The following is a 72,089-nucleotide window of genomic DNA, read 5'->3' on the forward strand; positions in this document are numbered from 1 at the left end:
GGTTCGAGCGCTCTAAATTTGGGCAGAACTCTCAGGGTAATTTACGAGCTCTCAAAGCCCTTGCTCGAGCGCTCGAGGTACTGTTCACGGGTGTATGCGTGTCATGGTTCAGCACTACACCTCCAACTTCAAACTATCATATCTTCTTTGTTTTAACTCCGAATTGGTCCGTTCTTGAGTCTAAATTGACCGTGTCAAAATAAGCTTTCCAATGGTACTAATTTCAGATTCAGATTATTCTTGTAACTCAAGATATTTGAGTTTTAGTGAAGTAGTGTCAGAATTTGGTTTGAACCGGGATGGGGTTTCCATTCCTTCAACTTCAGGATTTGATATCTTTGCCGTCCGAACTCCGAATCAAGTGATTCTTGAGTCTATCTTTATTAATTTTTCATTTTCTTTCCAATGGTGTGTACTGTGGTACCTATTTCTATGTGGAATGACCATTTTACCCCTAGGTTCATTCTTATCCGTTTTTGAAATGTTGCTTCCGCATTTACTTCCTTTGGGTTTCATGACCTCGTTGAGGGTCACATTGGTGTCTTAGAGGAGTGTTGTATCTCTAGATACCATTGTTCTATCTTTTGCTTCCACATTTTTGATCCCTTTTGGGTCATCATAGGACACACTGGGTTGAAAAATTCAGGGTCGTCACAAGTGCCATAGGGATTATTCCCTTGGTTGAAAAATGTGGCATTCACTTATTCATGGTGCTCACTTTGCACATGTCCATGGGAACAATTGGAAGTAGAATGTAAAACACTAAAATAAGTCATGCAAGCTTCATTGGAAATATGATGAGTATGGCTAGGGGAGGAAGACAATTGATTCATCAAATTTTGGTTGATCAAAAATTGATTAAACCTTTGGGATAAAGATTTCACTTTGGCGGCTATACTATTGGAATTGTCAACTTGATATAAGCCAACATTTTTCCTTCCACCTATGTTTCTACCATTTTTGGAAGACAAAGATTGATGCATTGAATTCTCACTCATGCTTATGCCTTTCAAGATATGAACCACCATAAGAAACATCTACCGTTGCTTTATGATTATCCGACAAACTTTTAAAGAAAAACTGGACCATTTGCCAGTTTAGAATGTTGTGATGTGGACACTTCCTAAGCAAATTATTTAGACGCTCCCATGTCTTATGAAACAATTCCCTTTCCCCTTGAGAAAATTCACGAATGGAAGTTCTCATTGCATTGGTCTTTGAAACCAAATAGTACTTTTTCAAGAACTCTTGTTGCATTTCTGCCCAAGAGGTTATCGAAAAAAGCCTTAGATTGTTGAACCAATATTTTGCCTTATCTTTAAGGGTGAAAGGGAGGAGTTTTAATTGCAAAACCTCTTCTAGGATATCCATGTATTTCACGGTGGAGCACACTTCAAGAAACTCATCTAAATGCTTGTAAGGTTCTTCATTTAGAAGTCCATGATAATTGGGAAGCAGTTGAATAATTTGTAGTTTGATTTCATAATGGTGTGCTCTAAATGGAGGAAGTTGAATGCATGTCGGTGCATTATATTCATTTGGCACATAATGATCTCTCAAAGCAAGAGGAGGATTCATAACCAATGGCGCTACACGAGCACCATGATTGCCTTGAACAATAGGAGGTTGTGGTGGAATAAAAATTAGCTGAGGCATTCCCAATGGAACATGGCCTTGTTATTGTGGAATGAAAGGCCTTAGCAGGCCTAATGGTACTTGAATGTGGTCATAATGGTGCACATTAGGGTGAAAGATACCTTGTTAGTCGATATGACCAAGGTCCACTACATGGTCTTCATTAATGTTTTCTATTGATGAAATGGAATGAGAAGAACTACCCTTTCCCTTAGGATTGCGAACAATGGATTCAAAATTCAAATTAAGTGGGATAAGAGTATGATTTAATGACCTACGACCATGCATGTACTATCAAAACAAATAACAAGTCAACAACAAGCATATAACAAGCACTTCTCCTTCGCCACAAATCAATCAACAAACCTCCACAAATATTTACCCTATACTCCCATGCTTTGAACAATATGCAAGTAAAGTAAATTACCTTGTGATACCCCTCGAATCCGAGACACGGGTTGATCAAGCCCAAGCCCAAACCCGGGGGAATATCAAACAATTAATATTTAAATGAACATAGAATACAAATTGAAATAATAAGAAATAAATAATAAATGGCTAAAAAGAACTCTAACTGAAAATCCTCAAAAATATAATTATTAAAATCCAAAACTCCAAAATAACTTCATAAGGTTAACAACTAGGGAATCCCTCAAAATGAACCCCTAATAATATTTCAAATTGTAAAGTAACGAACTGAAATCATAATCCAGAACTAAATAAAGAAAATAGTCCAACGTAGTTGGTGGAATGAATGTCTGTATCTGCTTTACACGATCAAGCTCTAACCCTGGAACTAACGAGCACCTAAAAAATAAGAGAGTGGGTCAGGCCCACATTCAAGTCCTATTTTACTGCGATCCATACATAAACCCGATACGCAGATACATCCTAGATAGACTCAATAATATTTAGAGTAGTCCATATATGTATAAGTACATACTATAGGACGCCCACTAGTCCAATAGGTCTGTCTCAGCCTGAGTAAAGATACTATGCAAATCGCACATAATGTGGTCATGTGTACCTAGACCTACCAGGGAACAACACCTATGTCCAGTTATCCATCCTAGGCGATATACACACCCTAACCATGGTCCTGAGACTCAAACTCAAACCATGGCACCATAATAATTAATATATAACGTCCGTAACCTCCTAATACGAAATATCATCCATCTGGTATAGTGGCCTGATATATGTATAACAATCCAACTTTATTGATATGACATAAATATGAGTACGACTTAACCTATATGGTTAATCCATACCTCAATCCAAATTAGGTAGGACTTAGTATTTAAACTAATCCATCCCTAGTATGCCACCGTCCCATACCGGTGCATACAATCCTCCAAATAACATAACTGTTAAAACAATAATTGTTATTTATCAACCATTATCCACGATATACATAACTACAGTTTAATACATATATCATGACATTAGGCATTCATTACAGAACCTAAAAATCATGCTCCAACAATTTAAACAGCTAAAATAAGTCATAGCATTTAAATTCTCCAAATCATCCATAAATTGATACAGTTAAAAGCAAACTAAATACCAATTTAATCCAAACTAGGCATAGTTAATTACAAGTATATCATTACGCTTATAGCTTCGTTTAGGTATGATTCACCAGTATTAAATCATATATACAAGAATCTACAAGTTCTAGCATGTAAGTTGATTATCAACCAAAGTGCTACCTGTAGGGTTTTTTCCTAATTTCACAATGTCCCTTCCTTAATCCATTTGTGAATTATTGTTTCCCTACATTTTTATAGGTCGACAATACTTTCGTACACCATGTACTACAATTTGAAAGGACCAAAAATAGTCTGCACAGTCCAAATGCACCCTAAACACCCACTGTACACAATTCTGGGCGAAAGCGGGCTAAGTTCCCAACTGAGCAGGCTAAGTTCCCAACCTAGTCGGCTAAGTTCCCAACCCAGTAGGCTAAGTTGCCAACTCAGCAGGCTAAGTTCCCAACCCAGCCGGCTAAGTTCCAACTTAGTCGGCTTAGTTGGTGCTGAAGTCGTCTTCTTCGTTTGTTTAGCCTTTATAAATCCTAAAACTTCATTGTTAAGGCCTCTAAGCTTCAACCCAAGTCCCATACGTCCATACTAAATTATTTTAAGTGTTTTAGTAGGCAAAGACTCAACTTCAACAACAGTTCATGCGTAAAAATCTAAGAATAAAGAAAATCACAAACAAGCATTTAAATCATGAAACTCTCTATTTTAGTCCGATTCAACATGCATGACTATTTTGTTTTAGCATTAATTAAACTCCTGGAGTCTAGCTAGGCATGCACAGAACACAAGTTTAAGGGAAAGAAACATAATAGAGACTTGCCTTTGAGTTTCAGTCCGAAACTCTAAACCACCATTTTCTGAATTTTTCGTCCAACTCCACCTCCTTGTTCTTGGTTTCACCCACGAACAACCACCCCTTCCTCTTCCTTGGTCCAACCTTGATCCAAACCAAATCCTAGTTCCCTCTTTGGCCGTTCTCTCAAAACTCTTTCTGCCTCTCTATATATTCTGTTTCACATAATTTTGTTTATTTTTTTCTAAAACCCTAAACCACCGTATTGCTTATACTTATAGGTGAAACAATAACCCTAGTTTATGTGTAATTAGAGACTAAGCCCTAAGTCCAATACTAGTCGGCCCATGAAACTATCTATGTTATATATTCACCGGCTAAATACATGTGAATTTTACTGTAACGCAATAAAGGTAACTTAATTTAATACAAATTTAATATTATAATTATTACACTAATTTAACCCCATTAAAACATTTAATTAAACCAAGGTACACAACAAAAAGAAAATACTAAATTACAAATTAACACAAATACACCCAAATACTACTTAACGAAAATACATAAATCAATTTAAAGAAAAAAAAGAAATCCACCAATGGAATTTAATTTCATAATTAAATAATTAAATCACAATGAAAGCAAATGAATACTGGAAATAATTAGACACTTAAACAAATAAGCAAACAGTCACACAAAATGCAAGAAAATAATAATTAAAAATACCGAGACTATCCTTTTAAAATTAGGGGTATTACATTCTTCCCCACTAACAAAAAGAATTCCGTCATTGGAATTCGCTCTTACCTTCTTCCAATATTTCAGGAAATTGAGAGCGAATGACATCCGCCCGTTCCCAAGTAGACTCAGCCTTATTGTGATGACTCCATTGAACACGCACCAAAGGAATAACCTTATTACAAAGGATCTGATCCCGACGGTCGACAATCCGATACGGTGGCTCCAAATAAGTTGCATCTGGCTGCAACTCAATCTCCCCAACATCAATATGCTGATACCGATCCTCATCCCGCAGAAATTTTTGCAACATGGAAACATGGAATACGTTGTGGACGCGATCCAAATTATCCGAAAGCGCCAATCGATAAGCGACAGCTCCAACTCGATCCGTAATGATGAATGGAATGACAAATCGTGGAGATAACTTCCCTTTCTTCCCAAAGCGCATTATACCCTTCATAGGTGACACCTTTAGTAGAACCTGATCCCCAACCTGAAACTCCAAAACACGAGTGCGACGATCAGCATAACTCTTCTGCCTACTCTGGGCAGTGCGCATGCGATCCCTAATAAGAGCGATCTTCTCAGAAGTATCCTTGATGAACTCTGGACCCAAGAATCTGCTCTCACCAACCTCCATCCAGCAAACAGGCGATCAACACGGTCGGCTGTACAACGCCTCAAATGGTGCCATCCCAATAGTCTTCTGCAAATTGTTATTATATGCAAACTCCACAAGTGGCAAATAATCCTCCCAGTGGCCCTTGAAATCAAGAACACACGACCGAAGCATATCCTCCATGATCTGATTAACTCTCTCAGTCTGTCCATTAGTCTGAGGATGATAAGCAGTGCTAAGATGCAACTCTGTACCCAAAGCCTGTTGAACACTCTTTTAGAATCCTGACACAAAGCTCGAATCCCTGTCTGATATAATAGACAATAGAATTCCATGCAACTTTACAATCTCTGAAATATAAAGTCTTGCCAACTGCTCCGAAGTGAAGTCAGTGGGAATAGGCAAGAAGTGAGCTGATTTCGTTAATTTGTCCACGATGAGCCAAATGGAATTGTGATCCTTGAAGGAATTTGGCAACCCTTCCACAAAATCCATAAAAATGCTCTCCTATTTCCACTCTGGTATCGGCAGTGGCTGTAGAGCTCCCGGCGGCCTCTGATGATCAATCTTGACCATTTGACAAATACTACATCAAGAGACAAAAAGAGCAATGTCCCTCTTTATACCTGCCCACCAAAACTGCTGCTTCATATCCTGATACATTTTGTCGCCTCCCAGATGGATAGAAAACTCAGAGTGGTGAGTCTCAGTCATCACATCCTTCCATAACTCATCAGCAGAAGGTACCACTAACTGGCCGTTGTATCTCAAACCTCCATAGTCTTTCATAAACTCCAACCATCTGCGCTGTTTCATATTCAGCTCCCGCTAAGTGAACAAATACTGTAGACTCTTGTGATCGCTAAATAATCTAAAGGACTTACCCAACAGATAATGCCTCCAAATACGTAAGGCAAAGACCACCGCTGCCAACTCCAAATCATGTTTGGATAATTAAGCTCATGAGGCTTAAGCTTTCAAGATCCATATGAAATCAGTCACTCATCCTGCATAAAAACACATCCCAGACCCTGTAAAGAAGCATCTGTGTAGACAAGATACTCTATCCCGCTCTGTGGGGTAGACAAAACTGGTGCAGAAGTCAACTTAGTCTTCAGCTTTTCAAAAGCTTTCTGACAATGTTCATCCCACACGAATCGTACACCTTTCTTAGTCAGATGAGTGTGTGGTCCCGCTATCTTTGAGAATCCTTGGATGAACCTCCTTAATATCTTGCCAGACCGAGGAAACTCTGAATCTCGGTAGGTGAAGTAGGCTATCCCCACTCAACCACTGCTGAAACCTTGGATGGAACCATTGCTATTTCCCTTTCTGACACCACGTGACCCAGAAATTTCACCTCCCGCTGCCAAAATTCATATTTCTCGAACTTAACATACAACTGGTGCTCACGAAGCATCTGCAAGACTATCCATAGATGTCTAACATAATCATCCTCAGACCTAGAATAGATCAAGATATCATCAATGAAAACAATGACAAACTGATCCAAATAGGCCTTAAAGACCCTATTCATCAAGTCCATGAAGACCGCTGGTGCATTAGTCAACCCGAACGGCATCACTCAAAACTCATAAGATCCGTATCTTGTGAGAAACGCTGTCCTCAGAACATCCTGCTCCCAAACCAGAAGTTGATGATATCCAAACCGCAGATTAATCTTAGAGAAGTACGTAGCTCCCTTCAACTGATCAAAAAGATCATCAATCCTGGATAAAGGGTACTTGTTACGAATAGTAACTTTGTTCAACTCATTGTATTCTATACACAGGCGGAGTGAACCATCCTTCTTCTTCACAAATAGCACTGGTGCTCCCTAGGGTGAAGTACTCCTGCAAATGAAACCCTGGCTGAGTAGCTGCTGAATCTGATCCCTCAGCTCTCGTATTTCCACTGGTGCCATCCTATACGGTGCCCTAGCAATAGGCGTAGTGCCCAGAGCTAAATCAATCGCAAAATCAATCTCTCGACTAGTGGCAACCCTAGAATCTCCTGAAAAATATCCGGAAAGTCCTGTACAATTGGTATACGATCCAATGACACAGTAACCTCCTCTTCCATTTCCTCCTCCACATGAAACAAATAAGTGCTACTGCCCCTATGAGAACGTGGCAAAGCTATGACATACATATCCTGACCAGGTATGGTGAAAACAATAAACCTATCAAAACAATCAACTTAGGCATGGTAATGCGATAACCAATCCATCCCAAGTATCACATCATAAGTGTGTATGTCCAGGACCAATAGATTAGCTAGAAATCTGAGTCTACCAATATCTAGTGTCACAGGCCCATCACTCTCATGTAAAATAGCTATATCGCCCAACAGTGTAGAAATACCCTGAGGTCTATTACATACCCGAGTCGTCATCCCAGACAAAGCGACAAAAGACCTAGCTACAAATGCGTGTGTAGCACCCGTATCAAATAAAACACGTCCAAGTAAACCATGAATAACTTACCCTCAACAGACTGAGGTGCCTACATATCCTGTGGCATGGGGTTGTACACCCTGCCATAATGTAGCTGCTGCGGTGCCTATCCATGAGCCTACGACGGTGCCGGTAATGCTAGATATGTCGGTCCCTGAATCTGTGGAACCTATGGAGTTGGTAAAGGTACTGGCACCCTCTGCCCCTGCTGCACATGTTGTCCCTGTCCCTGTCTTGCTCTAGGACACCGCCTGAAAGTATGACCATATTCTCCATAACTATAGCAACTACTCTTACAAGTGCTAAACTGTCCCCTTTATAATCCAGCTTACCAAATTGATCCCCACAAGTTGCTTTTATAATTTGTTGGTATCGTCCCATCCCAACACAATGAACCTATAAGCAAAGCTTTGTTTGCTTGCTCAATTACAATTCACTCCACTGTGATTTTCCTTTATTATCGCAACATATACATTCCAATATAGTTTAATAAAACCATTCATGTATACATCACAACAATACTATCATAAAACACAATAGAGATAGCCAAAACCGCAAGTTTACTTCATTAAAATCTTTTTTAAATCATACACTTCCAAAAGAATAATCGTCATATATTCTTTAAAATAATACTAGTGTATGAAAATTAAACAGTACTATTCTTCAAAATACTACTTCCACTCCTACTAGTAATGAAAATCATATTACTCTTAAAAGAGCATTCATTCTTAAACTCTGGTACCCTCCATCTTGAATGCTCCAGTATCCTCTCCATCCTGATCTTCTTCGGGGTCTTCCTCTCCACTTGGCTCAGCTTCGAGCACCACCGAAGTTGTGTTAGGTCAACAATATGGTGGCCAATCTCGCACACCAGAAACCTTCATTGACTTATACTCCGAAGCAGCACCTATTGGAACCAATTCCTTGGTCTCCAATTCTACCTTCTTAGTCGGCCTTCGCAGAGGAATCGTCGGAGTAACCTTCTTCTTCCTTGGGTCATTCATTGCTTTCATTGCGAACCACATCCTTTTCTTAATGCCAAACATTCTGAAATTATAGAATAAGATTAACATCAGTACGTTCTAAGTGAACCGTAAAGAAATACAATGAATCCTAAACTTAAGCTCTAATCAAGAGAAAACGCTACGCGGAAGTCTTATACGATAGAATCCTAGAGACACTTGAACCTAGAGTGGCTCTGATACCAACTGTGATACCTCTCGAATCCGAGACACGGGTTGATTAGGCCCAGGCCCAAACCCAAGGGAATATCAAACAATTAATATTTAAATGAATACAGAATACAAATTGAAGAAATAAATAATAAATGGTTGAAAAGAACTCTAATTTGAAAATCTTAAAAAAAATAATTATTAAAATCCAAAACTCCAAAATAACTTCATAAGGTTAACAACTCGGGAATCCCTCAAAATGGACCCCTAATAATATTCCAAACTGTAAAGTAACGAACTGAAATAATAATCCAGAACTAAATAAAGAAAATAGTCCTACGTAGTCGGTGGAATGAATGTCTGTATCTGCTCTGTACAATCAAGTTCTAACCCTGGAACTGACGAGCACCTGAAAAATAAGAGAGTGAGTCAGGCTCACATGCAATTCCTATTCTACTATGATCCATACATAAACCTGATACACAGATACATCCTAGATAGACTCAATAATATCTAAAGTAGTCCATATATGTATAAGTACACACTATAGGACGCTCACTAGTCCAATAGGTCTGTCTCAGCCTGAGTAGAGATACCATGCAAATCGCACATAATGTGGTCATGTGTACCTAGACTTACCAAGGAACAACACCTATGTCCAGTTATCCATCCTAGGCAATATACGCACCCCAACCATGGTCCTGAGACTCAAACTCAAACCATGGCACCATAATAATTAATATATAACGTCTGCAACCTCCTAATACGAAATATCATCCATCTGGTATAGTGGCCTGATATATGTATAACAATCCATCTAGAAACCAAAGTAGGTCATTCAATTCTTTATTGATATGATATAAATATGAGTAGGACTTCACCTTTATGGTTAATCCATACCTCAATCCAAATTAGGTAGGACTTAGTATTTAAACTAATCCATCCCTAGTATGCCACCGTCCCATACCGGTGCATACAATCCTCCAAATAACATAACTGTTAAAACAATAATTGTTATTTATCAACCATTATCTACGATATGCATAACTACGGTTTAATACATATATCATGACATTAGGCAATCATTACAGAACCTAAAAATCATGCTCCAACAATTTAAACAGCTAAAATAAGTCATAGCATTTAAATTCTCCAAATCATCCATAAATTGATACAGTTAAAAGCAAACTAAATACCAATTTAATACAAACTAAGCATAGTTAATTCCAAGTATATCACTATGCTTATAGCTTCGTTTAGGTATGATTCACCAGTATTAAAACATATATACAAGAATCTACAAGTTCTAGTATGTAAGTTGATTATCAACCAAAGTGCTACCTGTAGGGTTTTTTCCTAATTTCACATTGTCCCTTCCTTAATCCATTCGTGAATTATTGTTTCCCTACATTTTTATAGGTCCACAATACTTTCCTACACTATGTACTGCAACTTAAACGGACCAAAAATAGTCTGCACAGTCCAAACGCAGCCTAAACACCCACTGTACACAATTCTGGGCGAGAGTGGGCTAAGTTCCCAACTGAGCAGGCTATGTTCCCAACCCAGCCGGCTAAGTTCCCAACCCAGCAGGTGAAGTTACTAACTTAGCCGGCTAAGTTCCCAACCCAGCTGGCTAAGTTCCAACTTAGACGGCTTAGTTGGTGCTGAAGTCGTCTTCTTCGTTTGTTCAGCCTCTGTAAACCCTAAAACTTTATTGTTAAGGACTCTAAGCTTCAACCTAAGTCTCATACATCCATACTAAATTAATTTAAGTGTTTTAGTAGGCAAAGACTCAACTTCAAAAATGGTTCACGCTAAAAAATCTAAGAATAAAGAAAATCACGAACAAGCATTCAAAATCATGAAACTCTCTGTTTTAATCTGATTTAGCATGCATGACTATTTGTTTTAGCATTAATTAAACTCCTGGAGTCTAGCTAGGCATGCACAGAACACAAGTTTAAGGGAAAGAGACAGAATAGAGACTTGCCTTTGAGTTTCAGTCTGAAACTCTAAACCACCGTTTTCTGAATTTTCCATCCAACTCCCCACTGCTGCTCCACCTCCTTGTTCTTGGTTTCACCCACGAATAACCACCCCTTCCTCTGCCTTGGTCCAACCTTGATCCAAACCAAATCCTAGTTCCCTCTTCTGCCGTTCTCTCAAAACTCTTTCTGCCTCTCTATATATTCTGTTTCACAGAATTTTGATTATTTTTTTCTAAAACCCTAAACCATAGTATTGCTTATACTTATAGGTGAAATCAATAACCCTAGTTCACGTGTAATTAGAGACTAAGCCCTAAGTCTAATCCTAGTCGGCCTATGAAACTATCTATGTTATATATTCATCGGCTAAATACACGTGAATTTTACTGTAAGCAATAATGGTAACTTAATTTAATACAAATTTAACATTATAATTATTACACTAATTTAACCCCATTAAAACATTTAATTAAACCAAGGTACACAACAAAAAGAAAATACTAATTTAAAAATTAACACAAATACACCTAAATACTACTTAATGAAAATACACAAATCAATTTAAAGAAAACAAGAAATCCACCAATGGAATTTAAATTCATAATTAAATAATTAAATCACAATGAAAGCAAGTGAATACTAGAAATAATTTTAAACACTTAAACAAATAAGCAAACAGTCACATAAAATGCAAGAAAACAATAATTAAAAATACCTAGACTATCCTTTTAAAATTAGGGGTATTACATGCCTCCATGTGGGCTCATGATTTATCTAAGAAATTAAAGACTTGCTACCATGCGGGCCGACGATTTAAATAGAGATAGAGTTGGAAAAGCTCACAAAGGGTCCTTAAGCAATTTCAATATATTTTCACTTTTTGCTTTGCCTTGCTTTGTTTTGCAAATTTTTAGATTTTTAGCTTTTTATGCTTAGCTTAGCTTAGCTTGCTCCTTTTGCTTTCGAATTTCCCTTTGCTTTACTTCCTTTGCTCAAAGCACCTAGTCAATCAAGAACAAACACAATAAGTAACCAAAATAAAATAAAAATAAAGACAAGATCAAAAGAGTACTAATTCCTGATTGATTTCCAAAATATGACGTTGTTAAAATTCCCGGCAATGGCGCCAAAACTTGGTGTGTGTCGTCATCAAGCACCCAAAGTTGCAACAGAAGTGAAGTGTGGCTAAGTTTAAATTTGTAGATTGCCATTACCACTACTAACTATTAATGTAGCTAGAGTGAATAGGGATCATCCCAAGGGATATGGAGTGTATTTTTGCTTAGAAATCAACGTTGGATTAGTAGGTCGAATGATCAAAAGATGAGTTGGTGATTGAATTAGAATACAATGCAAACTAAATAAATGCAAAATGAAATAATTAGACTAAAATGAAGTGTAGAGAATGTAAGGAAGGAGTTTTGGGACTTAGAGTGTACCACTAATCATTACCTTCCTAGACATCCAATGTTTGATGGATGAGGAGGATTATATGTTGCAATGAAAGTGTGTGCCATTGATTGAATTAACAAGCATGGATGGCCAAGTAAGCATACATTGTCTAGCCAAACTAGTGAATAAAACAATATACAAAATTAAGCCATTATTCCTTCCTTTAAGTCCACAATTAATGCATATCCATCAAATTAGAGAAATATACTACTTGCATTCATAGGTATGGAACATTAAACAACAGCATGGATTGTCCACCTATCTAAGAAAGTAAAGCAACTACACTATAACTAAGCTAGTGACATGAAAATTAAACTAATTAAATTAAAGAGGTGGCACAATCCATCAAGAAATAAGTATAAACCATCAAATAAACCACAAGAGTAATCTATTTAAGCACCATGCCTTGATCATCACTAGATTCATAATATCAACACATATAGACATGCATCAATGTCACAAAATCTAGAAATAAACACATGAACCATCCTAGCATACATAGATATATGAATAGAACTAAATGATCAATTGGAAATATTAAACTACACAAATCATTGTAGAAACAAGATTTATATATATATATAAGATGTCAAGGTATTAATTACAACACAAATCCCCATTAGTTACAAACATCAAAGTCTAGAAGGCATGCTTAGGGCTTGTTGGCACTAAAACTTGGCAGCCACCTTAGCGGTGACGTGGACCAGTGAGGAGCTGACAAGTGTTCAGCACGGTTCCAAGGGAAGTCGGCCAATAGAGGGACAAAAGGAGAAAATCTAGGGAAATATATTTCAGCCACCTTATTGATAAGGTTGTTGCTAAATATATATTTACAGAGATTTGAATCAATTCAAATATGGTCATCGATTGCAAGGGGAAGACTTAGAGATTTAGTTACAATAAATAACTAAATCCCTACGAAGTAGGAATTTAGTTGAAGAATGAAAATGAAGGTCGTGGAAGATGGCAACCATGATATGGGCAAAGCTAAACAAGGCAAGTGACATTTATAAGTATTAAATAATGGATTTAAAGGGAAATATTGTGGCTATCAGAATATAGAGGTTGCTAAAAATTAGCAAACTTTATAGCAACAAGAGCTGATCAAGTCGAATGAATTAGTAGATGACAGAGAAGGGTATTTCACTGAGGAAACTGAAAGCATTAATATTGAAGGCAAAGTACACTGGATTAGACTCAGTTTGAATTTTGAGAAGAAATAATCAAGGCAGAGAGATATTTCAGCAAGAAATAAAGATAGATTAGTAGATTTAGAACTTCTATAAATAGAAGTATTATAATTTATTCCAATTTATCCAGCACCAACCACAAATTAGCATGAATCAAAAATTCATCAAATGACTTAACATCATCTTTATCTTCAATTCATTTTTGTCCAAATGGCAAATTTCATTCGGAGAATATGAGTTCCAGTAACTTATCATTCTTTTTGCAATGTCTAATTATGTTATTTACAATTTATCTTAATTTTATGCAAACAAATTCAAATGACAAATCTTTGATCAGATTCATGTCAATTTAATTCGGCCTGTCATATTCCATTACACCATTACTTTTCAGTCCATTTCATTTCAGCCATCTTTATTTTAAAGTTAATTTAAATTCAGCCAGTTCATTTAAATTACTTTACTTTTCATTGCATTTTTTACTTCTTTAAACACCTTAGATAAAAAGTCCTTGTATCGTATCAAGGCATAAAAGAACCTTGCTGTGAGTTCTAACTAGTCTCTTTCCCACACAATCTCCTGAGAGTCAGCCATCGAAAAAAAAGATAGGCTGATGTTCGAATCATAATTTTGAGTGTTTTGTACAAATATTCTGGCACACTCACAATAGTCCATCGACTGGCATAAGACCAAAAACCGCACGAACATATTTTGGCACGCCCAGTGGGACCACTACTAGTGGGTGCTTAGAAGAGGTAAAAATGCCACCACGGCTTACGAAAAATTCCAAGGCCGTGGCTACTGATAAGTTAGCTTTGATGCAAGCATAGATGAGCTCCTTAATAGATGCAATGGGAAGGATGTGTGCACGTTATAATGACATGCATGAAATTATGTCCTAGTTTTCAGCCACTATTTTGAGTAGGCCGAATTAGGCTAGCAGCTCCAACAATCAGGAATCGGCTTTTCAGCTGAATCCGTCACAATCTACTCGGCCAGAGAGGGCCGTTGAATCATTACAGCCATAGCCACCCATAATGATACTCTAACCAAGCATAACGTCAAGTCAGCCGGTGAATATTCCATTAACCTGGGCAAAAAATCATCCGCAGCCTATTATGTCAAGTTTCAATCAACCGCTAATAGCAAATCTGTGGCCACAAGTAATTCCACCAAACCCTCCTCGGGTACCTTTGAACTCGAGGGGCAATCAGATCAAGTGGAGACCCCCAAACCCACTATATAATCATGTGCAACCACAGGTTGGGCTCGGGGTAGAATATGGCTAATCAGCCACATGATTGGCCGAATTACTATCAACTGGCAGCTAATCAGCCGCCAGTGTATAATTAGGTACCACCAATGTTTAACTAAGTACCACCAGTAGTCAATCAGCCAGCAAAGTTTATGCTAGACAGAGGACAATTAGCTAATTTACTTGCCCAAGAGTATGGCCTGGAACTTAGAGGTGCCGACCAACCAATTTATAGAACTCTATATCCAGAAGTGATAAATCAAGTTGAGTTCCCTAAAGGCTATAAAGTCCCTGATTTTGTAACCTTTAGTGGAGAAGGTAATCAATCGACCGTGGAACACATTGGCCGCTTCACAGTTCAATGTGGAGAGGCCAATGTGAGGCCTTGGTTAAAATTAAGACTTTTTCCTAACTCTTTGACAGGGACAGCTTTTTCATGGTAGATATGTTTACCTTCTAACTCTGTTTTTAATTGGTCACAGATGGAGAAGTTATTTCTTAATCAATTTTACCGTACTGAGATAGAACCAACTTTGGCCGATTTTTCCAGGTTGAGCCAATTACCTTTTGAATCGGCCAAGACATTCATTGCAAGATTCAGGAGGGCAAGGTTAAGATGCCATGTACCTCTTCCAGAACAGGAGTACATCCGTTTAGCCTTGAACGACCTTGATTTTGAACTCCGGAAGAGGTTTGAAGGAGTCACATTCTGTGATGTGTACGACCTGGCCGAGAAAGCTACCAGGTATGAGTTGGTCCTTAAGAAGGAAAAGGAACGAAAAAATTCCTCTAAAGATACGTACTATAGGAATCCCAATTATGAAGTTTTTTTAATCAATTTGGTTGACGAAGAAGATCTTGATGCTAATCTTGCTAAAATTATTATTAAGAAGCCTTATGTATATGAGGCTTTGACAAAACCAAAGGCATCCACCAGTGGTACTCAGCCATCAACTTCATCGGCAAGGAAGGGCCGATACTGGTAAGGTTTATACATTTGATCTGGCCAAGACAATTTGTTAGCTGACAAACAAATATTTGATCATTTGTTAGCTGACAAACAAATTATTTTGCCAAAAGGACACAATATACCATCAGACACTGAATCCAAAGGAAAAGAGTTTTACAAATTTCATAATTCATGGAATCATACTACTAACAATTGTTATGTATTTAGAAATGTATTGCAGAAAGCAATCGATGAAGGTGTATTAAAATTTCCTGAAAAGAAGCCAGACGTGATGGGGGTCGATGATGATCCATTCCTTAATATTGTAAATACTAATGTGATCAGCCTGTCACTTGAAAAAGCCGCTGATAATGGTAAACAAGAAAGATCACTAAAAATTCTTGATAGTTCATCATCAGCCAGCAACGATGAGTAAAGGGTAAAGGGCTTAGAAAATTAGTTGAGGGAGGCTCAAATTGCCCTCATCAACCATGGCTGTTATCCAAGTTGCAAAGGCTGTGGAAATAATCAAGACAAGATGAGCTATTTTCCATGAGATGTTGGGTTATCAGTTTAGACGAAATCGTGAAGAAGTCAATCGTCTAATATTCAGAGAAAATGGACCAAAGGCAATAAGAATCATTCAGTTAGAAAGATCTATGGCTGATAGAGTTCTTCCAGAGTAACATTCCTATCCTAGTTTCAAAAGGAAGCAATAATCCAGTCAGAAATATGGGTTTTAAAATGGAAAGAATCTAGCCGTGTAAGAACGATCAGACCTCCTTTGGTTGACCCTGGTAGATGGACTCGTGTGAATCATTCGAAGTTTCCCAAGCAGCCTCCTACACGTACTCAAAAAAGGGGGATGCAGAGGAAGAATGTAGAACTTAGAAGAAAAGTGGTTAAAATCGACCAGGTTCAATCAGCCAAGAAGGATGAATTAGGGGAGGCTGAAGATATGGAGGTTGTTATATCGCTTGGGAATGAAGCATCCTCTTACAAGGAGAAAGATGATCAGCCAAATCAAGATCCAAAGTATGCGGCCAAATACAGAATTCGTTTTGGTTCCCTTCCGGATGAGGTAAATTGTAATATGGTTTTTGTTTTACCTTCTATGTTTGAAGCAAGGACGGAGCCCAAGATGAACAGGGACATCACATTAGCCAATCATAAGGATGAGGCCAAATCATCACAAATTAAGAATGACTCAAAGAGTTCATCGGCCAGGGTAGGATTAGTTTCTTAAGACCAACCAACTGAGGCCGATAAAATCATCTTTGAAAAACCACCTCTGGCCATGACACAACTGTTGAGGCCGTTGTATGTTAAAGTATTGGTTGATGGTCAGCCAATCAATAGGGTGTTGGTCGATAATGGTTCGGTGGTAAACGTCATTCCAACTGACGTGACCACTAGTGGTTTTAATGGAGGATCTAGTAACACCAAAGGTATTTTGCCTTTAGAAATTACTATTGGTGGTAAAACATCCTTCACGGCCTTCTTTATTATTGATTTAACTGCGGCCTATAATCTTCTTTTAGGCCAAGATTGGATTCACCCTAATATATGTATCCCATCAGCATTGCATCAGATGTTGATTTTCTCTGATGGAAATAAAGTAAAAATTGTTGAGGTTGATAATAAACCCTTCATAGCCAGGGTATATTTGGTCGAGGCTGCACTTTATGATAAAACTGTTGTACCTATCAAATTTGTTAGCATTAACAGGATGGGATGACCAGCAGCAACAAAGAAGAAAAACTTGGTTAATACTGATATTAAAAACTATTGACCGAAGTAGTTCGGCCGAAAATTGATATTTTCAGGTCGACCATTAAAGAAATTGAAGATATTTCTGATAAATCACACAAATAAAGAAGAAAGAAGCAGCAAGCTTTCAGGGCCGCCTGTATAAGACTAAAAGTAAACCTGGCTGAAAAGAGATTGGCCAAAGAAGAGCAATTATATGAAGATGTATCGGCCAGCACGGTCGATATAGATAATGAAGGTTTTGAAAAGTTGGATGCAATCCAACTTGAAGATTTGGAGTCAGCCCCTTTCAGGATGGAAGATAATAAAGCAGAGGTTTAGGATCCTTTATATGAAATTAATGTCAGTACTAAAGAAGATCATCGGCTATTATTTGTTAGTGCTTTGCTTGAGCCTAATTTTTAGGCCGATTTTATCAATTTATTAAAGGAATATAAGGATTGCTTCACTTGGAGTTATGAAAAGATGCCTAGCCTATCACGGAAGTTGGTAGAACACAGGTTGCCTAGCAAGAAAGACTTTCAGCCATATAAACAACCACTAAGGAGGATGTCCATGGAAGTAATGCTCAAGATTAAAGAAAAAATTGAAAGACTTCTTAAGGCAGGGTTTATTCAAATAGTTACGTATGTTGAATGGCTATCTAATGTTGTTCCAGTAATAAAGAAAAATGGCAAAATTATAATTTGTGTGGATTTTCGTAATTTAAATACTGTCACTCCAAAAGACAAATATCCAATGCCAGTGGCCGATCAACTTATTGATTCAGCCGCTAAACATGAAATAATGTCTTTTATGGATGGCCATTCTGGTTATAATCAAATCTATATAGTCGAGAAGGATATTCCCAAAACGGCTTTTAGATGTCCTAGGTCAATTGGTACTTTTGAGTGGGTTGTAATACCATTCGACCTAAAGAATGCAGGGGCAACCTATCAAAGGGCAATGAATTCAATCTTCTATGATATGATTAGCCGATTTATAGAAGTCTACATAAATGATGTGGCTGTGAAATCATCGGCCAAAAAGAAGCACTTGGAACACTTGAAAAAGGCTTTTGAAAGGATGAGCATCCACAAATTGAAAATGAACCCATTGAAGTATGCATTTAGGGTCTCAGCTGGGAATTTCTTGGGATTCTTGGTACTCCAACGAGGCATAGAAATTGATCAAAATAAGGCCAAAGCTATTATGAATACTATGGCCCCAACTAGCAAAAAACAGGTACAAAGGTTTCTCTACTAGGTAGGTTTTCTTAGAAGTTTATTTCTAACCATACTGGCCGAGTACATGCTTTTTCTCCTTTATTGAAATTAAAGTCGTATGAAAATTTTTACTGGAATTAATCCCATCAGAAGGCTTTTGACAAAATAAAAGAGTATTTGGCAAACCCTCCGGTAGTGATGCCTCCAAGAAAGAAATGGCCATTGAAGCTTATTTATCCGTAGAGGAATCAATTGGTAGCATGCTTGCTCAAAATAATGAACTTGGAAAGGAACAAGCTGTTTACTATTTAAGCAGAGTACTAACAGATGTTGAATGCAGATATTCTTCAATTGAGAAATTTTGTTTATCTTTGTATTATTCAGCCATGAAATTAAGAGTTTATATGTGGCCGGTTTATGTTTACATTCTTTGTCAAACTAATATGATTAAATATATGCTATCAAGGCCATTGATCACTGGTCGAATAGGTAAGTGGGCATTGGCCTTGATGGAATTTAATTTTATCTTTGTCCCATAAAAATTAGTTAAAGGAAAGGTTCTGGCTGATTTCTTGGCCGATCATCCTTCAACTGATCTTAATCCACAGGTGTATGATGAATTAGAGTCTTTAGCCGTATTCCTAACCCCTTGGACATTGATGTTCGATGGATCAAGCAAGGTCGATGGAGCAGGGGTAGGTATTTTTATCATTTCATTATCCGGTAGAAAGACTTCTTTTTCATTCTTCTTGGATTTTAAATGTTCAAATAATCAGGCCGAATATGAAGCACTTATAATCGGCCTAAAAATTTTAATTGAAATGGCTGTTGGTGATGTGAAAATTTTGGGAGATTCAAACTTGGTACTTAGTCAAATTACTGAAGATTTCAAATGTTTAAGTTGGCAATCAAGGCCGTTTCATTCTCTGGTCACTTCACTAATTAATCAATTTGATAATGTTCAACTTAAGTTTTGGCTGAGAATACAAAATGAGGAGGCCAATAATATGGCCCAAGCAGCCTCTGGAATAAGAGTACCAGCCGGAGTTAAAGATCAATTGATAAAGATAACACGAAGATCATTGCCATCGGCCGAAATAAGAAATACTGAGATGGTTGATTCTTGGGTAATTGATATAGAAGATCTGACCGATGATGACTGGAGGATACCATTCATAATGTTTCTCTGAAATCCAAACGTCAAAACTGATAGAAGTATCAAGAGAAGAGTAATCTATTTTCTACTCCTTAATGGGGATCTATATAGAAAAGGCTTGGAAGATGGACTCCTACTACAATGCATAAGTAAAGAAGAGTCTTTTCAGGTTATGGCCGAGGTACTTAAAAGTTGCTGTGGAGCCCACCAAGCAGGAATTAAAATGAGATGGCTGATTCGAAGGTATGGATACTATTGGCCAATAATCAAATTATGGCCATTTAGAGGTTGGGGCCTTGACCTTATAGGTAAAGTTAATCCACCATCAAGTGAAGGCTATCACTAGGTGATTATTGCCATGGATTATTTTACTAAATGGGTTGAGGCCAAAGCTTGTAAAACTGTTGATCAACAAACAGTGATTAACTTCATGGAACAACATATTGTCAATAGATTTGGAATTCCAGAAACACTTGCTTCAGATAATGGAACAGTGTTTAGGGCAGCTGTGTTGCAATTCGGCCACAATATGACATCCATATGACAGCTTCTACACCATACTATGCCAAGCAAATGGTCAGGCTGAGTCCTCAAATAAAATTTTGATAGATCATTGAAAAAATGATCAAAGATAAACCAAGAAGATAGCATGAGACTTTATCTGAGGCTCTATAGGCCTATAGAAATTTGAAAAGAATAGGTACAGGAATCATACCATATATGTTAACTTATGGACATGATGTTGTTCTGCCTATAGAAATGAAGGTTAAATCGGCCAGAGTTGCATTCCAAAATAATCTAACTCCGGCTGATTACACTCAAACAATGTTAACAGAGTTGGAAGACTTGGATGAAGTCAGGTTCGATGCTTTGGATCACATCATAGCTCACAAGAAGAAGGTAATGAGGATCTATAACAAAAGGGTAAAACCTAAGTCTTTTACTGAAGAAGATTTAGTTTGGAAAGTTGTTCTGCCAATAGGTAAGGTTGATAGAAAATATGAGAAGTGGTCTCATAAATGGGAAGGGCCACACTTAGTTCATCAAGTCTTAAGTGGAGGAGCATACAGGTTGAAGTATTTTAGTGACCAATTGCATGACTACCCCATTAATGGCAGGTACCTTAAGAGGTATGTGCCAACAATCTTTGAAAGGGAAAATTAAAGTCAACCAGTACCTTTGGCTGACCATGTGTACCTATATGTAATAAATTCGGTCTATTTATAGGCTGATTTAGTTGTTTAAATTTTAATAAAATTCTTGTTGAAGTACTGATGTTTGTTTAAAGCAACAAAAGAGGTCATTTATTTATTAAAGTGTAGAAGCATTACATCATTTGAATTTATACACTGAAATGGCCACAAAAAGGTCCCATTGAAAAAAAAGACTTATATGTTTGCTAATTTTTCCTTAAAATCGGCCAAAATCACTAAGAACCGATTAAAGGCAACCATAGCTTGTCTCTTTGATTCTTCTAATTTAGGTAATTCTTCACGAAGACTTACATGCTTGTGAGCAAGGTCTTGAGCTTCAAACTGCAATGTGGCAGCTTCGTCAGATAAGATGGCCTTACGAGCATTAATCTGGTTGATCTCTTGTTGGAGGACTTTTTCTCTCTCTTCAAGACTGATGAATTCTTTGTTCACTCGGTCAAAGGTAGAAGCTTGGTTTAATAACTAATCACCAAGATTTTCCTTCCTGCTCTTACTCTTGTTAAACTGATTGATCGATTCATTGGTTTGGAAAATCTCATCAGCCAAAGCTGGCAGTTGACATTTGAAAGTAGCAATGGTGGCTTGTAGGTGGACTGGGAAGTCTGGATACTGGCTAAGTATGGTAAGAACAGCCGTGAGTTCAGTCTCATATTGTGGAAGATCAGTAGCATCTCTTTGTAAAATCTCAACCAAAGCTTTTTTAGTTTTTTCCATGGTTTGTATTAGGACACTGGCTGAAGTAACTAGAATTGTTCCTGAGGATTCACTTTCTCTCTCCTCAGTTACTGAAGCTACCACATCTTTGAAGAAATTACTTAAGGCCCAAAGGGAGGAAGCAGGGACTTTTGGTGGTGGAAATAAAGGAACGATTTGAGTTTTTTCATGAACAACCTGCCAGTATGAAGAAGTTTAGATTATTAAATTTTGAAGTATCAGAAAAATTTAAGGTATAAGATAATCAGTACCTTTGATGATTCGGCCACATCTGCAGCCAAGGGAGGCTGATGGCTGATTACTGGTGGAAGAAACTCTGTCTGAAAAGTTGTGCTGTCTCCATGAGATGAAGCTTTGGCAGGAGTGACTTGGACATTTAAAGGAATCTCAATGGGTTCATGAAAATCCTTCAAAGAGCTGAAATTTCTAATTGGGCTATAAACCAAGTCAATGAGAGGAGATTGCTGCAAAAAAAAGACCAGTGATGTTACCAAAAGTATTGAAGGTTGAAAAGCTTATGAAAAAAAAAAAAAAAACCATCATTAGCTCTTTTTCATCTTAAGAATGATCAAAGGGATCATCAGCTACATTAATCATAGGATCATCGGACAATTTAATTACAAGAACGTCAACCACATCTTCTGTAGGCTGAGGACTTGTTTCAACTTCAAGTTTTTTGCCCACAAGAGAGATGGTTGATTTTATAGACTCTTTGAGAGTTTAGAGACCCTTTTTTGGCCTTGTGAGCTTTTATGAGATGTGTTCCCCGTTTGAATGCTTTCTAATACAATCTTACTTATCAATATATATCAGAAAACAAAAATTCAATCTGAACTGTTTTTCCCGTTTTCTGTTCCAGTCACCAATGTTCTTTCCATGTATGATTCAGTCACCAATGTTCTTTACATGCATGATTCAGTCACCTGACTCTCTAGCCCCAAGATGGTGTTACCCGCATTTCAATTGATGTTTTGATTTCTCACTCTTCCATTCTTTTCTTTTCTTTTTTGATAAGTAGATATTGTATTAGACAGTGTTCATAAAGGGGAACGCAACCCGCAAAAGTTACACTAGGCCAAATAGGGCCCCTAAACCTCACTCTTCCTCACCTTGTCGGAGCTACTACCCATTTCATCCAAATTCACCATGAAACATGCCCATTTATCTACGAATAATGTCGACTTCATAGGAAATCCAGTAAAGAGGCAGTTTGGTGAAAACTCATGCATCCATTTATCTACGAATGTGTCTGGGTACGAGTGCACAAGTGTGAATGAATTTCAAGTTCTCAATTCATTAAGAAAACTAAGGAAAATCATTTCAAACATACACTGGAAAATGAGTAAAATCACATCGTAGAACAGAATTTCGCCCAACGAGTTTCAATAGGAGAACAATCAGAAACAATACATTAGGTCAAGAACATGATTCACAAAATCTGTTATGTAGCATAATACAAAAGAATTTCCTGGAAGTACTGTAATTCATTACAAATTAGGTTCATGTATTGCTACCATCCATACGGGCATGTGACATAACGAATATAAGAAAAAAAACAATTACCATAAGTTCATTACTAAGAAACGCTCGCTGCTGAAGGTATATTTAGAAACTTCAAAATAAAATTTGAGAGTAACCTCACCTCCCATAATATGATGCCCAGTGAAGCGCCGTCCTTCCCCGTGCATCTCTGAAATTAGGACCAACACCAGCAGCAACTATGAGACCCATTGCCCAATCATAACCAAGAGCAGCTGCCAAGTGAATAACACCATGACCTTCAGTATCCAAAATATGTGGTCCTTTACCTCCTTCATGTACTTCACAGAATAGCCACACATAAAGTTTGTACTTCAGAAAATTCTCAATCAACAGATCTATGAAGTCCACATTATTCCCACCAGATGCCATAAGCGCCTCCTTAATTCTTTCCCAATCAAATTTACTGCCACTTTTAACTGAACATATATCATTCTTCAGCTTACATTTGTCACACTCAACAGTTGAACAATTCAACCAATTGGTCTCTAGGCCTAAATCTAGCATTTTAGCCAGTTGTATAAGAAAATGCACTTCATCTTCTGCTGTTCTTTTAACATGGGTACGAAGTGAAACTCCTGATGGTTTTTCTCGAAATTCAAAGTCCCGCACCTCACTGCAGGCTAACCTGTTACTGCACGTTATATAGAAGGGCACACGCCCAGGAGCATGGAAAGGAACTTGGCATCGAATGACATTGTCTGTCAGAACTTCAGCAGAAGCTTCAATCTCACCAAACATGCAACACCATTTTAAACCAGTAGAAAGCTTCTTGTCTCCCAGAAAAGTACCTGTGATCATAACCTGAGCAAAAAAGACCATTATGGACCAACTCTGTCTAGCATCTATTATTGAAGTACCAAGTTCCTATGTAATTTTGTGGTGTAAGAGAGATCATTCTTTAAAAAAAAAAAAAAAAGCCTACCTTTGTTTCAACACCTGAATAAGCCCAGTCCGGCGCAAAATCACAGATACTAAATAGTTGCTCTTGGGAAAGAAAAGGGCCCAGAGAAACAATGTCCAACTGCATATGATGTGACAAACTGTTGACACCCATTTTGGTAATCGGGTTTGGGCTTTAATTGGATTTGATATGCAGTGATATGGTGTCATGGGCCAAGAGTACATGGGCTTGGTGACTGATGGAAGCAAGTATTTGGGCTGCACGAATATTGGGCTGACTGATGGACTGATGGAAGCAGGCTTGAGAATGTGGATTCAAAGGACTAGATTACAATTGTGATGGCATTAGTACAGTAACAGGGCAAAGTTGTGATCGGAGAGGAATATTTTTTAAAATATTTTGAGACACTTTATGTCAGATAAGATTTGTTTGGTTAGTTAGGAATTAATCTTTATCTAAGAATCTTAGTTTGAGTTTAAAATTAGTAGTAAGTGAGAGTTTTATTGTAATTAGAATTCTTGTTGGTAGGAATTTGTTTACAATATTTTCTATAAATGAACAAAAGGGTACGCTGTACTAGAGGTCCAGCACCCTCAGAATCTTTATTATTATTTGTTTGCTTTCTCAAGCTTTTCCAAGAATAGCATTCTTGCTATTTCTTCTTTCTTTCCTTCTATACTTCTCAATCTCTCTTTCTATCTTTTTCTCTCTCTCTCTCTCTATCTTCATTCTTTCCCTTTCTTTTCTTGCTATATCTGTTTTCCTCCTTTTTCTATTCTCTTAATCTTTTACTATAATTTATTCATTGACAAGTTCTTTTAACTAAGGCAATTCTCGAACTATAAGAGGAGTATCACTGTTCTCTTTATCCTCGCATCGTCTGAAACTCAACCCTTGAAAGAGACTACAAGTTGACAATTTACAATCGGACCATATATTTGGTTATGGCACGCCTGGCTTACATCAAATTAAGATCGGCTTCATCAAGCCGATTTTAGGGTCAACATTTTTGGCACGCCCAGTAGGACCCCATCAAGTGAGCAAGTTATAGTAAAGATGCCTCCAAAGCTAAGAAGTTCGAAAGGCATGAATACAAGAGATAATACTGACGAAGAAAATCCACAGATCGGCGTAGGCGATGATGCCAACTCATCTATTCCATCCGACGTTCCTTTGAGTCGGGTACTGGAATCGATTGTGCAAAAAATCGATGTCCAGCAAGCACAGATCGGCGAGGTAAGGTCTCAAATGGGAGAATCAAGTCAGTTTTTGGTTGCTCAAATGCATGAGATGAGGTCGATGACTGGGGAGTTAAACCAAATGATGTACACTCAGTTGGAGAAGATGAGCCAAAAACTTGAAACCAATGTACCGGCGAATCAAAGCCGACAAGATCAGGCTGAAGCGTCTCACGTCAATGAGTCCATATTTCAGTGTATGACGGCACCATTAGTTCATATATCCCAAAGACCTCGAACAAGCACCATACCGCCAAATGCAGGATTTGGTGTTACAATTGGCAATGTACCGAATCATACACTTGGCATGCCGATGGGAAATCCGCCAATCTTATCAAATCCGTCGGTGGTGAATCATGTTTCGGTGTTCCAGCCATTAATGAATGATCAACCCGTGCAGCGTTCCAATGAGCAGCCGATTCCACCAGTGAGAAATCAGCAAGAAGGGATCAGCCATCTAAACCAAGGTAGGATTAATCCATTGATACCTCCAGCGGCTTCTAGGGGGCAAGTAAATGCCGATCCACAAAGAGAGTGGGTTAATCCATTCATTCCTCGGCACCCTCATGATCCTCCAGGAAGAAATGCAGGGATTGACAGAGCTCAGATTTTGGTTTTAATCCAAGCCGAAGTAGCACAGGGTCGCAGATGTGCTCGGCCAGTATACAGAAAGTTGTATCCTGACCATGTCGATGCTCATGAGCTGCCTAGAAATTATCGGTATCCTGATTTTTTTATATACAGTGGCGAAGAGAATTTCTCTACGGTGCAGCATATTGCAAGGTTTACTGCACAATGTGGCGAAGCAGGTCCTAGCCCTTGGTTGAGGATGAGGTTATTTTCTAGTTCTCTAGCCGGGGCAGCGTTTGAATGGTACAGTAATCTACCGGCTAATTCGATTCAGACTTGGGATGAGATGGAAGAGGCATTCCATACCCAATTCTACCGAACAGAGACAAAAGCTACGTTGGCAGACATATCTCAATTATCTCAGTTGCCAAGCGAATCGATTGAAACTTTCGTGGCCAGGTTCAGAAAAGCTAAACTCAAATGCCGAGTAAGTTTACCAGAACTAGAATATATCAAGTTGGCATTAAATGGTCTAAACATTGACAATCGCAAGAGGTTTGATGGGGTTGAGTTTCAAGACCTCTTTGACTTAGCAGACAGGGCTTCTCAGTATGAGGAAATACTAAAAGAAGAGAAAGAAATGAAGAATTCTTCCAAGGGTACTTGGTACAAGGACCCTAATTATGAGGTATTCTAGGCAGAAGTTGGAGATGAATTAGAGGTTGAAGTTGCAGAAGTCAATATCAAAAGGCCATAAGTTTGTGAGGCGTTGGTTAAACCTAAACCTACCACGGGGAGTAATGCAACATCAACGTCCACATCGGCACCGTCAATAAGGAAAGGTCCTGCTGATACCGGGAAGAATTATTCGTTCGACTTGTCAAAAACAAATCAAATCTTTGATCGCTTGATGGCCGATAAGATGATATCTTTGCCCAAAGGGCATAGAATTCCATCGGTAAGTGATTTGAAAGGAAAAGAATATTATAAGTATCATAATTCTTGGAACCATGCTACTAATGATTGTACAGTTCTATGAGGTGTATTGCAGAAGGCTATCGATGAAGGTACTTTGAAGTTCCCAGAGAAAACTTCAGAGACCATGCAAGTAGATACCAACCCATTCCCCATGATCGCATCCACTAATGTGATAAGCATAGCCAAGCAAGAAGATCAGCAGGAAGCTGAAAAGGCATCAGGCGAGTTCCTTTCATCAAATGTGACTTTCGAAAAGATGGCAGAGTTGCAGAGACAGTTGTGGGAGGCACAATTGGCCTTGACAGACAAAGGTTGTTGCCCAAATTACAAGGGAAAGCAGAAGCTAAAAGAGAAAGAGATTTTGGAAGATCAACCAAAGAAGAAAGGAATTCTTGAGAGGCTTACATTCCTAAGTAAGCCTGATGAAAAGCGGCAAGGTTATTCCAGCAGCAGTCATGTAAAGGCGGAAAAGGAAAATCGGCAAGGAAATATATCTAGCCGATTTCATCCACAAAATCGGCATCCTCGTTTTAAAAGGCAGTCACCAGTTCAATCGAAAATTTGGATACAAAAAGGAGCCGATTCATATAAGGTACGGACTGTAAAACCTAAAACAAACTCAGCGGAGGACAGATGGAAACAGGTCAATCATCCAAAATTCCCTAAAGCTTAACAATATCAGGATGGAGGCTTAACTCGGTCTCAAAAACGTAGGGAACAAAGGAAAAGGGCTGAAGTGAAAAGAAAAGCTAAGGAAAGAGGCTGAGTAGTATTAGCCGATGACATCAGTAGTCCAGATCAATTGAATGACGAACATCAGCCGACGTGGCCCAGACGCAGAGATGAGTTCAGAATCCAATTTGGGAGTTTTCCTGATGAAATGTCGTGTAATATAGCATTTGTTGTACCAGCAATGTTCCAAGCTTCATCGTCGTCAACTGCAAGTCCAGAAAATAAGGATGCAGAGTGTAAATCAGAAGGAAGAGGGACTCAGCCGATTCAGAATTTATCAATTCTTTCATTAGAATCGGCAGAGAAGGTAGTCTTTGAGAAACCTTTGTTAGCAATGATTCAACAACTCAGGCCTTTGTATATTAAGGTATGGGTAGAAGGTCAACCTATTAACCGAGTCTTGGTAGACAATGGCTCGGTTCTAAATGTTATTCCATCAAACACGTTGAAGAAGCTCGGCAAGAGTATAGAAGATGTTATTTCTACTGATGTAGCAATTTGTGGTTTCAATGGAGGCTCTACTAGCACTAAAGGGATTCTTCCCTCATAAATAGACGTTGGAGGTAGGACATCTTTTGCGGCATTCTTTATAATTGAGTCCACGGCTTCCTATAATTTATTATTAGGCCGTGACTAGATTCATTCAAATATGTGCATCCTATCATCATTACACCAGATGCTGATCTTTTGGGATGGAGATAAGGTGAAAATAATAAATGACAATGATAAGCCATTTGTGGCAAAAGTGTACTCGGCAGATGTTGTTTTGTATGACGAAGAATGTGTTCCTATTCGGTTTGTGGGAACAGGAGCCGATGGAAGACCAACTTCGGCAACCATGAGAAGAAGTCTTACCGATCATGAGGTCGGCGAGTTGCAGCAGGAGACTTCCAGTCCGAAGGTAGAACTCCCTCGGCTTACTATAATTGAAGAAGTTATTGATGGAAGCGAAACTTGAAAGGGTAGCTGCTCGGCAGCAGGCCTTTAGGGCCGCTTACATTAGGCTTCAAGCATACATAGCTGAAAAACGGCTAGAGAAAGAAGCAATAATGGAGCCAGGAGCATCGGTTAATCTTACCAAGATCGATCGGTTCAATAATGAAAAGCTGGATGCAATACATGCAATACAGTTAGAAGACTTGGAATTAGCACCAGCTAAGCTCAATGATCTTAAAGCAGAAACTCAGGATCCATTAAAGGAAATGAATTTAGGCACTGAAACAGAGCCTAGACCAACTTATATTAGTGCACTGTTAGAACCAGAATTGCAAGCCGAAGTTATCAACATGTTGAAGCAATACAGTGACTGCTTTGCTTGGAATTATAAAGAAATGCCGGGTTTGTCCAGAGATCTGGTGGAACATCGGCTGCCCAATAAAGATGGCTATAAGCCATACAAACAGCCATCTCGTTGAATGTCTCAAGAAGTGGTAATAAAGTTAAAGTAGAAATCGAACGATTGTTGGATGCTGGCTTCATTCGAACCACAAGGTACATTGAGTGGTTATCAAATGTAGTCCCTGTTATCATAGAAAATGGAAAATTACGTGTATGTGTTGATTTTTGAAACATAAATTTGGCAACTCCAAAAGATGAGTATCCAATGCCGATAGCTGATCAGCTAATTGATGCGGCTACAAATCACCAAATTATGTCTTTTATGGATGGACACTCAGGCTATAATTAGATTTACATAACTGATGAGGATATTCCAAAGATAGCTTTTAGGTGTCCTGGATCGATTGGAACTTTTGAATGAGTGGTAATGCCTTTTGGGTTGAAGAATGCTGGCGCGACATATCAGCGAGCTATGAATTCTATTTTTCATGATATGCTCAGCAAGTTTATGGAGGTGTATATTGATGATGTGGTGGTGAAATCGGCAGAGAAGAAAGAGCACTTAGTCCATCTCAAAACATCTTTTAAGAGAATGAGGCCTCATAAGCTAAAAATGAATCCAATAAAGTGTGCCTTTGGAGTATCGGCAGGAAACTTTTTGGGTTTCTTGGTTCATCAAAGGGGTGTAGAGATCGATAAGAATAGAGCCAAGGCGATTATTGATGCTAGTGCTCAGAGAAGTAAGAAACAGTTGCAGAGGTTACTTAGGCAAGTGAATTATCTTAGGAGATTTATTGCTAATACAGCCGAGAAATTACATGTGTTTTTCCCGCTACTCAAGTTGAAGCCGATGGAAGAATTCAAATGGGATGATACACATCAAAGGGCATTTGACCAGATTAAGAAATACTTATCGAGTCCTCCTGTCATGATGCCTCAAGGAAGAAATGGCCAATGAAGTTATATTTATCGGCTGCTGAAGAATCCATTGGAGCTATGTTAGCATAAGAAAATCAAGCAGGAAGTGAACAAGCAATATATTATCTCAGCCGAGTTCTAACTCCAGTCGAGTGTAGGTATACACCGATTAAGAAATTATGTTTAGCCTTGTATTTTACAGCAATGAAATTAAGAGTCTATATGTTGCTCATTTTGGTTTATATTGTTTGTCAAACTGATCTTATAAAGTATATGCTATCAAGGCCATTAATTACAAACCGGATTGGCAAGTGGGCTTTAGGACTAATGGAGTTCAACTTGGCATATGTTCCACAAAAGGCAATTAAGGGAAGAGCATTGGTAGATTTCCTTGCCGATCATCCTTTGCCTGAAGTTGAGTCACAAGTCTTTGATGAGCTTGACTCGGCATCCATATAGTCATAACTTCCCCAATGGGAAATCAAACCTCGTTTTCCTTCTTTTTGGATTTCAGGTGTTCAAATAATCAAGTCGAGTATGAAGCATTAATTATCGGTTTGGAAATCCTGTTAGAAATGGTAGTTAGAGACGTCCACATTGTGGGAGATTCAAGTTTGGTGATTAACCAAATTTCGAAAGACTTTAGGTGTTTGAATTGGCAATTGAGATCATTCCATTCATTGGCAACCCAATTGGTTAACCAATTTCACAGTGTGACTTTGGAATACAGACCGAAAGCCATGAATAAAATGGCTAATGATTTAGCACAAACTACTTCTGGAGTCAGGGTGCCGAGGGGTATGAAGGAAAGGATAATGAAAATTGCACGCCGATCTCTTCCATCAGCTGAAGCAAGAAATCAAATTATGGAAGAAATCTTTGCCACTGATGTTGCCGAGTTAGATGACAATGATTGGCGAATCCCTTACATCCTGTTTTTGCAACATCCAACTCCAGAAGTCGATAGGAGAATAAAAAGAAGTACAGTCGATTATGTTCTTATGGATGGAGATCTTTGTAGAAGATCGGCTGATGATGGTTTATTATTTCAGTGTATTAGCAAGTTTGAAGGTTTGAAGATTATGGCTGAGGTACATGAAGGGATATGTGGAGCTCACCAAGCTGGCATAAAGATGAGATGGTTGATACGACGATATGGATATTATTGGCCAGGAATGAGAAAATATTGTATGACTTATGCAAAAGGCTGTATTGACTGTCAAAAACATGGTCCAATGCAGTAGGTCCCAGCAATAGAAATGCAATTACTAGTTAAACCATGGCCTTTCAGAGGTTGGGCTATGGATCTAATCGGCAAGATTAATCCTCCTTCATCAAAGGGTCATCATTGGATTATTCTCGCTACCGATTATTTTACTAAATGGATAGAAGCCAAGGAATATGTATCGGTAACTCATAATACCGTTATACAGTTTTTGGAGCGACATATCTTTCATCGATTTGGATTACCGGAAACAATTGTTGCCAATAATGGTTTTGTTTTTTGAGCAAATGAAGTGTTACAACTCGGCATTGATATGCAAATGAAAATGGTTACCTCAACACCCTATTATACTCTAGGGAATAGCCAAGCAGAAACGTCAAATAAAGTTGTGATTGAAATTATTGAAAAGATGATAAAAGACAAGCCGAAGCGTTGGCATGAAGCCCTTTCAGAAGCCTTATGGGCCTATAAAAACTCAAAAAGGACAAGTACAGGGACAACTCCATATCGGCTAACGTTTAGTCATGATGCAGTGTTGCCGATGGAGTTAAATGTAAAATCGGTAAGGATTGCCTTGCAACATAATCTCATACCTGCCGATTATAACGAAGCTATGCTTGCCGAGTTGGAAGACTTAGATGAAGTCCAGAAACTTGCTTTGGATCACCTTATGGTGCATAATGCAAAAGTCATGAGGGCTTACAATAAAAGGGTGAAGTTCAAGTCATTTGCAGAGGGCGATATGGTTTGGCAAATAGTTCTTCCACCTGGAAAGGTCGATAAGGTCTATGGCAAGTGGTCACCTACTTGGAAAGGTCCATATTTGGTTCATTAAGTATTGCATGGAGGCGCTTACAGGTTAAAAGATTTAGATGGTGAAATCCATGAGAGACCAATAAATGGAAGATACCTTTAAAAATATAAGCTAACTATTTTTGAGCTCATGGAAGAAAAGAAAAATTCCAGTAAGTCAAGATAGTGTGGATTGTATTTTATATAAGGTATGTAGAGATAAAATTTGCTAAATAAGTAGTAGCATCAATATAATGTGATAACTAGATTGTTCAAAGAAAACCACATTACTTCCCAAAAAATGCAAATTGTTTGAAAATCATATTACAAATCCATAATAGTTGTCATTTGAGAATAAAATTCAAGGTTGGTTAAAGTTCTGTTAAAATTCTTCAAATTGGGCTTTGAAACTTGCCCATGATACCCTGGTTTGATCAAGCTTCGCCTCTGCCTGCTTTTTAAACTGCTCTAACTTTGGCATTTGAGTCTGGAGTGCTTTGAACCTTGGGGCAGCAACTTCCGCTTCTTTCTTTAGTTCTGCCACTTTGTTGCTGTGTTGTGATTTGTCTTTTTGAAGCTGAGCTAGTTGTGCTTGAAGTTTTTTCTCCCATGCATCTAGTTCAGCAGCTTCTTTCTTCAATGACAAGGGTAATTCTTTTCCATTCTTCAAAGATCGAGCAAGCAATTCTTTCTCTTGGGTTTGAGCAGCACAATGGTTGAGGGTTTGAGTAGACTCGGCATAAGCAGTCATCATGGAAAGGACTTGAAGTTGGAAGTTCTTGAAGAGAGCTTGGTCACCTAAAGAGAATTTTAGGTAACTACTCAAGAAAGACAAGGTTTCAGTTAACTCATTCTTAAAAAAAGGGACTAGAGACAAGTTTTGTTGCACCATTTGTGACAGGATCTGGATGGCTTTTGTTACTTCTGGGGGTGTGTCATAGGTTTGTTCAGTTGGAATTTCAGGAGGTTTAAGATCAGATGAGTCAAAGACAGAATCAAATAAAGAGTCAAGGGTGGCAAAGGGAGAGCTTGGGTTAATACTGACAGGATTGGTTGGATTAGCCGAGCCATGTTGTACCTGAAACATGCCATAGCCATAATAAGTTTACAAGAATAGGACATAAAAGAAATGTATATATATATATATATAAATATATCATTACTTACTTCATCAGAATCTCCAATTTGTTCACCAATTGAAGTTGCAGCCAGGTTTGGGGAAGACACTGGAGACCTTGATTTTTGTCCTACTGACACTTTAATTTTGTCTTCATCTTCAACATGATTAGTAGAGATTTCCTGAATTAATTTTTGATCTGAGTAGACTTGAGCTTTCTGCAAATAATGCTGATTTAATTATATTCAGGGAGTAATATACATATCAGATCAGGCAGAAAGAAATTACATTGGAAGATTCGGTAGCAAGCTTCTTCTTCTTGGAGATGACTTCATCATCATCCGCTTCATCATCATCAATCAAATCAAAATGTCTCTTGGCTCTTGACTTTTTGGGTTTCTTTCCTATGGTCTTCCTTCTTGTAGCTTTCTGGAGAAGAAGTTTAAGTAAGGGAATGGTATGCATCAAAAATGATATATATGATTCGTTAGGAGTATTACCTGAGTAGCCAAGGATGGGGGAATACTTTGCAAAGGAACATAGAAATCAATGTGAGTTTCTTCAGATTTGGTAGCAGATTTCTCTGGTGCATTGGAATATGTGCCTGGAATTACATTATCCATTGTTAAGTGATCATATAAACCAAATAGAAGTATTGATAGAAAGAAAAGGATAGAAAACTTACTTTGTCGAGAACGAGATCTAGTCCTACCTGCAGGAGCTGTAGGAGGAGGACGAGTTGGTGCAATATTTGTTATGTTCTCTAGCTCAAGAGTGGTAGTAAGATCAACGGGTTCAATGGAATCAACAACTTGAAAATTGAGGGATATGAATTTGTAGGAGCCAAGGAGGGTGGATACGAGTTGACTGGAATCTACAGTCCTGGTAAAATTAATATATGAAGGCCACTAGGTTTCGAAGCTTAGATCTGTATGCGGTTCTTCTAGAAAGGATTTGTACTGAAATTCTTGAAGACGTTAGGTAAACCGATTGGTAGCATCTTGAATCTATTCACTGTTTGAGAGCTTAACCTGCTTGTGATAGTTCTTGTTGTAAGAAAAATGGAGAGGCACTGGGATCATCTGCGTCAATCCAAATTGCCGAGCTAACTGCATTGGGTTGTAAAACTCAACCCCAGTTTAGCTCTTGGGCAAATTGGGAGCAACGGTATTGCAAGGTATATCTCTTGCGATCAAGAAGTGGTCCCATGAAGTAATATAAAGGTCAATCTGTTCAGGAGAAGACTCGGCATTAGGGGAAACAACCAAGATGGAGCTAGTTGACATTTAGAAAAAGGAAGGAATTGGGATTGAGTCCTGATCTTGCACTGATGATAGAAGAATTGAAAACAGTCATTAAAGGAATGGTCTTTGGGTTTGACTCTAGCATATCCGAATGACAGCAAAGGATCATTTGGAGCAAGCCGAATAGGAAGAGCTGGTTCAGGAAAATATGCATGCAACCAGAATTGGTAAAGCCAAAATGGTCCTCCAGACCTTGAAAAGTTGGACGTAATGAGGTCAGACAAGCCTCTGTGTAAAGAAGCTAAGAGAAACGGAGCTAGTGCCATGTTTTGCTAGGGCAATGGCCAGTTGAGTAAGGTCCTTGGTGATCTGAATGGCAGGGGCACACAACAAATATCTACACAACCACAATAGTAGAAACCCTATATGTTCTTGTTTATCTACATCGGTCCTTTCTTCCCCTAACATTTCTTTTAAGAAATGACCATGTGATTGCACAAAGGGTTTAGCCCCTTTTTGTTCTGGAAAATAAAAAGAAATCTCTTTATCCTGAAGGAGATAACTGATTTCGTCTCCCCCAGGCTTTAACCCCATTAAAAAACAGACATCTCTCAAGGTAGGAGCCATCATACCACAGTGCAAGTGTAGTGAATTAGTTGTGGGCGACCAAAGTGTAAAGAAGCAAAAAACAAGGCTCGGTCAAAAGTAAAAGGGATCTTACTGAGTTGAATGAGGTCGTAAATTCCCATCCTTTTCCACTGCTCTCCTTTTACTGCTGATACACGATCCACCCAATCGTTCCATTGGAGCATTGGTGGATGCCAATTTCTAACAGAGAGGATTGGTCTATCCCCTTCCGCTGTCAGATAGAGAGGTTTTGAGAAAGGAAGTTGTTGCTCGGCCTGGGGATAAATTGAGGATAATGAAGGAGGGAATCGATTAAGAAACGCTGGGCCAAGTCCTTTAGCGTTCTCTGTGACATCGATCAAGATAGTGGTATTCAAGTCGGTTGGGGCTAGGGTTTTGATTACAGATTTCATCATTTGGGTATGTGATGTTGCTTCGGGAGAGGGATTCTCTAAAGTCAAATCACTTTGCTTCTGTGATTTTGAAGCCATAGTTGCAAAAAGAATTTGGTTGCAGAAAGAGTTTCAGAAAGAGAAGAAGGATTTCGTTTGCAGAGTCTTGTTCAAATGAGAGAAGAGACGTGTTTTTCGTGGAAAAAGAGTTTTGGGAAATCTACTCTTGATATAACTCAAGAGATTATATGATATATGTGCTAAGTCCCAATGCAATGGGTGTATTCAAATTTTGGAAGCCGAAGGGTTAAAATGGCTACCAAAATTGGGAGGCATTGTTGACACCCATTTTGGTAATCGGGTTTGGGCTTTAATTGGATTTGATATGCAGTGATATGGTGTCATGGGCCAAGAGTACATGGGCTTGATGACTGATGGAAGCAAGTATTTGGGTTGCACGAATATTGGGCTGACTGATGGACTGATGGAAGCAGACTTGAGAATGTGGATTCAAAGGACTAGATTACAATTGTGATGGCATTAGTACAGTAACAGGGCAAAGTTGTGATCGGATAGGAATATTTTTTAAAATATTTTGAGACACTTTATGTCAGAAAACATTTGTTTGGTTAGTTTGGAATTAATCTTTATCTAGGAATCTCAGTTTGAGTTTAAAATTAGTAGTTAATGAGAGTTTTATTGTAATTGGAATTCTTATTGGTAGGAATTTGTTTACAATATTTTCTATAAATAAACAAAAGGGTTTGTTGTACTAGAGGTCCAGCATCCTCAGAATCTTTATTATTATTTGTTTGTTTTCTCAAGCTTTTCCAATAGTAGCATTCTTGCTATTTCTTCTTTCTTTCCTTCTATACTTCTCAATCTCTCTTTCTATCTATTTCTCTCTCTCTCTCTATCTTCATTCTTTCCCTTTCTTTTCTTGCTATATCTGTTTTCTTCTATTCTCTTAATCTTTTACTATAATTAATTCATTGAAAAATCCTTTTAACTAAGGCAATTCTCGAACTCTAAGAGGAGTATCATTGTTCTCTTTATCCTCGCATCGTCTGAAAGTCAACCCTTAAAAGAGACTACAAGTTGACAATTTACAATCAGACCATATATTTAATTCTGGCACGCCCGGCTTACCTCAAATTAAGATCGGCTCCATCAAGCCGATTTTAGGGTCAACATTTTTGGCACGCCCAGTAGGACCCCATCAGGTGAGCAAGTTATAGTAAAGATGCCTCCAAAGCTAAGAGGTTCGAAAGGCGTGAATACAGGAGATAATGCTGACGAAGAAAATCCACAGATCGGCGTAGGTGATGATGCCGACTCATTTATTCCATCCGACGTTTCTTTGAGTCGGGTACATGATGGTTGTCACATTCCTGCTGTTGTTGTCGCCAGAATGGCTGTTTGTGAGGTCTTGGATCTTGCTTTAGTTTCTTTAGATGATTGGAATGTCTTGCAGTTGGTTGATTGTATTTAGCCTTTAGTTTTTCTTTTTCTTCTTGTAGGAAATGGACCTATTTCACTTCCATTGGTTTGTAGAGTGGGAGTACGCCTCCACTTTAACCCTGTACTTTATTGTTTTATCCTTTTAATACAAAGCCGTTTAGAAATATATATATACACACATACATACATATATATATATATATATATATATATATATATAATAATCATTACGTTATTTGTACAGCTTCATCTTCTAATTTATGCAATATAGAAATTAAAATTTAATTAATGTTCTATTAATTGTTTTACTCAATAAATTGTATAAATAAAAATAATGTAACCTCGTGTTCTTCCCCTACTTTTTAAATACTGGGACATGTTAATATATCTGTGTCTTCCGCGTCCCTTTCTCATGTTCGTATGTGTTACTAAACTAAAACGGTACAATTTTAGTGGAATATCATCATGATGCCTAGTTACCTACCCACATATTGAAGTAAAAAAAAAAAAAAAAATCAGAATTGGACCAATTCATTTAAGAATTTACCTTATTTCATGACATGGTGAATCCTTTTGGGAGAGTAAACGAATATCAAGAGTCTGTTTAAAAGTAACTTGAAAAATAGTCATTCAATGTCACTTATATTTAAAAATTAATGTAACTAATTACAGCAGAAAAATCGAGGTTTGGAACCCAATAACCTCCTCACAAGTGAACTAATAAGACATGAATTATATACATCAGAAAGGAATAGGAGATCCTTTGATGGCGAGGAGACTTCTATTGGGGCTAAAGTTCTCTATTATTTGTTCTCTTTTTTGTGGTGTTTTTGGGAGAAATTGTAATTCCACGGGAGAGATGGTTGATTTTGTGGACCCTTTTTTGGCCTTGTGAGCTTTTATGGGATGTGTTCCCTGTTTGAATGCTTTCTAATACAATCTTACTTATCAATATATATCAGAAAACAAAAATTCAATCTGAACTGTTTTTCCCGTCTTCTGTTCCAGTCACCAATGTTCTTTACATGTATGACTCTCTAGCCCCAAGATGGTGTTACCTGCATTTCAATTGATGTTTTGATTTTTCACTCTTCCTTTCTTTTCTTTTCTTTTTTGATAAGTAAATATTGTATTAGACAGTGTTCATAAAGGGGAACACAACCCGCGAAAGCTACACTAGGCCAAATAGGGCCCCTAAACTTCACTCTTCCTTACCTTGCCGGAGCTACTATCCATTTCATCCCCCCCCCCCCCCCCCCCCCCGCGGCGGGCAACACACACACACAAAAAAAAAAAAAAAAAAGAAAGAGGACTGGCATGTAAAAAGTCTTGCACACAGTGCAGAAGACATACCTGAACAACTCTCCGAGAATCAGGAAAGAACGTATCTCCACAGCTCGCATCCTGCACTTTGCTATCAGCATCCAATCTGGCATCTCCTAGCTTATGAGTTAAAAAATCAGCTGCACTTGGTTGCTCAAAGCAAAATTTCTGGTCACACATATTATTTACATGTCTGCTCAAGCCATGAATATCATCCCATGCAGATGAACTAGTGCCATGATTAAGAAATCCTGAAAAGCAGCAAGGCAATCAATATTTTAAATCTTAAAAAAGTACATTCAATAAATCATACATATACATACAACATTGTTGAAATTGAATTAACCCCTCAACTTTTTTGAGTAGTTATGGTCAATTTTTTCTGCTTCTTCAAAGATTAAATTAAAAAACATTACAAAAAATTCAAAAAAACAAAAGATATATACATTATTCATTATAGGCAGTTTTCCAACTAAACATGTACCACAGACCATCTATTATACCTGAGGAAGAAGGGATGCAGATAATTTAGAAAAAGAGAGAAGAAATTAATATTTAACAGAACTCGTAGTGAAAGACAAGTAAACTGGAAGGAAGGAGGTGCCTGTCGACCAATGGTGGAATACTGGATTATGTTAGGAGAACAAAGAATGTACCCCTTTAGAAAGGCTAAAATAAAATTGTTTTCAGCAGGTTCGATAAACTTTGTCAATATATTTCATCTAAAAATTACACAATGAAGTTGAATAAGTCCCAAATAAGATGACTTGGAATAGAATTGCGGTGACATTTACAAAACAGAAGAAGTACTAAACATTTTGTAGTAACTGAAACTTATGACAGTGTAGTTTCTGTGTTACAGGGATAAGGAAGAGCATGCAAACGTTGCAAGGCAATTTTACCTGTAGCTTTTTCTGCATGCAAAGTAATATTATGTGATACAGAACCAAGCATTGGTCGAACACGAGAAGCGGTCCCTGGATCTTCTCCAGAATCTCCATCCTCAAATTCCGAAATCAATGATTGTTCATTCCATTCAACTGCATTTGGACTTGATGCATAAGATGTCTGACCTGTAGGAGTAGGAGAATATGTTTGCACCAAGCAATGTGCTGAACTAGTTTGAGAACTTCCGAGCAGTGATCCTGGCCGGATCTGCATTTAGCAAACGCGAGACATTTAATTTGTACCCCTGCATAGCATGTTTAAAATAAAATCAGCGTATGCCACGTGAGATATAAATTAGGAATTTACATGAAAGTCAACTAATCTGTTCCACATTCAACCAATGGATAACATAATTGCAAGTCCTTACACACTGAAAATAACAACCACAAGTTAACAAGCATGTATAAAGAGGCAATAGAAGCTAAAGAATGGGAAGTTTTGTGTCAAATTTATGGCCTTTCAATGAATATGGAACAATTAGGCAACATGACCTGATATATATAGTGCCTTCGGGTTTACAACTTCAAAGAATTTGATTTAATCCAAAATACTATTACATGATCTTCTTACATTAATTAACTAGCTAAAATCTATTATTTGTTACACTTACGCAGCATAATAAGACCATTTAGCTGGTTATAAGAATCACCTTTTAATGCCAAGTTGGAAATGTAGAATAGGCTACCTAACCAAATAAGTGAATTAAAAACTATAAAAAACTTCAAAAAAGAAAAACAAAATGTATAGCAACTCAGACTGTAATAGCCGTATTGCAAAGCCAAATTAGTTGCAATAACAGTTGAGAACAATGATATACACATACATATAAATATATCATGTGCATATATTGTCGAGGTGTGAGTATATGTTAGTATGAAATTGAACACGCAATATTACCATACAAGCATTCTCACTTGCATAAAAGCAAAAGAGAGTTTCTTTATCACTCCCAAAATTAAAATAACTCTGATTTGGTTTTAGAATTCCAAATGAGGCTGAAAATTAACGAAAGCATGAAGGTCATGCCTAGAACTTTGTGCTGAGATCTACCTCTTTCACTTCTCTGTAATGCACGAGAACAATGTTCTCTAAGGGTTTGTTTGGTTAACGTGAAATAACCAAAAAAGAAAAGAAAAGGAAAATTTTTAAATTTTTTACATGTTTGGTTAGAGGGAAAGTGAAAATTTTGGGGAAAATAAGATTCCCGCATCTAAAAATTTTTCCCAAAAATTTTCGCGCATAAAACACACGAAAATCCACTTTCCCACAAAAGCTGTGCACTTTAATACATTAGTTTCCTATTATACCCATATCAGTTTTCTCTTTCGTTCTTCTTCATTAAATTACAGACTTCATTAAAAAGGAAAATAGAGTTGTTCTTCACTAAAATTGCAAAAAAGTAAATAGGTGAGTTTCTTCTACTGTAAATTGTTTGTTTATACAATCATGTATTACTAATTTAATTGTTTCTATTTTTATGCTGCATCCAAAATTCATTTATTTTTTTTCTTTAATTATGGAATTATTTTTCTTTCATATATATATTTTTGGAAGCTATGAATTCTTAAGATATTTTTTTTCCATAATATATATATATATATAACTGTTGATAGCCAGGGTCAGATGAAAACTAGGGTTGAGGGTGGAATTGTCGGCTGTTGGCTATAGGAGATCGGGCTTAGAACGGCCTTGAAACTCACTTTGATTAATTTCACATCTCCGCCCGGCCTTGAAACTCACTTCGATTTCCTTCACATCTCAGCCTATACATCTACGTCCTCTCTCTCTCTCTTTGTTCTAACCAAAGCCAAAACTTTAGCTTTACAAATACTCCCAACGACCTCTTATGTTCAGATTTGAAGTCGAAGGCTTGAGAAGCCTCCATTCTCTACGCCACCAAGAATCACAGAGTGAGAATTGTAAACGAACCCTAACCCGTGATAGTAGCTTGAATCGTATAACGAGTTTGAGATTGAGGTATAGTTCCGTGAACTCGCTGGGTCGGCCTTAATGAGGACCGAGAAGGAAGAGGGGATTTTAGGTAATACTATAATGGTGATGGGTAGCAAAGAACATGGAAGAAAGGAGAGAACAATTTGTAGTTTGAAAGCAGAGAGAGGTATTTTTTATTTTTCCTGTCAATTTTTTCTTTTTTTCTTCATAATATTATATCTTATTTTCTTCTCCATTCTATATATATTTTGATAAAAAAATATATAGTATAATTTTGAGGGTTATCACATACGCTCTGTTTTTTTTTTTTTCCCTTTGTTATATGTTTCTCGTTTTTAAGAATACATACAAATTTGTATGACAATTTGCATCAGTAAAAAAAATGAAACACATGCTCATCAATATATGCACGAAAATATTAGACAAACATCAAATATTGTATATACTTAAATTTATATGTAGTGGATATGGAGACTCTATCAATTAGTACAATTTTGCTGAGAAATATTTTTTTGGTAAACTTTCTCTGTTTTCTGGATGTGGTCTTAGTGCTTTTGTTACGTGTGTCTTTTCTTGGATCATGTTTAGAATAACTTTGGGGATTCATTTTCAGTGTGAAATTTTTACAAGTAAATGTGTTCATCTCAGATAACCAAACACCCCTTGGAACTGAAGTTTTTCATTGTATTTCCCATGTCACTTGAACAACAGGTCCTCGGTACATTGAATCTTCCCATAATTGCATCACTGAGTTCCAATTTTTATAAGCAACTATGTTCATCTCAGATAACCAAACAGTTAAATCGCAAATCAAGCTTAGAAATGCATACTACCAAAAAACCACTCTCACTCCCCATGAGATAGTAATATACACCATAGATTTGGTTTCTTGAGGTAAAATGAGGAATTTGCCACATTTTAACAGTAACATGACTTGAAGTTTACTCCAAACTTGAAAATGCAAGACATGAGCCAAAGATATGATGAGTACTATCCTATGGAATTTTATGCTTAGTTTAAGTTGCTGTTTCAAATTACTGTAATATTTTCCTTCTGTTATTTTTGGGTTCCATTTTTAGTTTCTGATAATTTGTTATGTTTTAATTGTAGGATACAATATATTCTTCCAGATCTCAGCTACAGCTCATGAGGTATTTTTTTTTAGTGATGTCAAATTTTGTAAAATTAAATTTTCATATATGTCATCTAATTAGAATATAGCTTCCAATATTATCATATATAGATTGATTCTTTACAGGGAAAGATACACTTGTAGGGATTATAGTGTATGCAGATTAAATTTTACTATAAATTAGGTTTATATTCATTTTGTTTTATACACATTTTTATGTATGGATTTATGAATATAGAATATAGTAATATATTAATATAAATGTGTATACCAAGTCAAAAATGCCATCTCTTATTTCAGATCACTTGTAAGCCAATTTTGTTTTTTTAATTATTTGTTCTTATATGATCGCATTTTGTTAAACTTGACAGATGGATATGAATGATGAACATGATGAAGAACTTAATCTCATTGTTACAATACTTGTTGGCATTGTAGCTTATTTGCATTGGGTATACTATTTAACACACTTTGATAGGAGGCCACAACGTAATTGTTATTTGACTCAACGTGAATTTGTCAATGATGTCACACGATCCAATGAACATTGTCATAACTTATTGCGCATGAATGTGGAATCCTTTCAAAGATTTGTATATATATTTAGAGGAACTAGGAGGCCGAAAGACACTGTGCATTGTAGTATTGAGGAGCAACTTGCAATGTTTTTACATAATGTATCTCACAATTTTAAGAATCGTAGTGCAAAATTTTATTTTAAGCGATCCGGTGAAACCATATCTCGACATTTCAATACAGTCTTAGATGGAATCATAGGCATGGAAGACAACTTTTTAAAACAACCTACTCTTGGAACAGAGACGCCTAATGAGATTCGTTACAACAGCAGAATGTGGCCATATTTTAAGGTATTCTCTTACTAAAAGAAATTAACTTATTAATTAAGAATACATATTTTTTTAACTCACGGGTCATTCCCTTATTATAGGATTGTGTGGGAGCAATTGATGGTACACATCTCCTCGCGAAAGTTCCCATTGAATATGTAGCAAGATTCCATGGTAGAAAACAATGGCCCTCACAAAATGTATTAGCAGCATGCACATTTTATTTAAAATTCACTTATGTGTTAACTGGATGGGAAGGTTCAATAGCCGATTCTAAAATTTTACATTGTGCTATGCATAGAGGACATAAACTTACATGTCCTCCAGGTATATATATAAGTTAATAGTATTCATAAACATTTTTTAAATTTATAATAATTTACTAAAATTATGTGTTGTAATTTGTATAGGTAAATACTACTTGGTAGATACAGGCTTTCCTCTATTGGAGCATTATATTACCCCATTCAGAAGTACACGATATCACCTAAACGAAATACGAGGACGTGTACCTAGAACGCCAAAGGAATTGTTCAACCATAGGCATTCTTCTTTACGGAACGCAATTGAACGAGCCTTTGGGGTGTTAAAAAAACGTTTTCGTATCCCAGTGGATGAACCAATGTTTGGCTTTGAAAATCAAGTGAAGTTGGTAATTGCTTGTTGTATAATACACAACCACATTCGAGGAGTGATGCCAGATGATCCACTTTTAAATGATGTTGATCACGAGATTGGCACTCAATCAGCTCCTATTCATGATCCTGTTGACAATCAATTGATTAGGGCTGAAGATGGAAGGGAAGGAAAGAGAATTCGAACACAAATAATGAATGAAATGTGGAATGATTTTAGTAGTAGACGCTGATAGGATTTTTATTGATGTGTATTTTTTCTTTGTTGAAAACTTGTGTTGTTCTGATTGTTAGACAATTTTATTATTGGAATGTAAATATGTTTTTATTTTATTTTATCATCATAGTATTTAATTGTTGATTATATTAATTGTAGTTTTCTAGTCATTTTTCTTCCAACATAAATTTATTGCTTATTGAATATATTATTATGAGTATTTTATATTAGGAATGGAGCAAGACGGGTCTAATTGTCACATTGGAGATGCCAAGAAAAAGGGAAAGAATGTAATATGGTCAAAAGAGATGGATTAATGTCTTATTTTGGAACTTGTGCATCAAGCTAACGAGGGTTATAAGATAGATAAAGGTTTTAAAGATCATGCTTATACTGCAGCTTGTTCAGTGTTAAATTCAAAATTCCACTTGTCACTAAATCGAGAGCATTGTGTTAATCGCTTAAAGACTATCAAGAAAAAGTATAGATTCATTCAGGAAATGTTAAGCAAAAGTGGATTTGCTTGGAATCCAGTGATGAAAATGGTGGAATGCAGCGACGAAGTCTGGACTACATATGTTGCGGTATGTAGATGTTTAAAGTAAAGTTTTAATTGATAATATATTTCTTAGTTTATTTGTATAGCATGCTATTTTGAACATAGAAGTGTTTTTCAATTTAATTATTTATTGCAATATATGCCACAATTTACTTTAGTCATCACTAATTAAATGAGAATAAATAAAAGGAGAAAAGAGGTGCATTATGTCTGTTTATACTTTGAAGATACTATGAGCAAGTCACTATTCTAAGCACAACCCAACAAGAACTTATTGAATCTTATCTTTCCATAGTTTCATGAAAGGGTGCTTCCATATGCAAAACTTTGTCTTCTTGTTCCTAAAGTGACCAAAAAGAGTCTACCTGAATGTGATACTTGAAAGTTGCAATTAAACAATTTCGTAAAAAAACTTTCACAATTTCGTACCTTGTGTAAAATCTTGAGCTTGAATATAAAAGCAAAAAGTAGGTAATTGTTTGGAAGATTAAAAAAATTGTGTTGTGCACATTTCAAACCATAGTTACAGTACAATTATGTATGAAACAATTTCTTAAATGTGTGTCTCTCATGATTGTAAGGATAAATTAGTTGCTACTAATATTTAAAAAGCAAGCATAGAAAGATATACATGGATTTATATTGATATTTTTCTTTAGTTTTTTTTATTAAAGATATACATGGATTCATATTGATATTTTTCTTTTGTATATATTTTTTTTGTTTGAAAACATTAATTAGGCGAATCCCGATGCAAAAGGTTTACGAGGTAAGAAAATTGACATGCTTGATGAATTGGCTATAGTTTGTGGCAATGATTATGCAACTAGAGAATGGGCTAATTCAGCCAAAGATATAAATGCTAAGAAGTCAAAACCAATGAATGACACTGGGGAGGAATATACACCATTAGTGGACCTTAACGAAGAAGTTAACATGGATGACTTAGATGATGCAGAAGAAAATTATTGTGCTACTGAGTAAGGTAACGCAGGTAACATGATGAGTGGTATTTTCTTTAGTTTTGGCCCATACTTAAAATGCCTTAATTATTTGCACGTACATCTTCTATTAATATTACTAACCGAATTTTTATTTTATTTTATTTTATTTATTTATTTATTTATTTTTAGGTAGCCAACCAACTGGATGTAAAGATAACCAAGGAACTTCAAGCTCATCTAAACGTCGTTCAAAGAAACCGCGAACCATGGATAATGTTGCTGAAACCATGAGTGCAATTTCAAATAACATGGCAAGATTAGCTGATGCATATGAGAAGAGCAAGCCTTAAATAAATTATTCGGAACTTTATAAGGCTATAATGGATGTTGAGGAGCTTGATCTCAGTAGCCGAATGACTTCATTTGAATTCTTGAATGCAGATCCTGTCAAAGTGAGAGCTTTTTTAATCTATCCTCCAGAGATGCGATACTTATTCTTAATTAGACAACTGATACCAAATGGTCACTCTACTACTGACTAATGATTGAACTAAGTTAGCACTTTGAAAGAATACTTTTGAAGCACTTGGGAACCTTTGATTTGGTCATGTAATTCCTTTTTTTCTACTTAGTCTACTAAAGACATTGTCAAAAATTATGGTTAATGATTTGCCTTTGACTTGGTATTAACGGAAAGCTACTACTAGTGATGTGTATCATCATTATTTTGTAATATTTTTATTTTTTGTTCAAGGAAATGTTTTCATATTATATGCTGTAAGAAATATTATACTATAGAGAAATCGAAAAAAAAAAAAAAAACAATTCCTATGTAGCATCAAACATTATCTTAGAATAAATAATTAAATTTATTAACATAATCCATCCATGACTTTTAATTTTTAACAAAAAAATAAATAAAATTAACATAAATTAGATATATACATATATAGAAAACGAATACACTCTTATTTTCTCACCTTCAAAAATAAAAGATCGAGAATTCAAGTAAATATACATATACACACAATTATATAAACGAGAATGCAAAAAATTGTATTATGATATCACATGCTATTCTATTCCATATTTCACTAATACTATTCCTCTAACACAAATTTATTTATTTTTATACTATTTAAAATTATAAGGGTATTTTCGGTAAGTGGAATCATTTTCTTTTCCTTTTCATGCTATCCAAACTATCAAAATAAGATTTTCTCACAACTTTCTTCAAAAAATTTCCTGCTAACCAAATGCATCATGGAAACTTGATTTTCCTTTCTTTCACTTCACTTTCTTTCACTTTCACTTTCCATCAAAATTTTTCGTTTAACCAAACGGACCCTAACTTCCTGAAACAGGGAAAATAAAGCAAAGAATGAGAATTAGTGCTGAAAATAAGAATAGTCCTCCTATACAAGTGGAAAACGAGGATATGGAAAAACAATTCAACTAGTATTGTGACGTTTCTGATTTTCGGCAATTTTCATTTTTCTAGAATTTAGTCGCCGCAAGGGCATTTTTGTCCTTTCACATTTTTGCGTACGAGATTTTTAGTTAGGTCCATTTGCATTGTGTGTAATTTAATTACTATGATTATGTGGTGTTTACTTGGTAGTGCATGTAATTAAATGTGGGTGAGGTGGATAATGAAAGTAAAAGAAAAAGGGAAAAGAAAATAAAATTGGTGGGACCCACCATTAACCACATAAGTGGTCTAGAAACCCATTTTGGCTTCCTCATTTTCTCTCTCCCGTAACCCTCCCTTTCTCTCTTCTCTTCTTTATTCTTGTTTTTTTCTTTTCCATTTTGTTACCAAACTTTGAGTTTGGATTCCTTTCTCATTACTTAGAGATTTTGGATACCGTTTGAGGCAAATCGGAGAGCACGGCGAGCTCTACGCTTGAGTACTATCAAATTTAGATTTGGTGCCTCCTAGGGATTTTGAAATTCTTGACCCATTTCTAGGGTTTTGCTCATTTTGAGGTAGGGGTTTCCTAATTCACATTATTCATGCACCTTTGTGAGTTATTTTACTTGAATTGTGTTATAACATACTTATTGGTATTAATTGAAGCCTAAATTGTCTTGATTGTATATATGTGAATATATGAAAACTTTTCTTGATTGTGCTATATGAGAAGCATGCTTATATAATGAGTTTTATGCCTATTGTATTGTTTACATGCTATGAATGGTGTATGAAAGCATGCCCTATTGTATTTTGTGATAATCTATTATTGTCTAAATATTAAGAGTATGAGAACATGCTTACTTGTGTTGTGTCAAATTCCTCATTTTCATAGTATTGTGATCATGAGACATGCATGTACACCATTGGGTTGCATGAAGGGAAGAAATTGTTTTGAAATGAAAATGGGGAGTTTTGGGAAAGAATATTTTGATGAAAGTGTTTTGGAAAACCCGGTCACTATGGAGTCACCAACGGGCCGGTAAGTTAATGTAACTTAGAGGGAATTAGGGAGATTGCCCTAGCGTGGTTGAGCTATCTGGGCCCCATAATGACGCTGCGGAGTCACCAAAGGTCAGGGACAGTAGCCAATCCTTCTCTTGGAGCTACGGAGTCACCAAAGGGGTTTACATTAACAGTTTGAAAGCAATGATTCTAATTGTGAAAATGGGGAGCGACATCAGCATGCATTGTATCTCCATTGCATCTTATTATTTGTGTTGAGAATGATAACCATGTTGTATTTTTCCTATGTTGAATTGAGGATGATAACCATGTTGTATTTTTTCCTATGTTGAATGACCCCAACTCCTATTGGCCTATTCTTTGTTTTGGATTCACGGGGTCTCATGAGGTATGTCTTAGGCGCCACCTACTGAGCAAATTACTCACCCCACTATATTATTATATTTTTCAGGTCATGGCAAGAAAATGGTAGATGAGAATCCTCCGAAAGCTTGAAAGTTGTTAGAAGATGATTTTTTGCTATTTTGTATTTGGCCATTACATGTATAATCATAGTTTTTGGAGAATGTAAATAAGTTTGCAATTATGGTCATTGGAAAATGTAATTAAGTATTATTCACTCAAAATTAGTTGTGTATTTTAAGTAACGTGTTGTAAATTACGTTATTAACGTGGTGGTTGTTATTACAATTTGATGTTGAAATATATCTTAATTTATGTACGTAAGTGTAATGGCGTGGATGGTTGAGCATCAAGTGTTTGGTTTTTCTTTGGACAGTGGCAACCGAGTCTGGATAACCCAAACCAGTCGATGTGTGGCATCCCATACGTCGACCGGTATCCTGACAGTAAGCATTTTGAACGTGAATGACCTAAATCAGTCGATGTATGGCTCCCTATACGTCGACCGGTAGGTAATCTTGTACACGCTCCAAACCAGTCGACGTATGGCTTCGACCGGTATTACGTTCCAAACCAGTCGACGTATAACTCCCCATACGTCGACCGGTATCTTAGCAGTGGGTTTTCCCACTGTTCATACCCAAACCAGTCGACGTATGGTGTGGAGACGTCGACCGGTTTATGCCACTCAAGTAGTATGTATTTAATTTCCCAAATTACACTTTGGCACCCACTTGAAGTTGTAAATAATTATTTTATGACCCACTAAAATGCCATAATTATATTTTAACCCCCGAAAGGACTATATTGTCCTGAACCTTATTTTATTTACTATGTGATATAAGTTAATGACCGTTGTACCCTTGAGTCTCAAATTATTGAATTGTGGTACATTACCATTTTGCCCTTTTCGGGCTTGAATTTAAATTTAATGTGAAAAGACCGTTTTACCCTCGGATGATTTTGGGTCGAGTAAGGACCCGTTTAATGATCCGGATCCATGAGGATTTGGGTCGTTACAAGTATTCATCATATTTTATAGACCTACAAACTTAAAAAGTAAAATTCATCTTTTCAAGCCAATAATTAGAGAAAATCACATCACAGGGTGGTCGCTAAAGCTGAATAGAAGATAGTTTCTGATAAGAAGATTCAAAGTTTATACCCGTAGGTTTCTCAAATCCTATATTCCACAGGTTTCTCTCTCTCTCTCTCAATTTATTTCACTTCCCTTTTCTCCTTTGGGAATACTTGAATGGACTGCGGAGGTGGAAAATCAGATCATTCCACCGGTTCAGGTTTGCTTAAGCAACATGATGCTGCCTCTGGCAATCCATAAAGAACTACCAACACCAACAAAAATAAATAAATAAATAATTACATGTGACATCTTAACAGATCGACCAATCATTATTTAACCATAAATGGTTTCATTAACCGAAATGCCTACGTAACCCCTGATAGATAATGTCATCCAGGCCACCTCATAGGCTCATATAATAAAGAGAAAAATAACATCTAGACCATCTCAAATTAAAAAAAAAAAATGCCTATTCAAATGTGCTGGTCCCCTCAGGCTACTAAAGTGACATTAAGAGCAGTTAAAAGAAACAGCAGTTCAAATTATTACAGCTTAAACACAAGGAAACAGCAGCGCTCACTCGTTCAGCATCCAATAACTTCGTCGCTGAAAGTTCTCATTATCCTCTCCGTGGGCATAGTAGCAATGGAGAACATCAACACTGCCAACCTATAGAAACCAGATGAGAAAAATAAGCATAGCAACAGAGAGTGAAGATTATATAGCATGTCCAAAAATGATCTAATCCATAACATGTTTCAATGTGAACAGTCGTTAAAAAGTAGAATAACACGAGGCCTTGCTATCAAAATCAAAATGAACTACAAGGACGACCTCAGCACTAAGAATGCAGAAAATGGAATGCCATTAGCAAAACACCAACCACATGGTTATTATGATACGCTACAATTAGTATAGTCAAAGAACGTAGGCAATTAGACCGGTGGCTAAGTTAATGCGGATATAGACCGTGTGACAAAATAATTAATTCATATTCTACCTTCATATAACCTCTGAATGTCCATAAAAATATAGACATGTAAAAAGTGTCACATATAGCTAATAAATTTTGAAATTCATCCACAGCATACTTTTGACCTTTGTACCCACTTAAAGAAATTATAGAGAGTGACATTAGAAAATAGTGTGAAGCATCCGTGAAATCCCTGCAATCCTATACCTACTAACATAAAATACGCAAAAAGAAGCAAATAGAAAGTAAATACTCATCAGATGCCAATTTGAAGATGAAAACGGATAATTAGTCCTGGATTCAAAAGAAATTATTAGTCAAAATATACTATTTCCATATGACATCCCAATTTGAAGGTCCATCTTTCATTTCGTATTGCCATAATATTTGTCCATTTTAAAAAGTCAATGAACAAGGTTTGTGTTCAAACACAAGCTACAAGTGAATTGCCAAGTATAATAAGTGTTGGAAGATTATTCTAGACTTGTCTAGATTCATCTAAGAAGACCAAGTGATACTTGGGAAGGTGCAAAGAATCTCATAATAATTGCTAGTACATGGAACATTTTGGTGTATATGAAATATTTTGGTTCATTGTGTGGTTCATTGCATGTATTAAATACATGTACTAGAAGTATCCATTGAGTAGTATAAATAGGTGAGTCATGTAAGTGTAATTTAACACACAAACAATTGAGCAATACAAGATAAAGGATTCAGCTTTATAGAAATGAGTATTTCTGAATTGTGTGTTTACTAATTCAGCTGAATATATGTGAGTGTATCACATTTGTGTTGATTTGCCCACCAACTCCAACAAAGTGGTATCAGAGCTTTGTTACAAGATCGACAAAGAAAAATGGCGTCTAACAACATGTTGCAGCGCCAACTTCCCAAGTTTAGTGGGAAGAATTACAATCAGTGGAGTATACAAATGAAAGTTTTGTATGGATCCCAAGATTTATGGGAAATTGTTGAAAACGGTTTTGAAGAACCGGCGAATCAAGCGGGGCTGAGTCAAGCACAACTCAATAAGTTGAAGGAGAATCGAAAGAAGGACAGGAAGGCATTGTTCTTCATTTATCAATCAGTTGATGAAATAATTTTTGAAAGAATCTCGACAGCCATTTCAGCAAAGCAAGCGTGGGATACGTTACAGGCCATTTACAAGGGTGAAGATAAAGTTAAAATGGTGAGATTACAAGCTCTTCGAGCTGAATTCGATACGATTAAAATGAAAGATTCTGAAAGTTTAGAAGAATACTTTAATCGTATTCTTTTGATCACTAACCAATTGAAGGTGAATGGAGAAGATATTCAAGATCAAAGAATTGTTGGAAAAATCTTCCGAAGTATGCCCAGAAAAATCGAACACATCGTTGTAGCAATTGAAGAGTCGAAAGATTTGTCGACTTTGTCAGTAAATAGCTTGATGGGATCACTCTAATCTCATGAGCTTCGATTAAAGAATTTTGATCCAACGCCTCTAGAACAGGCATTTCATGCTCAAACTTCTTTTAGAAAAGGTTATAGAGGAATAAGAAGTGATTGAGGTGGCCGAGGAAGAGGAAGAAATAGTGAAGGAAGAATTTTTGAGTTTAAGGAAAATGCTAATTTTCCTCCTAATAAAGGAAGAGGAAGAGGAATGAATAGAGGTCGAGGCCAAGGTCAAAGTAGAGGACAAGGTAGAGGTCGCGGTGACTCATATCATCTCCAGTGTTTCAATTGTGGAAAACTGGGGCATTTTCAAGTAGATTGCTGGTTCAAAAAGAATGATAATGAAGTAACAGTTCAACATTCATGCACAAGGAGGAAGAAAAGGAAGGAGTTTTCATGTTCGCTTGCAATACACAAGAAGAAGTTTCAGAAAATATATGGTATATCGACAGTGGTTACAGCAATCACGTCACTGGAGATAAGAACGCCTTTACAAATTTGGATGAATCTATCCAAAGTGAAGTCAAAACTGGTGATAATAAAAGGCATTTTGTCATAGGAAAAGGCAACATTCTTGTCAAAAGCAAGAATAGAGTGCAGAATATTACTGATGTATATTATGCTCCACGTCTTAAATACAATCTTTTAAGTGTTGGACAGATTATGTAAAAGGGAAATGACGTACGCTTCAACAATGATGTTTGTGTGGTCAAAGACAAAAATGGTGGACTGATTACAAAGGTACAAATGACACAAAACAGAATGTTTCCATTGAAGCTTATGTATGAGAAGATGGTCAGTTTTAGTGCCACGATGAATGAAGAATCATGGATATGGCATCACAGATATGGGCACATGAGTTTCAACTCATTATCCTACATGTGTCAAAAGAACATGGTGAAAGGTTTGCCAAGAATCAATAGAGAAGATGGAGTTTGTGAAGCCTGCATTTTGGGAAAGCATCATCGAGAGCCTTTTCCCATTGGAAAGGCGTGGAGAGCTTCAAAGCCACTTGAGTTGGTACATACAAATTTGTGTGGACCAATGCGAACTATGTCAATGAGAGGTAATCGTTACTTTCTGACATTTATAGATGATTATAGCAGGAAAACATGGATTTATTTGCTGAAAGAGAAGAGTGAAGCTTTTAAAAGATTTAAAGCATTCAAAGCCCTTATCAAAAATGACAGTGGCTACAAGATCAAAACCATACGATCTGATCGAGGTGGTGAGTACATCAGTTATAAGAAGTTTTTGATCAAGCATGGTATTCGACATCAGAAAACTGTTCGAGGGACTCAACAACAAAATGGAGTTACCGAAAGGAAAAATAGAACCATCATGGAGTTGGCTCGAAGTATGTTGACAGCAAAAGGGATGCCAAAGATTTTTTGGGGTGAAGCAGTATCATGTGTGGTATATTTACTAAATCGAGCTACAACAAAAGTTGTTCAAGGAATGACTCCTTATGAAGCTTGGAGCGATTTAAAGCTAAATGTTAATCATCTAAGAATTTTTGGCAGTATTGCTTACTCCCATATTCCAGACAAGAAGTGAGGTAAATTAGATGATAAATCTGAAAAGTGTGTTTTTGTTGGCTATAGTGAAAGCTCGAAGGCATATAGGTTGTACAATCCTACCTCAAAGAAGATAATCATCAGTCGAGATGTGAAGTTCAATGAAAAAGAAGCATGGAAATGGGAAAATACCATTCAAGAAAAGAATTCAACTGTTGTGGATATGGAAAGCAAAGAAGAAGATCAAGATGTTCAGCATGTTGAAAACACACCAGATTCTCCAAGCTTGAGTTTATCATCGTCAAGTGATGAAGAATCTCCTCCTCCAAAAACAAGAAGCATCCAACAAATTTATGAAGCATCAAGAAGAATTGATGGGGATGACTTGATAAATTTTGTGATGTTTGCTGATGCAACAAATTTTGAAGAAGCCGCAAAAGATGTGAAATGGAAGAAAGCTATGGACCAAGAAATTGATGCAATAAAAAAGAACAAGACATGGGAATTGACCGAGCTTCCAAAAGACAAGAAACCACTTGGTGTGAAGTGGGTTTACAAAACAAAGCTAAATGAGAAGGGAGAAGTGGACAAGTACAAGGCAAGACTTGTTGTGAAAGGCTACAAACAAAAACATGGCATCGATTATGAAGAAATTTTTGCTCTGATGACTCGATTGGAGACAGTTCGATTAATTCTTGCAATAGCAGCTCAAAGAGGATGGAAAATACATCAAATGGATGTAAAATCAGCATTTTTAAATGGCTACATCAAAGAAGAAGTTTATGTTGAGCAACCACCAGGTTATGTGAAGAAAGGTGAAAAAGGCAAGGTATGTCATTTGAAGAAGGCCTTATATGGTTTAAAACAAGCTCCAAAGGCTTGGTACAGTCGCATTGATAGTTTCTTTGTAAAGAACGGGTTCAGGAGATGTCCTTATGAACATGCTCTCTACACCAAGGAAAACAAAAGTGGAAATATTTTAATAGTTTGCTTATATGTTGATGACTTAATTTTCACCAGCAGTTGTAAAAAGATGTGTGATGAGTTCAAGATGTCGATGATGAATGAGTTCGAGATGACAGATATGGGTCTTCTTCATTATTTCCTTGGAATTGAAGCAAAGTTCAAAATGGAAGAAGCCTCACCAAGTACAACACCCATGCAAGTAGGTTTGAAGTTGAGTAAAAATGATAGGAGTGAAGATTTTGATGATACTGTCTATAGAAGTCTTGTGGGAAGTCTTATGTACTTAACCGCAACAAGACCAGATTTAATGTTTTCAGTTAGCATGCTAAGCAGGTTCATGGCAGCACCAAAGCAAAGTCATTGGGATGCTGAAAAGAGAATTTTGAGATATGTTCGAGGTACAATTGATTATGGAATTCATTATAAGAGGGGTCAAAATTCAACTCTGATCGGATATAGTAACAGTGATTAGGGAGGTAGTGGAGATGATCACAAAAGTACTTCTGGTTATGTTTTTAACACTGGTTCAGGTGCAGTATCTTGGGCATCGAAGAAGCAACCTGTAATAGCACTTTCAACTACCGAAGCTGAATATATTGCTCTGTCCACAGCTGGTTGCTAAGCACTATGGTTGAAATGGGTATTATAAGATTTGAAGTATTTTCAAGTGAAAGATACTGTTTTGTTTTGTGATAATAATTCATCAATTGCACTTAGCAAGAATCCAGTTTTTCATGGCAGAAGCAAGCATATTAGAATCAAGTATCACTTCATTAGAGATTTGGTTAAAGATGGAGAAATTGGCATCAAACACTGCAAAACCGAAGATCAGATTGCAGACATTTTTACAAAAGCATTGAAGTTAAAAAGTTTTATCAAATTGAAGGAGAAACTTGGAGTTACACAAGTCTAGCTTAAGGGGGGATGTTGGAGGATTAATCTAGACTTGTCTAGATTCATCTAAGAAGACCAAGTGATACTTAGGAAGGTGCAAAGAATCTCATAATAATTGCTAGTACATGAAACATTTTGGTGTATATGAAATATTTTGGTTCATTGTGTGGCTTATTGCATGTATTAAATGCATGTACTAGAAGTATCCATTGAGTAGTATAAATAGGTGAGTCATGTAAGTGTAATTCAACACACAAACAATTGAGCAATACAAGATAAAGGATTTAGCTTTATAGAAATGAGTGTTTCTGAATTGTCTGTTTACTAATTCAGTTGAATATATGTGAGTGTATCCAATTTGTGTTCATTTGCCCACCAACTCCAACAATAAGTTAGTTTCAGAAACTATGAACGCATTGAAGAGCTACCCCACATCCCAACTTTAAGGTCCATCTTTCATTTCGTATTGCCATAATACTTATCCATTTAAAAAATTCAATGAACAAGGTTTATGTTCAAACACAAGCTACAAGTGAATTGCCAAGTATAATAAGTTAGTTTCAGAAAGTATGAACGCATTGAAGAGCCACCCCCCAAACTAGATCACTCCACCACTACTTAGATAAGAGGCTCAGCTAGGTGTGGGAATATATTGAAACCTTTCACTACATTGCCTATGGCTAAAATAAAAACATCAACTTGCAAAAAAAATAAAGAATGAACAGCACACCTTCAACTTCTCGTTAGCTTCTTTGACAGTTTTCCCATCCTTTTCCTTCCTCCAACAATGACCATCTTTACGAAAATATCGTAGTACTTTACGATCAAACAGGAACAAAGAACCAGCTGAAAACAGACAATGTTTAGTTGCTCTTTGTAAATTAAAGGGAATGTTAATGCACCATCAGAAATGATGGGAGCAAGTGATATATCAGACATCAACAGTGTGTAAGAAAGCATTAGTCTACCTTCTATAAATGATTCAGAATAAAAATATGAATTTAATACCATATGCATATAAAAGTAAAAGATAAAATATCAAAAATAGGAAGTGTTGAAGGCATTAAGAATTAAACCAAGTTAACTGTTACCAGCATCATTGCTCTGTACATGGAATAGATAATACCAACATGCAAAACAAGTGCCATATTGATTTATTAATAGGAAAACTGATGATGTAAAATTTAATGTTTAAAAATGAAAAAAGAAAAGTAATGATATGATTACTTTTGGAACATTTTCTAGTATTCTTCAATTAGAAGCTACTAACTTATTACAATAAAGCAAGGATGATAAACAAATCATTCACCCATCATTAAGAAACCATGCTTCATTGGCTGAAGGAGGGGATAGAAAAATGAAATCCTTTCATCGGCTTGCAAATGCCTACAGAAGAGATAACCATATTGGGAGGATTATAGCGGATGGGATGCTTTTGTCTGGAAGAGGTTCGTAAGGGGATTGTCACTTTTTACCAGAAGTTGTTCACAGAAACGTCGAGTTGGTATCCTTTGCTTGGGGGACTCCATTTTGACGTTATTTCAGGGGAAGATAGAGATGGGTTGGAAAAGCCTTTTCTGAAGAAATGTTGAAAGCGTTGAAGAGTTGTAGCGAGGACAAAGCTCTGTACCCCGATGGTTTGTCTATGAGATTCTTTCTCAAGCTGGGAGGTGGTTGGGGGGGAGGTGATGGGCACTTTTCATGCTTTTCATCACCAGGGGCGTTTTGAGAGAAGCCTGAATGCCACATTTATTGCCCTTATTCCAAAAAAGGAGGAGCGAATGACGTGAAGGACTTTAGACCTATTAGTTTGGTGGGGTGTATCTATAAACTAATTGCATAGGTTCAGGCTCTAAAATTAAGGGCTATTTTGGACAAGGGCATTTAGGTGACGTTTCCGATTTTCACCATTTTTTCATTTTTCTGAAAATGTTTATCACCGTAAGGGCATTTTCGTCATTTCATGTTTCACGGACCGGACACCGTGGGGTGTGCCGGGTATGTCGGCTATTCGTTTGGGACATTTCATTGAGTTCGACACTCCTTGAATGCAAGGTTGGTCATTTTTGCAATTTTCTGTTTTTCGGGCCGGACGGTCCCGTGTGGGACCCATTACCGGAATTGCTGTGCATGGGGATTTTAATTAAGTCCATCTGCATCATAATTATTTTATTTAATGTGTTAATTGTGGTTAAGAATTTTTATGTGTATATATAATTGTGTGAGGTGTAAAATGAGAGAAAAAGAAAAAGAGAAAAGAAAAGAAATTTGGTGGTGGGACCCACCACTACCACATAAGTGGTCTAGAGACCACATTGTTCTCTTAGCTCTCTCTCTCCCGTAAATTTCTTTCTCACTCTCTTGTTCTTCATTTTTCTTTTTCATTTTTGTATCAAACTTTGAATCAAATCCCATTTTCAATACTTGGAGTTTTTGAGTGCCGTTTAAGGGAAAACGGAGAGCTCTACGAGCTCTACGCGTGTGTACCAGCGATTCTAGCTTTGAGCCTCCCTAGAATTTTTGAAATTCTTGACCCATTTCGAGGGTTTTGCGTAATTAAGAGGTATGGGTTCCTAATCCATGTTTTTCTTGCTCTTTTGTGAATCATGTCTTATAAATTGTTACAAAGCATGTTTGTCCTTGAATTATTTGTCTTAAAGATGATGTAAAAATTTTCAACTTTTTAGGTTTGTGTTCGAACACAAGCTACAAGTGAATTACCAAGTATATTAAGTTAGTTTCAGAAACTATGAACGCATTGAAGAGCCACCCCACTGATAGGATTTATATGACCTAGCATAGCAAATTCCTGTTTAGATTAAAGTGACATATGTTCCTGCCGTATCTGAAATATTTATGCTTTATACAAATGGTGAATTCAATGTATTATGTTTCGATTCATTATGGAATTGATATGGTCCACTTGATTACAAGAGATATTTATATATTTATATATTTATGTGATGGCGATCAATACATGAATATAAATAGTAATCATAAATTGTTCATAGTCGGTAATTATGTATGGACTCATAATTAATTAAGACTTGAACTGGATCCGCGTTAGGTTGAGATATATTACGAGAGCCGTCAAATGCAATTGCTCCCTACTACCGTCATGGCATTTGACTCTTAAGCATGAGAAAAATATAGACTCTTTTATTAATTAGTAATTACTTTGATTTGTTTGACAGAATCTTCGGAATCCTTAGACCGGCACTTTGGGTAATTATGTAATTAATAGTTAGAGGGTTATATTTTCAATATTTGCATCATTGCTAGGCCTGATCACGGTTCGGATCGGTTCGGTTTGGGACTAAAGATCAAGCCGAACCGGTCCTCACGGATTGGTGTAAATTGAAACCGAACCGATCCATGTGGGCCTTCAATCCGAACCAAACCGAACCGCGAAGTAACGGATCGGATCGGTCCAGTTTCCACGGATTGTTGTTAGGGTTTTGAGCTTGAACTCTGGTGGTTTGGCTCTTCTTCTTTTTCTTCTTCATAGACTCACACATCAGTAGTCTAGATCGTTGTTGACGCCATCAAAACCGTTGATCCAGCCTACCAAATCAGATCCGATCCAATCGCATTTGTGTGTGTATATATACACAGATGACGAAGGCCTGTAGATTCAATCACGTGAATAGATTGTTGGAATTAGATAAATGGATTTGACTTAGCCGAAAATAAACTCTGAGATTAACAAACAACTAAAAGAGGCTAGTCAGTTTTTTTTTAAGAAATTGAAATTATTTAAGTGCTAATCTTTCTATCAAAATTGAGCAATTGAAAAAAAAATAAAAAGCAGAAAATTGGACGAAAAAGACTCATCTGTTAAAGATTGTTTACCTTCACAAACTCAATTGTTGGTTTTTTTCTCCATCACCGGAAAAGAGGTAGACGCAGAGGTCGTCATTGCTTCGAATCAGGTGAACGATGGATTGAGAAGTGTTGGGATTGAGAGGCTATTGTGAGGCGAGAGGAGGAAGACAGAGGCAAAGAGAACTAGAGAAGAGGGTGAAGGGAGAAGACTGAAGAGAAAAAGGCTGAGGGAGTGAGGGAGGCGCCACTGAAAAGAGATGAGAGATGTATTTGGGATCTAGAGTTAGGTTAAAAGAATAAAGAATAAACAAAAAAAAAATACGGTATATTCAATATTGTGTTACTTGTGTGTATATATATATAATATATATAATAAATTATTTATTTAAAGGTTCGGTTCAGATTGGTAACGGTTTGGATCGGATCGGTTAACGATTCGGATCGGTTTTTTCATGGTCCAATCCGTTAACCGAACTACGAATACCGGATTGCAAATTTTCCAAACCATCACTGAACCATGAGATCTGAAAACCTATCTGAACCACACGGATCGGATTGGTTTGGACCGGATTGACGGATTATTTGCTCACCCCTAATCATTGCTACTTATATTTATTTTGTATTGATTATGGTTGATCACAAAGTAAATTCAAAGGCCTTCGTATGTTTTTAGACAAAATGATTTATTATATATTTATTTATTTAAATTATTATTTTGTCAAACAAATGTTTTATTGTGATCGAGTCAAAAATAATCAAAGGTACCAAAATAAATATATTAATTAAGTAGTCGGATTGATAGCTTTATTTATTCGATAACTAATTATGCATAGAGGGGTCAAAGTGCGACATTGACTTGAGGTTATTTATTATTTAATTAGAGTTCAATTAATTTCTTTTAGTGGAGTAGAAATTAATTTATGAATTAATTGAATTGGGTCCATGGACCGGACCAATTATTAATTCATTGTAACCAATAAAATAATAAGCCCAAAAGATTCTCACTTATAGCCCAACTTGATATTGGAATCCTATTAGATTTGAGACATGTGAATTAGAGATTGAGAAGGATTTATTGTTTCCTTTTCTTTATCTTTATATTGCCTATATATATACATGGTCTATGTATATTTTAGGTGTGATTTTTGGAAGAAGGAAAAAGGAATATATTTTCTCTCTCTAGATTTTAGGGTTTGTATGGAGATCCAAGGAAAAGGCATCTTACTAAGGCATATACAATAAGTGAGAACATTCACTTTAGAGGAAAGATTTAAAGGTTTACTCAGACCTTTGATGTAAGTATTCAATCCATTAATTGAATGATACATCATATTTTATATTTGCATAAAACTTGTCTCTATGTGATGAATCAAGATTTGTGAATGGAAATCCCTCGAAAAGTTTTTAAAACTAGCACGTTTCCCAATAGTGGTATCAGAGCATGGTTTGATTCATTACTAGAGATCATGTTTTTATCAAAATCATCATTCATGGATCCAAAATTATATTCATATATATTTTTATTGATGTATGTTGATGTATGATTTAATATGTTGATATATATTGATACATGATGATGTATGTATAATTGTGAATGAATGATGATGTATGTTTGGGCCATGGATGAAGCTTATAGATCAATTGAATGTAATTTTATCTTTGGATGAATGTAATTAAGGCTTCGATTTAGCCGTTTGAAAGTTCAATGATGTAATTTAATTTTTTCCATTGTATTTCAAATTGTAAATATTTTTAAAGCCATGTAAACTTCAACAAAGGGTGTTATGAAGCTTCAAGAAGGTCTAAAAGGGTTAAATTAGGCTTCAGGATTTTTTTCAAAATTTTTCAGAATTTTTCTAGAATTTTGTGGGCTTAATTTAATTTTCTGGGAATTTTTATTACATTTCTGGGATTTTTTCGGCGATTTTCCGACTACTTGAGTTTCGCCGGTGGCGAGAGTCATTGCCGGAAGAGGACACGGGATCCAGTGCATCGCGGTACGCAATATTACCATGCAACCGGATCCATAACCGCTGGATTAAATCAAGTGGAGAAAGATGATACGGTGTGGCAACATCCAAACAGCGTGTGAGGAGCACGCGCTATGAAGTCGGCAGCAAGTCAGCACCTCAGGCGCATGACGTACACGCACTGACCAGGTCAGCGCCTTAAGGCGCGTGAAGAGCACGCGCCGATTGAATGAGGGGCCATTAGGCACGTCATGGCACGTGGAACGCGCTGCGCACTCCCACACGCGCGTGGGGGCGGGTGAAAGGCACCATTAACTCCCTCCAGCACGTGCAGCCGCGTGGGAGCGCATGGCACGCGCTGGGAACCTTCCTGAGCGCGTGCATGCGCGTAGGATGTGCTTTAAGGCGTCCAATAGTGTCCGGTGACGCGTGGGTCAGGTTACAGCCTCCTGAAGGTGTACACAAACCTTTGATAGACCCTCGCGCAATACTTAAAGCAATTAAATGTTAAAAGCTAAATCCATTAGCCATTTTTTTTGCTTTATCTGTCATTTATTAATGTATGTGATGCATGGAATAGATAATTATTTATTAATTATTATTCATGCATTGGATCCATGATATTTAATTAAATGACTTAATTTGTATTAATTAAATTATGAAAATTAATTGGATTTGATTACTAATTAATTTGAGGGCACTTATTGAGAAACGAAAAATTATTTTTGTAAATTATTTTTAAAGTGTGCTTCAAATTAAATATTAGTGAATCATTTAAAAGTCCAAATATTTTCTAAATTTAATTGGATTAAGATTAAGGCGTTTTGTATGCATTATATCATGTAAATAAATAAATTGAAAACCCTAATTATGAATGATTAAAAATTGAGTGGAAGCGGGGATTTTTATACATTACCTCATGGCCTTCGTTATTAAAACCATTGTAATTAGATCTTCAAAAATAAGGCCCCACGCATGATTTGAAGAGTCTTAATATTACAAGAATGGTTGTCTCATGAAAATAAAAATATTAAATGTTCATTGTAATTAGATCTTTAAAAATAAGGCCTTACGCATGATTTAAAGAGTCTAGATTATAATGACAAGATATTTAATGTTTTATTTTTCATTAGAGCTTTAATAACGTTATACACTCAATCTAAAATCAATAGTGTTAGCTCCCCAACGGAGTGGTCTACACTAGGTGATTTTAGAAAGGCTAAACAAAATCGAGAATCATTTCATATGATAAACAAGGCATTGTCTTAAGAGATATGGAAATGATGGGATTTGCCCGCCAATAGCAATAATGAACTTCGCCAACCGAATAAGTTATTGGTGTATTGGTATATTAGTTATCCGATTTTTCATGCAGTGGTTAAGGGACCCACAAATTATTATTTTAATGAAAGTGCTCACCTAATAGCAAATGAATCCCAACAATAGTAATAATGAATTCCTCCATCAGGGTAAGTTATTGACGTATTGATTGTATGATTTATTATGCTACGAGTTGAGGGACCCGTATTAATTAAAAGGGATTGTTCACCAATAATGATAATGATCTCTTATTCTATTTGAGATTTATTATATTATGTGGTTAACAAACTCATTTTAATTTTGAATATGCATTATAGTATTAATAATTCACCTTGAATATTGTATGAATGTGTTTATATTCAGATTAATTATGTATAATCCATTTTATCTGTTTGCTAACATATTCAATGTATTTGGACCTCATTTGTATTGACTGGAAAAGGAACTTAGATACTCATAATGTAAGGGTACAAAATGTGTATACTACTCCCATATCTAATCCTTTTACTTTAAGATACCCAAGAGAACATTAATGCTTTAAATAAATAAGGCAAATGATATGATTTGGTGCAATATTCAAGAGTTTATCTCAAATACGTTCCAAAGTTAACATTTACATTATTTTATTTTCTTCAAGCATTATGTTAAATGTCAATGAGATGTTTTGGTGAGATTAGATAGAGGATATGTCTAAATACTATGTCAGACTTGAATACTATTAAGATAGCCTAAGGAACTCCAGTATGAGATCGTATTTTAAAAATGATTGTTTATTATTTAAAAATTGAACTGGAGGTCCATAGGGTTGATTTGAATGGTAAGTTTCAAATTGACATAATTATTGCCTTGTTACCAAGCTCGTTCGGCTCTTTCAGAGTAAACTAAATAAGGAATCAGTTTGAGTTCACACTCGCTGATATTCTTATAGAATTGGTAACAGATGAAGGGATAATCAAGAGTATGGGCGTTCCTATCAATCTAACCTAGTCTGTACCATCTTCTTCTAGGCCCAAGTGGACAAGCAAAGGTAAGAAGAAGGATGATAATACGACTAGGCTAGCACAAAACATGGGTATCCAAAAGGTTAAAAGGAATAAGGCAGTGTATGTTGAGGGCGAATGAAACTGTTTCTTTTGTCGCTAACTAAGACACTAAATAACGAACTGTCTAAGCAATGACGTGGCATAGAAAAATATATATTTAATCATTGAGCCATGTTATGTGGTTGTATCTATTAATTCCTGATGGATAGATTCTGGAGCCACTAAACATGTTTGCAATTCATTGCAATGATTTAAGGAATCCAGAAGCCTCGATGATATGGATATATATTTGTCTTTTGACATGATGCCAAGGTTGTAGCTAAGTCAGTGGGAGTATTACATCTAAAATTAGAGAGTATGAGGATATTACTATTAGAGAACTATCTTTATGCACAGATGATAAACACTATCTCATTCTTGTTTCATTTTTGGTTTATAAAAAACTGTGTTGTTATTTTGTAAAACTGCTTTTATAAAATTGTATAGATGTGCGATTGCTTCTGGTGTATTGAAAGATGGTTAATATACTATAACCACAGGCTCTTAAAATTTGCAGGATGTAGATACTAATGTTGCATCTTCTAGATTGAATGTTAAGAGAAAATTTATTATTCCTGACTCATTGTATTTTTAGTGTCTATTTTTGGGTTGTAATCAATCAAAATGAGATTCAAAGACTGGTCAACAAAGGTTTATTACCTAGTGAGGTAGGGGAGCCTAAACCAACTTGTGAATCCTGTATTGAATGATAAATACCCCTAACAGCTTTAATCAGCCAAATGAAATAGACATAAAGAACAATTAGAGTCGGTACACACAGGCACGTGTGGTCTTATGAACATCCAAGCAAGATTACTCACGTTTTGGATAAATTTACATGTTGCGACACAAGTCTTAAACTTTTGGTATATTCCGAGAGTGTCAAGACTGATGTGGAGCACAGATTAGGTAAACTTATCAAAACACTTCGATCTAATTGTGGATATGAGTATTTCTCGGGATAGTGCAAAGACTATATGGTCAATGAAGGTGTTGTGTACCAGTTTTCCGCAATTGACGCTCAATGAATTGAGGTGTCAAATAGGAATAACAGAATTCTGCTTAACTTGGTTAGATCTATGATTTGATATGCTACATTATCTCTTTCATTTTAGAGATTAGCTTTAATGATATCGATGCATATTATGAACTGTATTCCATCTTAGTCTATCTCAAGGATATCTTTTGAGCTGTGTTTTTGGCTAAATCTTAGTTTGAAACACATACACATATTGGGTAGTCTTGCTCATGTGCGCTTGATATGGACAAGTAAGTTGGAAGCAAATCATATGCATGATAGATTTGATAGCTACTCTAAAGGCACTAAGATAGATCATTTTATGATCTCAATGATAAAAGTTGATTGTTTACACTCACTGTTTATCTATAGGAGGATCATATTATGAATCACATACCTAGTAGCATAATGTTATAGAATATAGTATAAGTACCAGATGTACCACATATGATCACACTTATTATAGAAATTAAGAATTATAGATAAATTCCCTATTAGTGCGTCAGCATCATTTAGTACACAGATTCTTGAATCGGTACATTAATATAGTGGGAGGATTATCATCCAATCCGACAGAATCATGTTTTTAGGTGAGACCTCTATGGACATCCCTATTAAACATGAGTTGGACCCAGTAAGCTACACGGAAGCGTGAACCAATATGGATACAGATCGTTTTGGCGAGTTGCTATGAAATCAGAGTTGGAATCTATGTATTCTAATTAAATCTAGAATCTTGTAGAACTTTCTAGTAGGGTGATTCCTATGGAAGGCAAGTTAATCTACAAAAGGATACTAGAATATTTCTTAGTAATTAAATCATGAGTGTATAAGGGAATGTCATTATTTTTCCTAATTCTATATATTGATGACATCCTACTCATTTATAATGACGTGGAAGTTTTGTCATCAATAAATAAGTAGTTGTTCAATTACTTTTAAATGGAAGATCTTCAAGATGTAAGCTATATTCCTAGGATCAAGCTTTTGCAAGATCAGGTTAAAAGGAAAATAAGCTTATCTTAATAATGCTACATTGATAAAGTCTTGACCAGGTTTGGTATACAAAACTCAAAGAATGAGTTCTTACATTATTGACATGGATTGCTCTCTCTAGTAAATAGTTTTCAAAGACTAGCAGAAGAGATTAAGCAAATGAGACTGGAACTCTATGCTTTGGCATATGGGAATTGTGACGGCCCAAGTTTTGTAAACCCGGTGCATCAGTGATGGCCAAAAGATGACCCGATAATGGATCTGAAATGCGGAAGCGAAAGGTGAAACAACAGTTTCTAGAGATACAATACGTCTCTAAGACACCAATGTGACCCTCAATGAGGTCACGGAACCCAAAGGAAACAAATGCAGAAGTGTCATTTCAAAAACGGACAAAAAGAACCAAGGGGCAAAATGGTCATTTTGTAAAAAGTGGATTCAGGTGCTATCGAGCACACCGCTGGAAAGACAATGACAAATTAGTCAAGTTCAAAAAAAAGTTTACTCAATTTGGAGTCTGGATTTAATATATACTAGTACACAAGTCCTAGTCATCATGATTATCAAGTAAAAAACTTAATTGGGCCAAGGGAACCATTAAATAGATTTTAATTAATCATTTAATTTAAAATCTCTAGATTTTCATACTTGTCCAAATACTCCCAAATTAAAGTATGTTAACAAACATGCTAAGACTTAACTTAAAAGCATACTACAAGTTCATTGCATGAAAAGTATGGTCATGGGATTTAATCTTTCACCAAAGATAAATATTAAATAAAAAGTGCAATTCTTATTCAATTAATCCCAATTTAATATATGTTAACAAACATATTAAAACATGATTTTCTAGCATGCCACAATTCTATTCTAAGTTATACACATCCTTGTGAATTAAATTTCATACAAAGAAATAATTAGTACTAATTTTCTAGAATTGATACAAGGCAGGCAATTAAGTTGTATAATCATGCTAAACACTCAATACAACACACACAAAAGCCTAGAACATCCCCTACCTCAATTTGAGATGAAAATCTCTAAAACCACCAAATGGAAACCGCTCCGAATCCGACGAAACTTCTAGGTTTTGTCGAGGACTGCACCGTGCACATAACTCCCAAGGAAGACCCATCAAAATCACAACTTGACTTCAAATCCAAACTCAAAAAATGGTCAAAAATGGGTTCTAATAAGAGTGAAAGAAGCGCGTAGTCAACACGAACACTAAACGCAAAGGCCCTTCTATGTTCTGACGAAGGAATGAAGCTCAAAAGAGGAGAGAGAATGTGGCAGTCTCCCTTGGGCTGCCATGGAAGCTTCAGGTCATACAAGAGAGTGGGGAAGATGAAAAAATAAAATATCTCACCTCCTTTTTATAGAAATCTCAAAAAGTGCCCCGAACAGGCCCCGCCGGGGTCCGAAAAAGTGAAATTTGAGTAGACGAGCTCAAATGACAAAACTATGTGAACAAAAAAGATTTAAAATGAGAAAAAATGAATAACAGAAGAAACAATGTCAAAAACAGAGTCCCGAGCAGAAAGTTATGCTCCAAACAAGTTTGGCGCTAATAAGAGCCAAAAACCCTGAAACTGGAAAACAATGACCAGAAGGAATTTCTAAGTATACACGACTCGACAAAAAGTGAAAATGAATCCCATACGAGGATCCAGGCTCAAAATAAGGCATTTAGCAATAATTTTCATTAATTGCACAATGGCCCCTCCAAAAAGTGAAAACTGCACTAATGGCCCAGAATGAAAATATCTTCCAAAAATATTTTCTTAAAAACCCCTGAAATAAAATATCTTCATAAGATATTTATGAAAAACACCCTAAGAAAAGAAAATAATTTCAAAGAACTTTGCATCCATGCCCCTATGGACACCGGGAGTAACCAGAGTACTTTCTTGCAAAAGTAAAAATACGTATTTCATGGAAACCACTTAAGATGGAGATACATGAAGTCAAAACCAACTTTGAACACAAGAAGTGTGGTTATGCCAACAAAGTGTCAAACGGGAAAAAGACAAAATAGGGAAAAGGACGAAATAGGGAAAATGACGAAAAGTGAATAGTGTCGAAAAAATGAAAAATGTGGAAACGACTCGGTCCTCAAAGGAAGTTATCAATCCACATAAAAGAGTCTCGGAAATCACTCCAGAGCACTCGAGACGACACTAAGCGAAGAGGAACTGAACTCAGAAAGGAAAGACAACGGAAAAAAAAATATCCGTGAAAATCCGGGTCATTACAACCTTCCCACCTTAAAAGGATTTCGTCCCCGAAATCCAGCCCCAACCAAAACAAAAACGCGAAACTAGGATAACTACAGAGTACATCGCCGAGTATCCCACACAACGCGATACAAAAGCAATCCCAAAGCTGAAAGACAACGCACAAACCAATGTCATTTGCACCCACGTGATAATGACAGGACAACCTCTCAAAAGGAAGGTGACTAAATGGCCACCCAACAAGTCGGAACTCACACACAGAACCCAAGGTGAGACAAAGGAATGGAAGACAACAACCGTAAACATCCCTCTAGATGAACCATCATACCAATCCAACAACAACCACCAAAAGATCTCCAAGATAACCACGTATCATATCAGGGTACCGAACAAGACGATGCGGCAGTACGAATAGCGACCAGAACCCACCCACGACATACTCAAATGAGTGGTAGCAATGACAGTGCCTAGTGCCCGCCCATACTTACTCGTCAGTAAGGTAGCATCGATGGTAACTAGTACTCGCCCATAACACACAACTTTGTACGGTAGCATGGCAGTATAAAGCACTAATTCATAACTTCCCCCACTAGGTCTACCCAAGAAACCACTCGATACAAATGACATCAATGTCAAAAATGATCATTGCCAAAAGCACTACGGAGACCAACATTTTGTGAGAGTTGAGATGTGACACCCCCAACATTTTTCCATGCATAAGTTGATCAGGCTTATACACGAAAAACCAGGGATATCAAAAACAATTGGCAATATGCAAGCATGGAATACAAAATGATAATAATAAAAGAACTTAGACAGGAAAGGAACACTAAATAATACAACATCCATCCATCCTTTATTTAATACAGTACTCCATTACAACTTAGAAATCCTATGTCAAGGATCCCTAAATATAAACCTAAGAGTTCAACGTCAAAAGTAAATAAAAACTGAAACTGAAGTAATACATAAAACTTCTACCCTGAACTGGATCGTAAGAGTAGATGAGTTCGGATGGTGGTCCCACACTGCTAACCTCAACCTTGGAACGGGTACTGACCGTATCCTGAAATAACAACAATGGTGGGTCAACCCCACGAGCAAGTCCTCTCTACTATGACCCAAATCAAATAATCAAATAAATTAATCATTATGAATCGGATGAGTACTATATCTGTATACATCCAAATGGAACTACCCGATGTATAATATGACCTCAACCAGAATAGACGGGGATCACTTAGACTCACACTAGGTGGTTAAGTGTCTCCTTTCCCTACCCGGGAAATCAGCTTTATACACGGTGCATGGTACTGACAACACCGACTGTAAAGACTGCACAGTAGTAACGCATCTCAATGTACTAATGAGTTACTAAGCATATTAATTAGGCAATACATGCCAATGATAATACTAAACATACTGAGTATATCAATTAGGCAACACATGCCAATAATATTAAACCACATACCCCGACAGCCACACATCTGTCTATGGCAACGAATGCATAAGGTATAAATGAGTCTAAACTTATTAGCCAGCTCACATGGTTCTATATGGCAACACATCCATATAATATAAATGCGACATAATAAACAGTCCATTTATTCCCTGAAATGCACACAGCATAATAATCATGGTTTATATACGATTAACAGTATAAATATTCCATAATATATAATGAATCATTTATATGAATAAAACCAAGCACTAATTAATTTAACATTAATGGTTATTACAGTTTAATAAAATAATAATACCATTAATAGTCGTTAAATTAATTACATACGTTTACTAGCGATTCGCACTTTAACTGATACAATTAATATTTAGAAATATTAATCGGACAATTATAATAGTTAACGAGAAATAAAATAATAATATAATGTCCCGTTAATTCCAAAAATGCTAACCCGAGGCCCCAAAATGTATAGTGAAGGTCCTGGTAATGACAAAACAGTCCCTATGGGTATTCTGGTAAGTTCCAGCAGCTGACAGGGCCCCTCACGCGCCCCCACGCGCCGCCCTAAGCTCCCCCACGCGCAGCCCAACCTTCCCCACTCTCCCACGCGCCTCCACGCGCATCTGGCACTAGCCACGCGGGCGCACGCGCTCCCACGGCTCGCGTTTAAGTCTCCTGCAGACATGGCACCTCCTGGTTGGTTGGCTGTATTGACTTGCTGTGGGTGCGCTACACAGGATCACTTCATCTCATCTCACCTAATCCAAGGGTCAATGATCCGGGTGTACAGCGGTAACATGGACCGCAATGCACCGGATCAATCAGATTCATCTAAGGCCCAGGATGCATACGCACGCTACCCTAAAGTACGCCGCATCACACCGGATCACTCCGGTCATCTCCCCCACATCTGGTGGCCGGAAAACTCGCCGGAGTCTCGCCGGAAATTGCAGAAAAGCCCCGGAAAAATCTAGAAAATTCTAGAAAAATCCCTAAAGCCTTATTTAATTATTTTCAGCCATTATAAATTTCATAGGATATTAAATAAATATATACCGTCCTATATAATTAAAATTTTATTAATTTAATAAACTAAAATTAATAATTTATTAACCTCCTAACCTGGTCTCTATGCATAAAAATAAACTAAACAATTAATTTATTAATTCAAAGGGGAAAAGTAGATAATAACTTGCCTTTTGGATTTAAAATAAATCCGCCGGTTGCGCGTAGTCGGGTAAATTTCTCCTACACCGGTCCAAGCTCCTTTCTTTCTCTCTCTTCCTTTCCACACTTTTACAATGGCTCACTGAAAGCTATAACTTTTTCTAACTCCCTTCCATTCCTTCTAAGGTAGGCTAACTAATTTATATACAATTTATATAATATAAATATTGCAAATATCTAATTTTACATTTAACTAACCACATTCCCAACCATATGGCTTTAAGTCTACCCATAAACATTAATGAAATCCTATCCTAATCTCTAATTTCATCATGACATTAAGATTTAATACTATTATTATTATAACTATTATTATTGTTATAAATAAACTATTATAATTATTATTATTATATTATTATTATTATTAATAAACTATTATAATTATTATTATTATATTATTATTATTATTATTACATAAGAATACATTATATCATCATAATACTTTATAACACAAATATAATACTTTAATTAACTAATATTGCTTAATTAAACATAATCAACAAATAAAAATTAATAATAATAATACATGCACAATTAAATGAACTCAATATAAGATGGTAAAGAAATCTACACATTAATTAATTCAAATAAACTAAACTCTTTAATAAAATACGGGGTATTACATTCTCCCCCCCTAATAAAGGAATTTCGTCCCCGAAATTCACGACATACCAGTAGTAAAAAGCTCTGGATATTGGGCACAGATAATATCTTCCCGTTCCGAAGTAGACTCTGTCTCACTATGATGACTCCACTGTACACGTACTAATGGAATAGTCTTCGTGCGCAGTTTCTGATTCCTACGATCGAGAATACAGTAAGGTTGTTCCAAATAGGTTGCATCGGGTTGCAACTCAATTTCACCCACATCAATGTGTTGATATCGATCTTCTTCCCGTAGAAATTTTCGCAGCATAGATACATGAAAAACATTATGTACCCTATGAAGATTATCTAGTAGAGCCAGACGATAAGCTACTGCCCCAATTCGATCCGTAATCATAAAAGGACCCACAAAACGAGGCGATAACTTACCCTTTAACCCAAACCGCATTACTCCCTTCATGGGAGAAACCTTAAGCAAAACCTGATTACCAACCTTAAACTCCAAAACATGAGTTCGACAGTCAGCATAACTTTTCTGTCTGCTTTGAGCTGTACGCATCCGATCCCTAATGATAGCGATCTTTTCTGACGTGTCCTTAATAAATTCAGGACCCAAAAAGCTGTTCTCACCAACTCCAAGCCAACAGACAGTAGACCTACACGGTCTACCGTACAAAGCCTCAAATGGTGCCATACCAATAGTTTTCTGATAACTATTGTTATAAGCAAACTCTGAAAGCGGCAAATATTCCTCCCAATTGCCCTTAAAATCAAGAACACATGCCCGCAACATGTCTTCTAAAATCTGATTAACTCGCTCAGTCTGTCCATCTGTTTGAGGATGATAAGCAGTGCTAAGATAAAGTTATGTACCCAAAGCCTGCTAAAAGCTCCTCCAAAATCCTGATACAAACTTCGGATCTCTATCTGATACGATGAACAATGGTACGCCATGAAGTTTCACCATTTCTGCAATATACAGTTTAGCATACTGTTCTGACGTAAAGTTTGAACGAACAGGCAGAAAATGAGCGGACTTGGTCAATCTATCAACAATGACCCAAATAGAGTTGTGATTATGATGTGAAGTAGGTAATCCCTCTATAAAGTCCATAGAAATACTCTCCCATTTCCACTCTGGTATAGGAAG

The 72,089-nt window shown here is 36.6% G+C and overlaps 6 protein-coding genes across 6 annotated transcripts; 5 read left to right on the forward strand and 1 right to left on the reverse strand.

Moving 5' to 3' along the window:
* Positions 1–14,996: 14,996 nt before the first annotated feature.
* Positions 14,997–16,229, forward strand: LOC132268978 (uncharacterized). The gene is made up of 3 exons (XM_059769928.1): positions 14,997–15,221; positions 15,327–15,783; positions 15,898–16,229. The coding sequence occupies exons 1-3, from the start codon at positions 14,997–14,999 to the stop codon at positions 16,227–16,229; spliced, it is 1,014 nt and encodes a 337-aa protein (XP_059625911.1).
* A 2,754-nt stretch (positions 16,230–18,983) lies between these two features.
* LOC132268987 (uncharacterized) lies at positions 18,984–19,958 on the forward strand. The gene is made up of 3 exons (XM_059769955.1): positions 18,984–19,257; positions 19,315–19,463; positions 19,545–19,958. Exons 1-3 carry the CDS (start codon positions 18,984–18,986, stop codon positions 19,956–19,958), a joined length of 837 nt encoding a protein of 278 aa, XP_059625938.1.
* A 3,452-nt stretch (positions 19,959–23,410) lies between these two features.
* On the reverse strand, positions 23,411–24,448 carry LOC132268995 (calmodulin-binding transcription activator 3-like). Its single transcript, XM_059769967.1, has 2 exons — positions 24,317–24,448; positions 23,411–24,195 (listed from the first exon to the last, which is right to left on the reverse strand). Exons 1-2 carry the CDS (start codon positions 24,446–24,448, stop codon positions 23,491–23,493), a joined length of 837 nt encoding a protein of 278 aa, XP_059625950.1. The 3' UTR covers positions 23,411–23,490.
* A 7,171-nt stretch (positions 24,449–31,619) lies between these two features.
* On the forward strand, positions 31,620–32,129 carry LOC132269004 (uncharacterized). Its single transcript, XM_059769978.1, has one exon. It carries the CDS (start codon positions 31,620–31,622, stop codon positions 32,127–32,129), a length of 510 nt encoding a protein of 169 aa, XP_059625961.1.
* A 9,121-nt stretch (positions 32,130–41,250) lies between these two features.
* On the forward strand, positions 41,251–43,999 carry LOC132269011 (uncharacterized). The gene is made up of 6 exons (XM_059769992.1): positions 41,251–41,317; positions 42,262–42,302; positions 42,655–42,735; positions 43,233–43,305; positions 43,390–43,458; positions 43,542–43,999. The coding sequence occupies exons 1-6, from the start codon at positions 41,251–41,253 to the stop codon at positions 43,997–43,999; spliced, it is 789 nt and encodes a 262-aa protein (XP_059625975.1).
* A 484-nt stretch (positions 44,000–44,483) lies between these two features.
* LOC132269018 (uncharacterized) lies at positions 44,484–45,526 on the forward strand. The gene is made up of 2 exons (XM_059770004.1): positions 44,484–44,567; positions 45,284–45,526. The coding sequence occupies exons 1-2, from the start codon at positions 44,484–44,486 to the stop codon at positions 45,524–45,526; spliced, it is 327 nt and encodes a 108-aa protein (XP_059625987.1).
* Positions 45,527–72,089: the final 26,563 nt, after the last annotated feature.

This window comes from Cornus florida, unplaced genomic scaffold, assembly GCF_030987335.1.
Source record: "Cornus florida cultivar Cherokee Brave unplaced genomic scaffold, ASM3098733v1 CherokeeBrave_3.0.0_Hap2_Chr01, whole genome shotgun sequence".
NCBI lineage: Eukaryota > Viridiplantae > Streptophyta > Magnoliopsida > Cornales > Cornaceae > Cornus > Cornus florida.

What these genes read in the sequence shown, in the direction of transcription:
- LOC132268987 (XM_059769955.1), top strand. Translation starts at nt 18,984, where the DNA reads ATGGCCATTGAAGCTTATTTATCCGTAGAGGAATCAATTGGTAGCATG. An exon ending in ATTGATCACTGGTCGAATAG is followed by an intron (nt 19,258 to 19,314) that starts GTAAGTGGGCAT and finishes CATAAAAATTAG; the next exon opens with TTAAAGGAAAGGTTCTGGCT. An exon ending in GCAAGGTCGATGGAGCAGGG is followed by an intron (nt 19,464 to 19,544) that starts GTAGGTATTTTT and finishes TCAAATAATCAG; the next exon opens with GCCGAATATGAAGCACTTAT.
- LOC132269011 (XM_059769992.1), top strand. Translation starts at nt 41,251, where the DNA reads ATGGTGATGGGTAGCAAAGAACATGGAAGAAAGGAGAGAACAATTTGT. An exon ending in TAGTTTGAAAGCAGAGAGAG is followed by an intron (nt 41,318 to 42,261) that starts GTATTTTTTATT and finishes TTTTAATTGTAG; the next exon opens with GATACAATATATTCTTCCAG. An exon ending in TAAACTTACATGTCCTCCAG is followed by an intron (nt 43,459 to 43,541) that starts GTATATATATAA and finishes TAATTTGTATAG; the next exon opens with GTAAATACTACTTGGTAGAT.
- LOC132268978 (XM_059769928.1), top strand. Translation starts at nt 14,997, where the DNA reads ATGCTAGACAGAGGACAATTAGCTAATTTACTTGCCCAAGAGTATGGC. An exon ending in TTCAATGTGGAGAGGCCAAT is followed by an intron (nt 15,222 to 15,326) that starts GTGAGGCCTTGG and finishes AATTGGTCACAG; the next exon opens with ATGGAGAAGTTATTTCTTAA. An exon ending in ACCAAAGGCATCCACCAGTG is followed by an intron (nt 15,784 to 15,897) that starts GTACTCAGCCAT and finishes ATCATTTGTTAG; the next exon opens with CTGACAAACAAATTATTTTG.
- LOC132269004 (XM_059769978.1), top strand. Translation starts at nt 31,620, where the DNA reads ATGGTTACCTCAACACCCTATTATACTCTAGGGAATAGCCAAGCAGAA.
- LOC132268995 (XM_059769967.1), bottom strand. Translation starts at nt 24,448, where the DNA reads ATGGGTGTCAACAGTTTGTCACATCATATGCAGTTGGACATTGTTTCT. An exon ending in ATTCAGGTGTTGAAACAAAG is followed by an intron (nt 24,196 to 24,316) that starts GTAGGCTTTTTT and finishes TTTTTTGCTCAG; the next exon opens with GTTATGATCACAGGTACTTT.
- LOC132269018 (XM_059770004.1), top strand. Translation starts at nt 44,484, where the DNA reads ATGTTAAGCAAAAGTGGATTTGCTTGGAATCCAGTGATGAAAATGGTG. An exon ending in TCTGGACTACATATGTTGCG is followed by an intron (nt 44,568 to 45,283) that starts GTATGTAGATGT and finishes AACATTAATTAG; the next exon opens with GCGAATCCCGATGCAAAAGG.